Source organism: Vigna unguiculata, chromosome 11 (assembly GCF_004118075.2).
Source record: "Vigna unguiculata cultivar IT97K-499-35 chromosome 11, ASM411807v1, whole genome shotgun sequence".
Taxonomy (NCBI): Eukaryota; Viridiplantae; Streptophyta; class Magnoliopsida; order Fabales; family Fabaceae; genus Vigna; species Vigna unguiculata.
The window spans coordinates 20,316,485-20,388,573 of record NC_040289.1 but is presented as its reverse complement, the minus strand read 5'-3'; the positions used below and the strand labels follow the sequence as shown (position 1 = coordinate 20,388,573).

The window sequence follows — 72,089 nt, the reverse complement described above, 5'->3', positions numbered from 1 at the left end:
ATTTTGAGTAATTTGGCATTAATTGGTCTAATTTTGTTTCAAATTATTTTTAGTTATTTTGTGAAGCAATTTTGGAGCTTGGACACTAATCTTAAGATGAAGAGAGATTTGTCACATGATTGCCACGTTTGTCCATGTCATTTCCACATCATTTAAGTGATTGAACTAGCATTTTGGACTCATAGTGGTACTTTTGTAATTATGCTGACCAGAATGATATATTTTATAAATATGTGGACCTATGGTTGTAAGACCCGTGAAATTTAATTAATTAATAAATGCAGGTAGTGAGAGCCTTTATAGCATTTAATATTGATTGATGTGATGTGGAAGAGGCGTAGAGCCGGAGCGGGGCTAAACTTGGGAAGAGTTTTTATCAGATTTTTATTATGTATTGGAATAAATTATAAATCGTTTCATTACTAAACTTTAATCTTGTAATGGAGTTTTATACTTATATTTTGAAGTTTCTTTAAATGATGTAATAAGTTTTAAATTTCCCGTGTTTTTGCGAAATGACATATTTATAAACGAGGTTTATTAATTATTTAATTATTTCTTTTTCTTATTTTATTTAAATCCGTAATATCCGATCGGGATGTTACAATGGTGATGTGACCATGAAATTTAGGTCTCATTTTCATCTAGCAGCCACTTTCTTCTTCCTCACACTCCATTTTCATGTTTTTGAGCTTTGTATGGTGACCCATGGAGGTGCCACCCTAGTTTTCATGTTTTAGCATTCTTTATTCACGTTTTACGCATTATTGAGAACATCCATTGATGAGTTTTATGTTTTCTACACATTTTGAAGCTTGGGCAGTTTCATTTTAAGATTGGGACCTTGTTGAATTCACATTTCATCTTCTATTCACGATGTGATCTTTTGCTTTGTCATTGTTTTACATTTTCTACACCTTTTTACATTTTCTACATTGATTTCTTATCATTCGAATGATTGTATTTTGTTTAGGGTTGAACTTTTGTTTGAAATCCATGGAGAACTACTTTTATGTGTTGATTCCTTATAGAGAATGAACTGAAACCTTGAGGTTACTGTTTTATTTGGTTAGGTTCTATCTTACTTTTCATTCAGATTTTGTTTTTGTGTTTAATGGATGAACCATTATGTTTATGCTTATTTTGCAGAGTGGGTCATTGTGTTTTGGGACTGTTATCATGCTTAATAATGCCATTATAGATGAATGAATGTGTGCTTTTCTTAATTGCATATTGAATGCAATTTTAATCTTTGCTTAGTTGATTACTTTAGGAGTTTAAAAGAGTAGACAAAGCTAATTAATTTTGTGACCTGTGATTGGTGGATTTTCATTCAAATCAAGGAATTAATGTTGTTTTCATTACTATTTCATCAAATCTACAATTGCGTTTTATGCTTGTGTTGAATTTGTAAAACTGCCAACCCCCTCTTTATGTTGTGTTTGCATCTGGAAAGCTTTGGTTGAAAACAATGGTCACTAGGAGACGTCTTAGATTAAATCCTGAATATTGCATTTAAATTGTTTAATTTGGTTGGGTATGACCTCGATCAAGGAGACAAGGTAGAATGAAAAAACACCAGTGGATGATTGCATTTCATTGATGAGAATTTAGTATCATCGTGTAGCAAAAAGCAATGAACAATATCATTATCAACTGCTGAAACAGAATATATATAGGCTACCAATTATTTTTCTCAAATACTTTTTGATTAAATATCAACTTGATGACTACAATATAAATGAGAGTAACATCTATACTTTATGACAATAATACTGTTAAAAATCTTGTTTGGCATTATAGGACAAAGCACGTTGAAATTAAACATCATTTCATTAGGGATTATGTTCAGAAAGGGATTATTGACATAAGGTTGTTTCAACATATGAACACCTAGAAGATAAATTTACAAAACCTCTAATTAAAGAGCGATTTAATCATCTGAGAACCCTTCTAAGAATGTGAATCAATGATTAATATATTGTAGTGGGCATTAGCAACAGTCTATCCAGTTAGATGTATCTTAGTGCATTAGACACATTTCAAAATCCAATTAAGAAATTACAGCAAAATCAACCAGAAAGGCTTAACACTCCATGGAACGTAAAAATAACATAAAAATATAATAGAATATAAGGGAGGATGTGAAAGATGGTGGAGGGGACAAAATTAGGTCCCTCAAAGGGGTTCCTAAGCTTCCCTTATGTGTTTTCCTAAGTCTTATTTTGATAATGTAATCTCGTCCAATTATTTTCTAAATAATCCAATATCTCCATGATATATTTGGTTGTCGTGGAGATCTATAAAGATTTAAGATCTTGCCAAATTTTAAAAAAAATTGACAAATATTTTCTTTTAATATTTACTGATATAGTTAAATAAGATAATTATTTACAAATATCAATTAAAATATCTAAAGATATATTTGCCCCAAACTATCTTTATATAAAGTGTTATCAATTATCAAAGCACTTTTTTTTTTGGAAAAAAGATAGAGAAAATCGCAAGGTCTAATTCTTCACTTTTTCATGCTTCTCTTACCTTCTTCATGCAATGCTTGACTTGACTTTTTTGAGATTTTGATAATTTTCTATTCTTGGATTTATCTTTAAGGGGTCATGAAGCTTAAATCAATTTATTTCCACACCTCCATGAGCTCAACTTAACTGGAATTGCACTAGTGCACCTCAAAATATTGTAATAACATTTATGCACATAAAAACCTATTTTTAACATGTTTTTGTATTTCATGCTCAATAAACCCAATTATAACAACTCCTAATTAAAACGATCTCTTAAAGCACAAAAACCAATTAAGAATCCAAGATTAAAGGCTAAATGAGGCATACATATGCACTCAACACACCCCCACACTAATCCTTTTACACTCTTGGGGCAAACTTATTAATTTTAAAACTTTATTTTCATATCAACATTATACTAAAGGAAAATAATTTCACTAGACACTAATCAATATTCCAAAAAAATCAAGTTGCCATGAATAATGCGACTAGAAACATGATATTTAAGCAGCACATGAGTTAATCTTTTGAGTTTACAAGAAAATGAAGTATTAAAGAGATCACTCAAGTTAAAATGTATATTCTCTCAACAATGCTCATTGAAGTGTTTAGGCTTGTGTTTTCACTCAAAATACTCATGCAAGTAAATATTACCATAACTTAACAAGATTCTAATATTCACATACTTTTGGAAAACATGCATTCAATGATCATGAGGAATTTTTAAAGTTTGTAATGTGGCCAAGGCAAAGGTAGGAAAAATTTAGGATATAGAGGTTTAAAAATTTGGAAAGAAAGAATTAAGGAGCAAAGATTTTGGAAAACAAAATATGTTAGTTTCTTTGTGCTCTTTTTAAGAAAGCAATTATTTTTCTTTTTCAACATTTTCTTTTTTACTTTTACTTTTACTTTTTCTTCTCTCTTTCTTTTTTGCTTCCTTTCACTTTTTTCCCATGACTCTCTTATCACATTTTTCTTCCCTTTGACATTTTTATTGTTATGGGTAAGATACTCACCCCTACACTTTATTCTTCAATCATTCCTATCACAATCCAGTAGCTACTTCTTTCTTCCTAAGGCAAGGGAGAAGAAGGTATTTTTCTCTTTAAGGTTTTGCAGTGGGCTTAATATAAGAAAAGAAAGATTTAAGGCTCAAAGGGGTTGTTAATGGATTAATATTAGGATGGTCTTGTATGATGATGAGAGCATAATCAATTCTTAAATATTATTTCAACATCATTGAAGGAAGTGCATGAATGGGAGTGTCACCCAACACAAAATCTGTAGAGGAAACTCGTTCCCAACGAAAACAATGGCGCCCGATGCAACACGAAACTTAGTAACACTGACCTTTGTTCACTATTTTACTCATAACTTTCTTTATAGACCTCTACATGAGTTTATTCTTTTTTGCGTTGGACTCTAGGCTCACATGGCTTTAATTTGACAACAAGAAAGTATATTTTGGACATCTAAGTTAGATGTTGTTTAATTTTGAAAAGCAACCATAAGCTATAGAGGAGGTGGTCTCCATCACCAGCCATGGAACCCAACAATGTGAGTGTTGTGCCTAGCGGGGTTGAAGTTAGTGGCCTATGTTTTCTCCGTTTCCAAAAGTGGTGCCTAGCGCTAGGAATGATGCCCAGTGTGCGTGTACGCCTCCTAAAAGTCTTGAATGTGTTGTTTTGTGGTTTATTTAACTAAGTCTTGTAATTAGGATATAAGTTTTGCTTAGTTAGACTTAATTCTAGGTCAGTTGACCCTCCACAATAAATAGGGGGCTGAATTTATTTATAAGAAAGATTTGACATAAATGAAATTAGAATTTCTTTGCACTCTGGTGGGAGAAAGGTGTCTCAAGTCTCTCTTAGGTCTTATCTTGAGTGTCAACTCAAGTGGTGAATCCTCCATCACTCATCTTGGCGTTATCCCCAAGTAGCATGGCTTCCCCCATTCTTTCCATTCGACTTCGCTCACCTTCACAACTCACTTCATCTCTCCGTTCTTCATTTCCTCTTTTTAATTTGTGTTTTCATTGGTTTTGTTTGTTTAATCAGCTCAAATCTTCCATTTTCATTTCAATGCACCAAACATCTCAAACATATTTCTCAATTTCATGAACTGCGAAATGGGTATGAAAAAAGTGAGATAAGAATTTTTAATAATTACAAAAATATAGGAATATGGTTAAATATTTTATGTAAAAGATAAAACAGATTGTTGGTTATAATTTTAAAGGGTTTTTTTAAAAAGTTTTTATATAATGGTTTATTGTTATTTTAATTTAAAATATTTTCTAAGATATACCAACAAAAATGTAGGAAAAGATGTATTTGATATTTTATGGTTATTAGAAAGCTCGCATAAAATCTCTTAAGTGTGTATAGGGTCTTAAGAGTCAGACTGAAACATATAAATATACATATACATACTAAACGAGTGAGTTAGTGTTATGCTTGGTGAGAAAGAACGTGACATAGGGAAAGCTTTGAAGGTTTACATATTAAACATGTTTTTTTCTTGAGAATGTGAGTTTCCCATTGGTTCCACCATAGTGAAGGAGGCTGCCCTGTGAGAGTGATGTGTTTCATGCTAGTTTTTTATTAAATAATATTAGTTTAATTTTTACATAAAAAAATATGAAGAGTATTTACCTATAAAAATATTTATATAATAATTTAATATAAAATGATAAATATAATTTTTTTATTAACGAATTTTGTAAGATAAAATTATTACATGAAATTCTTTTTATATGACAATGTAAATAATTTATATTATTAATAAATAAATATATATATATATATATATATATATATATATATATATTTTAAATACTATTACTTTCAGACATAAAAATAATTTTTTTTCTAAATTTAATTTTATCCAATGACTATGTAATTCGAAATCATAAAAGGATAAAATTAAAAAATACTATAAAAAAGAATTAACACTTTTAAATGTGATTTATACTTTAATAATTTATTAAAGGCTAAGTAATATTTGTAATTTTAAGAAGTGTGGTTTTTTGTTATGAAGTTATATTTTAAATTTTTGAAATAGTACAATCTTTTTAATTTATTTTTATACAAATATAAGGGGAGGGAGTAGAACCCAAAACCTCTTTCATCCTCCTTTCCAAACTTTTCAAATCAACCTTATGAAAGGCAATTATTTTTGGTTAGTTGGTGCTCTAACTTTTTTTTTTGTTTCAATTTGGTCTTGGGTTTTTTAAAAGTAATTCAACTTGATCCTTGCTATTAGTTTTTTCACAAAAGGTGTTAAAGTCAATTCCACATGTCAATTTGTGATATTTTTGAATTTAACACAGTTTTTGAAAAACTAACAAGGACCAAATTGAATCACTTTTAAAAAAATCACAACCAAATTGAGACAAAAAAAAACTGAGGACCAATTTGACACTTCTTGACAAAAACAAGGAACAAAAGAGTAATTTAGCCAAAAAAATAGCATAGAAAAAAGAATTAGTTCTTTCAAAATAAGTTACTCTTGAATGATAAATATATAAATATAGTAAATACATTAGAAGAGAACACTTTAACTTATGGCTAAAATAAGTGATTATTTATGTTAAAAGAAGTGATTATTTATTTATTTCAAAACTAAACTAATCCTTCAAATAATATTTAGGCATGTCATGGATTAAATTGATTAACAAAAGTGTCCTACCTGTACCCGACACTACCTCTAAATAGCCGATTATCGGTCACAAGAACACCATAGTACCTGTACCCGACCCTATCCAACCAAGGCCAGGCACTACGTACTGGTTACTCCGAATGTCAAAAGAACCCATAGTACCCGTACCCAACCCTATCCCACCAAGGTTAGGTATTGGGTACTAGGTACTCCAAAGGTTGTGATCTTCCCATAGTACATGTACCTGACCCTATCCCACAAAAATCGGATACTAGGTACTGGTTACTCCAAAGCTTGTGATCTTCCCATAATACCCGTACCCTACCCTATCCCACCAAGGTCAGGTACTGGTGATGAGTGCGTATTTTTGCCCTCATTTAATGTTTAATTATGGGTATTTAATTGAATTTGTGTGCTTAAAGATTGATTTAATTGGGATTTCCTGTAATTGGGTTTATTGAGCATGAGATACAAAAACATGTTAAAAATATATTTTTAGTTGCATAAATGTTCTTTGGATATTTTGAGATGTGTTAGTGCAGCTGCAGTTAAGTTGAGCTCATGGACGTGTGGAAATAAATTGCTTAAAGATTCATGACACCTTAAAGATAAATCCAAGAATAAAAAATTATCAAAATCACAAAAATCCAAGCCAAGCATTGCATGAAGACGGCAAGAAAAGCTTGAAAAAGTGAAGAAGTTTGGCTAAACCAAGAAGAGAGCAACAAAAAAATTGAACCTTACGATTTTCTTTATCTTTATGATAGAAGATAATTTGGGAAAAATATATCTTTAGATATTTTATTTAATATTTTTAAATAATTATCTTATTTAATTATATCATAAAATATTAAAAGATAATAACTACCGAATCTTTTTAAATATGACAAGATCTTCTTGAATCTTTTTAGATCCACAACAAACAAATATATCTTGAAGATATTTGATTATTTAGAAGATAATTTGAGGAGATTGCAAAGGGTTGATTTAGAAAATTAATACAAATATTAATTGGTGATAATTTATCATATATCTTTAATTAATTAATTAATTTAATTATATTAGATATTGATATTATCAACCAACTATATTGGTCTAATAGTCTATATCTCTCCAAATATTTTTAAAATAACTATAAAGATAAACAATATTTATCTTTATTTTAAAATATATTTGAGAGGTTTTAACAACCGAAAAACCCAGTCCAAGTCCTATATAAAGCGACAAAGGGAGAAGTAGAAAACACAAGCTCGTGACTTCGGAGTTGTGGAAGCCTTAGGGGGGCCTAATTTCGTTTCCTTTTTCTCTCTCCATTCTTCTATTATTTTTATTTTATTTTGCATTCCATGGAAGGCTAAACTTCTTGGGTTGATTCCATTGTAATTTCTTAATTGGATTCTGAGGTTAGATCAATTAATTTGTTTGTTCTTTTGATTCTTGTTGATATTGATTTTCTTCTATGTCTTTTGGTTCTTAATTTAGTAAAAATAATGATTTTTACATTGTAGCAAGTTAGCACAGTGTTAAATTTCTATAACATAACAATCGTGTGAGTCTAAGGGTTTTTAAATTTTAATTAAGAAGTTACTTTGATTAATTTTACAAACTTTCATATGATTGCATGAGTTTTTGCTAATAATTGTGAAGTTACTTTGATTAAACGTGAAAACTTAGATTAGAATTAATCAAGAAGTTACTTTGGTTAATTAGCTTTTTACTAGATATAAGACGTAAAAGAATGGACATGATTAGGATTAGTAATATTTAATAGAGAAGTTACTTTGGTTAAATTTACTAAGATTAATCTACAAAGTTTTTGCTTTTGATTGAGAAGTTACTTTTGTTGAAAGTAAGGATGCTAACAAATTAATTTTGAGAAGTTACATCGATTAATTTGAAGTCTTAAACAAGAAATCAATAACAATAATCTTTAGGAAACCAATGATGAATCCTATTTTGAAAAAGCAGTGGAATTGACCTATTTTTCTTTACTATTTTTTCTATCTTATTTTATCTTTTTATCTTTATCTCTCATATTTTTATTATTTTATTTGACTAACTCTCTTGTATAGTTTTATAAGAACTAATTTGTTAAAAATCAATTTCGTGTTCGTTGGGAGACGACTTTGGGTTACTTTACCCTTTCTATTTTTGATAGAGGACTATCCCAAGATTCCATACAAGAAGAACTTTAAGATGAAACTTTGGGTTTTCTTTTAGAAATTAGTTATGTTCTATGTTTTTGGGCTTCAAGTTTTATTTTATAAATTAGTTTATGCTTTTATGTTTTGGGCTTGGACCTTATTGTAGGGTTTTCAGGTTTGCTTAAACTTATGTGCCTATAAATAGAGGTACCAAAAAATTGATGGGACACTTTTAGTCATATATTGAATTTGATTTCATTAAAGAGAGGATTTTCTTTGTTCTTAGCTTAGGCCTCCGGTTCTTATCAAAGATTAACATCTTTGTGGCGAATCTTCACTTGACTTATCAATCTGCTAGATTGTGGCGTCCTCCATCTCTGTCTTATTCCACGTTCTTCTCTGATTTATGGGCCTCTTGAGGATTCAAATTCAGAAACGATCATACTCTTTCCTGGATTGGATCGTATCATCTGGTATCTAGAGCAAAGTTCTGGTTTGAATTTCCTCTTCTATGTTATTTTTCTGTCATATGAAAAAAAAAACACTACAATTTTTCAATATCTGTTTGTTTTATGTTTTGTTTTAAATTTTGTTTGTTTCATTGGTAAGGAGTAAAACCCTTAAGGTTGTTTCATATTTGGGTGAATTTTTTTTTATTTTGCGTATTTTTTTTTTCTTTTATGTTCTTTGTTTAAATTGTGTATTGTTAGTTTTGAAATGGTGAGTTTAGGCGAGAAGGGGAGGTTGAATTGGCTTTATAAAACTTTTTTGAAAGCTTAGACCTCTTTTCAATTGAATCTAATGGACTAGAAAGTTTGGATGTAAATGCAGCAGACCAGTACACTTTCAGTCGATTCAAATATAAAACAGCAGACTAAATTGTTCTTGATGCTATGAAACAGTCGATTAAAAATGCAATTCAGTCGGCTAAAATATTGGAGAATCATGTAGAATGCAGAATTTGCGAATTCAACTCAAACAACAATCTTTTACATACAAGACATGTTCTAATCAGTATTTATAACAAGTATAAAGCCTCAGATTACACAAGAACGCATTAAATCACACCAAAGATCAAATTGCTTGGTTTTCTTAAGTTTTTAAAGAGTTTCAAAGAGAGAGAGATGAGGGAAAGAAGATGGCACAACTGTTTTTATACTGGTTCACTCAATCACAGAGCTACATCCAGTTTACTAGGACAGCCTGAGCCTGGTTTCCACTATATTCAAATGTTTTACAAATCACAAACCAAGATTACACTTTTGAACACAAAACACACAAGATTTTTGACTCACACAAAAATCTAGAACCACAACCTACAAGAATTACACTTGCAGACCTGAAATCACATCAGGCAAACCATCCAGAGGCACAAGAACATCCAAACCTAATGGTGGCTGTCCCTAGCATACCATACATGTGTTCTTCAAGCTACTTACAAGCCAAAATGCCTCCAAAATCAACCAAGATCAACCAAGATCTTCAAACCACGAGTTCTAGTTATGTATTGCAGAGAGAGAACGCTTCCCAGAGATGAATGCCACAATTTGGTTCAGAAAAACTCAGATTCGCACCTCTGCTCGCGAAAACACGACTTATATAGTTTTGGTTTAAGTGAAATGAGTCGATTGAATTTTCCGTACAGTTAGTTGATTTCACCTGACTTAAGTGAAATCAATCAATTGAAAAATAATTCAACTAAATGAATGCATTCATACCAGAAACTATATACAACAAGCCTTTTAACCTGTTAAAACCCATTTTAACAGATTAAAAGAGACACACTAAGGCACACAAGACATCTAACCTATGTCATATAGCCTACCAACATTGTATAACACTAAACCATTACATTTAACATGTTATTTTAAGATTTAACACACTAAAACTAAATCTTCAAGTGGATCTTCATCAAACTTTATCAAACACTTAAGATCTTCATGCACATGGCTTTATCAATTCTTTGCTTCAAGCTTGCTTGTGCCAACATGTATTTCTACATTTGATTTGTGAAAATTATTTGCTTTTGTGTTTGGGATTTGCAAGTGCACTTACTTTGATTTACATGAGTATGAGGGTTTGAAGGATAAATTGTTTAGTTTGTTTTTGTATTGAATTGCAAAAAAATAAAATACAAAAAAAAAATTGTGGATCAAAGTCAAAAGGAAACAAATATGTATTGAAAAAGAAAAGGATCCAAAAAAAAAGGAGTTCAACACAACTATTTGTTACAATTTATTTGTGGTTTATTGATATCTACTTGCAATCCATCTTTCTCTTAGAGTCTCCGTGTTGTCTCCTTTAACTCTCTTTGGTCGTCCTATTATTTTCTAATTTTAATTTTCTTGTTTTGTGTCTTTAAAATTCCTTGAAGTTTTGTCTAGAGTTTTGAATTTTCTTTGTCCTCTTAAGTCAAGATTTAGATCTCGCAACATTTTTCACGTTGTTAGTTCGCTCTTTGCTTAAGTTACTAGAGTTCTTTGCCAAGTCCTAAAGGGAATTTGAGTGGAAAAAGACAAGAGAGTACATTCAAGAAAAAACCTATAAGTGTGATACACGAGTGGAAAATTGAGCGAAACACTTAGCCGAGTGGTGAGGTCCAAAAAAAAACAATTATTTTTTCTAACATTTGCTTGCAGGACATGACTTCTTCCCAGAATAGTGAGCCTCTATCACCTAAGACTGTGACATTTATGGTTGCACTTGATAAGCTCACATTAGAAATGAATCAAATGCAACAACACAATCAACAACAGTTCGAAAGGCTCCAAAAGTCTAATGAAGATGTGAGCATGAGATTAGAGGGGATGGAGAGAAGAAGAAGGAAACATGATGATTCAGACCATTCTCCTCATAATGATGAAGAGGAACATGTTTTTAGGCCATGGAGAGGCCAAAGACAAGAGGCCTTTGAGCACCATATGCTTAGGAGGGATAATTGTAAGACCCGTAGAATTTAATTAATTAAATAATTAATTAATTAATAAATGCGGGTGGGAAGAGCATTTATGACATCAAATTCTGATTGGTATGACATGGAAAAGTACTAGCTCAAGTGGCTGAGAGTACTTTGATTGTGTGAGAGGACTTGGGTTCAAGTGCTATGTATGCCAATTTTGTGTTATTATTTGTTATTGTTTTAAATATATGTTAATCATGTTGTGGAATAATATGAGATTTGGATTATATTTGTTAGCATGAAACATGAATTGGCTTAATGGTTGTGCATTGATTTGGCATTTGCATGGTTGTGGGTTCAAACATTGGAGAACCTAAATTAAACTTTATTTTTGCTAAACTTTAGTTTGGGTTGAATGTGAAGATTTGATGGAAAACCTAGATGAATGGGCAGCTTAGAAGCCTGGAAGAGTCTGAAAAATAGACCATAAAAGATCATTGAATGTTAATAAACATTACCATTAAGCCTATTTTTCGTTTTTGGTAATTAAACAAGCATTATGGGCAATAATAAAAGGCTAATTGTGAGAGAGAGAAGGGTTTTGGAGTCTGAACATTTGAGGTATTGAGGGATGCACGAATTCAAAGAGAAACAGTGAGTAGGGAGTGGAATTGAGGGGCTGGACAGTGGAAGAGCTTAGAGGAATTGTTGGAACTCAAGGAAAGAACTCAAGCACTATATTTCTTTAAGCGAAGGAATTCCAGGTTAGGGGAGCTGGACTTCGCCGTTTTATTCGTGTTGTTAATACTATGTGATATATGATGTATTGGGTGCTTGTACTGTGTTTAATGGATGAAATTCTGCTTTTTGGAATTTTTCCAGAAACCGCCTGGCGGGTGATGAATCACCGCCAGGCAAGACGTTTATTTTGTGTTGGTTTCGGGTTCTGGAAGAAGAACCGCCTGGCGGTACATTCCCGATCGCCAGGCGACGTGTATTTGTGTGCACCAGTTTTGGGTTCCTATTTGAACTGCTTGACGATGATGAATTTCTGCCAGGCGACACGAACCATTTTGGTTCGATTTTAACGATTTTGGGTGTTATAGAATGAGTTTGATCAGGGAAAAACCAAGTGGTAATTTTTAAGGGATAATCTAACATGTATTCTATTGATTTTTAGTGAAATGGATGGTATAATCTGATGGAACAGTATAATTGAATTCTTAGGGTTTGGATATTGAAGGTCTGATAGACTTAAGCCTGATAAAGTTAATTATACTAAAACGATTTTTGTTGAATTTAGACTAAGTGATGATTGGTGGCACTAGCATCAGGTTCTTGGAGAGAATTAATTGTGATTGAGATAAGAGAACAACCAATTGGTATGGGGGATCATCCGTAGGGGCTGCAAAACTAGGAAATTGCCCAGAAATCCATGTGCTGCTTAGCGGCACAGGACTCACCGCCAGGTGCCTTCGCAACAATATTGACTTTGTGTGGTTGCACGAGACAGTGAGGTAGTGGGGTATTTTGTTTTCCGGATAGGCAAGTGCATGGAATTAAGAATGTTAATTGGTGAAATAGTGATGAAGGATTATTTTGTTCCTTTTTAAGATTATTGAATATGGTGTGAGTTGATTAAGAAAGCTAAGTGAAATCCCCACTGGACATTAAGATAGCAAGCTATCTAGATGTGAAGGTTCCTTTCACAAAACTCAAGAGAAGAAGATAATGGATTGATTCAAAACAAAAAGGAAATGAAAAGCACATAAACCATAGAAAACCAAGAATAATTAAAGGAAGAAGAAAACATAAAATGGAAAGGAAAGAAATGGTAAAAATGTGAAAAGCACGCCACTACAAGGCTAGGCTAGAAGCCATGGCAACCTTGAAGATGAGTGGATGTGTGCCGCCACTTGCTATGCAAGATAAGGCTTACAAGTTTCACTCCCAAGGGAGGAAACTCTCACAAATGGTTGAGACACAAGAGTGTTTTTACTTCAAAATGTTCAACCCTTTTACATGTCTAGGAGCACCCCTTATATAGAAGGGTTTAGGGGCCTCTAAGCAAATAAAAGATACCTAAGGATGTCTCTACAAAAACCTAACCCTAGCTTCTAGAAACTAGGTCAAATAAGGTTACAAAAAAGAGAGACAAAAGAGCTAACTATGGTGTGTGCAAGGCTAATTTCGTTCTAGCACAAAAGGAGACAAAGAATGTGTCTCATATGTCTCCAAAATGTGGCCAAAGTGTGCTAAAAACAAAGGAGACCAAAGGTACATAGGTACACTTGTTTTATGCCTTTTACTTTATGCTTTATGCCTTTGCTTTACTCTCTCCTCCACATCATTTATGCTCCCCAATCACCATGCGCCACCTAGCATTGCTTTCTTACTCCTAATTAACCTATAAAGAAAATAAACATAGATTAGCATGTTGGCTTAAGTCAAGTCAACTATAGTCAACAAGTCAAACCTAGTCAAAGATCAACAAGTCAACTAAAGTTGATTCAACTAAGTCAACTTAGGCAATAAAAAATAACAAACACAAATGAAAGGGATGAAGGTTTAGTGAACTTCCTTTCTAAACATGCTTAGTCTTCTTAAGCATGTGCCTCCATCCTTGGTTGGGGTCAATCCTTCATCAAATAGAAATGTATTAACTAGAGGATTGAGTTGAGGCGGGAGGAATTGTTGGCAGGTTTTAGGTTACTGTAAGTGGGAAGTTAGAGACAAAGTTGGTAATTGGAATCAGTGAATTGTAACACGATAAGTATGAGCAAGATTAACATCAGAGGAATCTGTTTTCTTGTTTGTTGGGATGTCATACTCAAATGGAAGTGGAAGTTGGGATCGGGAATTAGTCACTTGAGGAGTGATGTACCTAGGTGGTAATAACTTAGCGAGAGTTAGGAAGTAGGGAATGAAGGATGGAAGCAAGTCTGACCAACTTTAAACCAGTACAACGCAGGAACTGGTATGGCGCCTGGCGGCAGTGTTAAGTCCGCCAAGCGATAGCTCTACTTCAGGGAGCTCTGTAAGACGCGAGGCGCTTGACGATGAAGGATGTTCCGCCAGGCGGTATCTGCATGATTAGAGATCTACTGGTCCGATGCGCCTGGTGGTGTGGATTGTCCTGCCAGGCGGTGCCTGCAGAAATTAATGATTCAGAGGCGCTTGGCGCCTAGCGGTATGTGTCCCCTGCCAGGCGGTCTGGAAGCTGGCAGCGCTTGGCAGTACGTGTCCCCTGTCAGGCGATTTTGCTGCTGCAACTCAGGGTTGTCGGATCTTGCATGCGTGAACTATAAGGCTTTTGGTGATACTTCAAAGGTGGGACTGCTGGTGTTCCTTGAGTTGAGCTCGGAACGTATCCCTTGAATTGAGCTCAGGATAGGGGTTAAGCACGTGGCATTCCTCGAGTTGAGCTCGAAATGGCATCCCTCGAGTTGAGATCGGGATGGCGGATGAACACGAAGAACCCTTGAGTTGAGCTCGGGTTGGCGAGTGTTGCTGGTGTGAGTGTGCTGGTTGTGGGCAGTACAGATGGGTCCAGATAGATTGCCCTCCTTAGTAAATAGCTGACGAGTTTGGTAGTCTTGGGACGTTACGAACTATGTTCGTATTTAGGAACTTCACCTGGCATTGCGGTGTATGATCCGTAGCAATGGTTTCCCGCACGTGCTTTGTCGGTTGTGACCGATAGGTATGGTAGCAGGTCATCTTGAAGTATTCACTAGAAGGTGTAGTATGCAAGTATCATGGTGGTGGCCATGCAAGATAGAGGAGAATTTCTATAATGTGACTATATGATATCTATATATGTTTATATGTGTGATTAACATATGTATGTGATTTTAATATGTTTAATCTGTTAAGCTCACCCTATCTGCTTGTGTTTGGCGATGATCGTGTACGTGGTACACGTGAGCAGGTGATGTTGATGCAGGTGGTGCTGGTGAGACTTAGTCATGGAGCGGGGTTCGCTTGTGAATTTTATGTTTATGTTTAAGTTTTATATTCTTAGATTTGTAAAAAAATTGTAAAGGCTTATGGCCTATTTGATAATATTTTCACTTTTGTAGTATGGATTTTTTAGTACTTTATCTTATATAATAAAAGTTTTAAATTTCCCGCGCTTATGGGAAATGAGGTATCATTAAATGCGGTGCATTTATTCTTCTATCAAATTTATTATTTTAATTCTGTAATATCCTGTCGGGATGTTACAATAATGATGAAGAAGAGCATGGTTTTAGACCAAGGCGAGGTCAAAGACGAGAGGAGTTTGGGAACCACACACCTCGAAGAGATAAGATGTGGAGGAAGATTATAATTCCTAAATTTAAGGGAGCTAATGACCCGAAAGCCTACCTGGCATGGGAAATGAAGCTTGACCAAATCTTCAACTCTTACAATTATTAAGATGATGGATGATAAGGTGCTTATGGCTTCCTTGGAGTTTGAAGGCTATGTTATGAATTGATGGAATCAAATCACTGTGGACATAGCTAGAAGAAGGCGGTTGCCAATTTCTACATGGGAGCAATTAAAGGTAGCTATGAAGGAAAAATTTGTGCCTCCTTATTATAAAAAAGAGATCTTCAACAAATTACAAATACTTACACAAGGAAATAGGAGTTTTGAAGAGTATGTTCAAGAGATGGAGGTCACCTTGATGCAAGCTGAAGTGGAAGAAACACATATGGCTACAATGGCTAGATTCTTGAATGGATTAAATTGGGAGATTCAAGATATGGTGGAAATGCACCATTATGAAATCTTGGAGGATCTTATTCACCAAGCCACCAGAGTTGAACAACAACTCAAGAGAAGAAGCGCCTACAGGAAGTCCTCCACCTCATGGAGAGATCAGGAGAAATATAAGAAGGAGGGAGCTACTTCTACCATTCCAAATTCTCAAGAGAATGAGTCCTCAAATGGTAAAGTAACTTCTCAAGCTAGTAATGATGATTCTTCCCGTTCTAGTGCAAAAAAAAATGTTTTAAATGTTTGGGTAGAGGACATATCGCAACTGAATGTCCCAACAGAAGAATTATGATGTTGTTGGCGAATGGTGAGTACATTAGTGAGCATTCTGCGGGTGACTCATCTGAATCATCTAGTAGTGATGAGGAGGAAAAGGAGTGTGAAGTCCCTCTTTTGGAGGGAGATCTCTTAATGGTTAGGCGGTTGTTGGGTAGTATGAATAAGGAGGAAGATGAGACCCAAAGAAGAAATATTTTTCGTTCTCGATGTATGGTTATGGGAAAGGTGTGTTCACTCATCATTGATGGAGGTAGTTGTACAAATGTAGCAAGTAAACAACTAGTGGAAAAGCTTGGTTTGGTGACATCTATGCACCCTAGTCCTTATACTTTGCAATGGTTGAGTGAGGATGGAGAATTGGTGGTAGATAAGCACGTGAACATTGCTTTCTCTATAAGTAAATATGTCGATGAGGTAGTATGTGATGTGGTACCTATGGATGCAAGTCACTTGTTGTTGGGGCGGCCTTGGCAATATGATAGAAAGGTAACCCATGATGGTCTAACCAATAAGTATTCTTTCTTGTTTAAGGGGCAGAAGGTGTCCCTAATACCTTTATCTCCTAGAGATATTTGTGAGGATCAAATTAAGATGAGATTGAGAAGAGAGCAAGAGAGAAAAGAAGGAAGAGAGAAAATTCCAAAAAAGGCAAGAAAAAGGAAGGTAAAAAAATAAAGAGTGATAAAAGCCTTTTCTTGAGAGAAAAAGAGATAAATAGAATGTTGATTGAGAAACAACCATTATATTTGCTTATGCCTAACAATACTTGTCTCTCGTCTGTGCAAGCTTATTTGTCTTCAGCTATGACACAACTTCTCAAGCAGTATGATGATGTCTTTCCTAAAGACATCCTTCATTGTTTACCTCCTAAAATGGGTACTGAGTATAATATAGATCTCATTCAGGGTACATCCCTTCCTATTAGGCCAACCTATAGGAGTAACCCAGAAGAAACTAAAGAGATACAGAAGCAAGTGGAGCAACTTATGGAAAAAGGATCGGTGCGGGAAAGTTTGAGTCCCTGTGCTATTTTAGTAATTTTGGTACCTATGAAAGATAGATTGGGGAGGATGTGCACTAACTGTAGAGCCATCAAATATATCATTATAAAGTGTGCGTATTTGACCCGGGAGGACCTTTCAGAATTCGGGTCGAATTCTCTCTAAATAGGGGAGAATGATAAAGAATCTTCAAGTGGTACGAATTTGAGGACAAATTCTCTTCAAGAAAGAGGGAATGATAGAGGACTATCCCAAGATTCCATACAAGAAGAACTTGAAGATGAACCTTTGGGTTTTCTTTTAGAAATTAGTTATGTTCTATGTTTTTGGTCTTTGAGTTTTCTTTTATAAATTAGTTTATGCTTTTATGTTTTGGGCTTGGACCTTCTTGTACGGTTTTCAGGTTTGCTTAAACTTATGTGTCTATAAATAAAGGTACCAAAAAATTGATGGGACACTTTTAGTCATATATTGAATTTGATTTCATTAAAGAGATGATTCTCTTTGTTCTTGGCTTAGGCCTCCGGTTCTTATCAAAGATTAACATCTTTGTGGCGAATCTTCACTTGACTTATCAATCTGCTAGATTGTGGCGTCCTCCATCTCTGTGTTATTCCGCATTCTTCTCTGATTTATTCCTGTCGTGCCTCTTGAGGATTCAAATTCAGAAATGATCATACTCTTTCCTGGATAGGATTGTATCAATTTTGTTGACTACTTTCTTAACAATACTTAAGTTGTTATAGATAAGTAGTATTAATTTGATCACGTCAACGACAACGTTATCAACTGGGTATTGGTTACTCTGAAGGCTGTGATCTCAACATAGTACCCGTACATAGCCTAATCCTACAAAGGTCGGGTACTAGGTACTAGTTACTCCAATAGTCACAAGAACACCATAGTATTCATACCCGACCTAATCCTACAAAGGTTGGGTACTGGGTATTGGTTACTTCAAATGTCATAAGAACTTCATAATACCCATACCCGACCTAATCCCACAAAGGTCGAGTATTGGTTACTCCAAAGGCTGTGACATTCCCACAGTACTCGTACCCAACCCCATCCCACCAAGGGCGGGTGTTGGGTATTGGTTACTTCAAAAGGCTACGCATATTGACTCTCAAACCAACGCGTACTAAGGAAACTGACTAACAAGCAAGGACCGTCAACTAGTAAGGGTTTTGTGGTAATTTTACCATTATCTTTGGACCCCAAACAGTTAAAAAGGTATTTTGAGCCAGAAATCCCATTTTAGTGGGACCCATAGGTAAAAGGGTATCAATAACACGTTATTTTATGCATTCACACAATATTGTTCTCTAAAATTTCCTGACAACATCAATGCTAACTTAAGCATTACAGTGTCTTTTCCAAGACTCCTAGGCCTTGGACTGCGCCTTGGATGACATTTATTGGATTTGAAGGATCATCAAAGAAGAAGACCACATACGAGGAAGACTCGGGCCTTGGCATAATACAACTTGAACCTATAAAAAAAAATCGACTTTAGACGTAATCGACTATTTAGAGATCAAGATGAAAATTCTAAATTTTATAAACTAATAGTGTTTTTTAAGAAATAAAATAATGATTTATTAGATACTAAATAATAGAGTTAAATATAAGTTATTCTTGAATAATAAATATAAAAATATAGTATATATATTAGAGAAAAAAAGCTTCTAATTATGACTAAAATGTATCTAAGCACATTCATTAAAAGAAGTATTTATTTATTTATTTATTTTAAAACTTAACTAATTCTTAAAATAATATTTAGGGATAGTATGGATTAAGATGATTAACAAAAGAATTTGCACTTTGGATATAACTGTCATTTTAGAGATTGATATGAAGATTCTAAATTTGATAAACTAATAGTGTTATTTAAGAAATAAATTAATAATTTATTGATATTAAATGATAGATAAATATAAGTTATTCTTGAATAATAAATATAAACATAATAAATACATTAGAGGAAAAAACTTCTAATTATTACTAAAATATATCTAAAAAACACTCGAGAGGTAATTATTTATTTAATTTAAAACCTATTAAATTAATATTTAGGGATGTCCTATATTAAATTGATTAACAAAAGAATATACTAGACGTATTTTACTGATTGAGATGAAGATTCTAAATTTTATAAATTAGTAGTGTTATTTAAAACATAAACTAATAATTTATTAGGTATTAAACGATAAAGTTAAATATATTTATATTTTTACGGTAAATCAAATTAAAAATTAAATTAAATGAATAAAAAAGTAAAATAACTCTTTAAAGATATAATTTTGTCAGAAGTCATTGAAAATAATGTGCAAAATAATGAAACCAATAATTTTGATAATGTAAGTGGGATATGTTGAACAAGTCAGGGTAAGGGTTGTTTGTTTATTTTTCACAAATAAATATCCAATTTCATTTATAAAATGACAACTTCAATTCAATGCAAATGGAGTTGTTGAAAATCACATACAAAGCTATAAAAGTTCTATCAATAAAATTGTTCAACTTTCTGATATTAACAACCATTGCAACTTCTCACCAAGTGCAATTTTTAATCCATCAGATTTGTCCAGCGATTGTATGTTTCAGAGTCGGCTCAAGGGTAAAGCGAGTAAAGCACTCGCTTTAGGCCTCCAACAAAATAAGGCCTCAAAAACAATTTTTTTACTACTAATATTTCTATATTAAATTAATTATAAAATTATGTTTAAGAAAAAATGCCTCAAAAACATTTTTTAGTACTAATATATCTCTATTAAATTAGTTATAAAATTATGTTTAAGAAAGAAAAGACCCTAAAAAATATTTATTACTAAGACAGCTCTATTAAATTAATTAAAAGTTTATGTTCGAAAATAATATTTAATTAAATTATTATTGTCTAATAATTTTTATTGGTATTAAAAATGATAATTAATGAATTAAAACTTTTTGTAGTAAATTATAATTTTGTTTTAAAAAAAGAGAATGATTAGGAATGTCTTTATTCTCTTATAATCAATTTGTATATTCTATTTTCTTCTTTTATCTCCATGTGACTTCTCTTATCTCTCCTTACTTTCTTTCCTACTAAGAGTCATTTTTTTAGGGTTTTATTATATTACATTCCTTGAATCTCCTCATCTTGAATATCATGCTGTCCGTGTGTACCAATATTTTTATCCTCATTTTTTGTTAGTATGTTTTTTCTTTAGATTTGTGTTGCTGTTATTTTTGTTTTGTTTTGGATTTGTATTATAATTAGAAATGCATTTCTTCTGCCCAATTTTGTTTTTCGATACTTTTCGATTACAGGTTTTAAGAGTTTTTTTTTTCATATATTTTTCCCATTTACTATCGAAGAACATTTTTTTTTGAATTATTTTTATTAATGATTAATCTTAAAATAAACTCTGTAGGTTTGTGAAATATTTGAGAGTTGAGAAGAAGTAAGAGGTTTCAGACTTTAAGATACTACAAGTATGCTATCAAGTTTACTTCCTTGACAATCAAAACCAAGTTTTATTATTTAAAATCATTCGTTATATATATATATATATATCTTTAGTAGTATTTTATATATTATTATTTCATATAAAAATATATAGACATGTCAACTAGAAATTTTGAATCAGATTATTCAGGAATCCAAAAAAGATAAGAATTGAGGCATTAATTGCATAGCAAAAAGGAGTTATGAATAAATTTATAAAAATAGATAAGAAAAATGAATTAAAAAATACAGGTGGGTGCTCTTTGAATAAATAAGATAATAACAATATAGATATAGGTGTTAGCAACAATAGAGAAAGAGAAGTAATTAGTGATTAGGATAATGTTAACAAGTTCAGTGTCAGTTGCTTCCTTTAGTGTCAATTGCTTCAGCCGAAAGGAGTTTCTCAAAGTTAAAAATAATAAAAATTTATTTAAGATCAACCATTATCTATTGAAAAAGAAATGTTAAATAAAATTAATTACGACAATTGAATAAATAATTTTGCATAAAAAAAAGTTAAAAAAATAAATTTTAAATAAAAGACTTCATTTTTTAAGTTTGCTTTAGGCCTCCCAAACTCTTGAGCGATCCTTGTAACATCCCATTTAATAGAGAATAAATTCTATAAATGAAACATCACATATAATATAAAAGAGCAACACCATGAAGTATATATGTATCAACCATTACAGTTATGCGTAATATACTGGAAGAAAAGACTAGGCACACCACGATGCCATGAACATAATTAAAAGGTTTAACAATTGCCCAAATGCTTGCTCATAGAGCAAGAGATTACAAAACCATTAAGTTTCTTCAAACGTGAGCTCTACGGTGAGCCCAACTTCTACTCATGACCAACTGAGCTACAGTGTTCCCATTGCGATCACAGGGGTTCCCATATCTGCTCACATTAAGGAATTGGTGATCATTGCAAAAAGGAAAACCACACAAGAAGATATACACAAGCAAAGAGGGTAAGCTAAAGTAAAAAGATCTTTATCATACAATTAAGCATGCAATTTAAAATCAAGAACACATCAATCATCCAAGCATGTGATAGCAAACAACAAGACTCTAAGACTCAATTTATCTGGATACATATAATAGGTCGGATTCACTAGATGCCCGCACTTTTGGTGGCCTCTACTGCTTTACAAAGCCATTGCCAATGGGTTTCACCCTACCACGCACAAGGTTAACCTTCAAACATCTAAGGCCATTATTCTGCCAAAAACTAGGGCTTTCTACTACTCTCACCACTTGAGTCAGTCCGCTCTACGTGAGACTAACTAACTCTTTAGAGTTTCAGGATGCAATCCTTACTTGAATCCTTACCTAATTATATACACTATGACACCACCATGAAATCTCACCAAGACCTTCATGGAAATATGTCCATCACATCCAACACCACCATGAAATCTCACCAAGAGTTTCATAGAATTACATCAATCTCATACCACAACCATGCCCCCCCACACATATTCCACACATTATCTCAAGCATCATAATTTCATGTTGATGCCCAAACAAACCAACCAATCCATATTTCATTTCATGCCAAACACAACATATAACATTCTCACTTCATCCCATTAAACATATGCAACATCATACTTTAGGCCTTTACAATAAATCACTCTATCATGTACGCAAACAATTAAATCAGAGAAGAAAACAGTACTAAAGCATGTCCCTACCTAGATCTCGCTCAAGCTGGAAGCACTCGCTTAAGCGAGAGAGATTCTCTCGCTCAGGCGAGTCCTTTTTGCTTAGGCAAGAGCTCGAGCAGTGGAACAATGAGGTTTTTGCGTTTTATCGCTGAGGTGAGACCTCCTTGCTTAAGCGAGATGACTAATCGCTCAAAACTGGAGCTCGTCGCTTGAGCAATAACTCGAGCAAAAGCCTAGGAGGGTTTTTGATACTCTCGCTTAGGCGAGACCTGCTCGCTTGGGCGAGAATATCAGGTTTCTCAACTGTTCACAAATGCAAACCAGGAAAATAGTACAAGGCCACATCCAATTCAATCTCATACAAGCACAAACGTCAACCAAGCATTTTAATCATGAAACAGAATCCAAACAAGCGACATACTTCAAAAATGTGAAAACCCTAGCTTCCCTTACCTAGACAGATGGTAGCAAACAACATAGGCACCCTATAGAGGAGCACCACAGCTCCAACAACAAATTGTTGAGCTAGAAATACTGACACCAGAACAAAAACAAGGTTACTAAGATAAACCCTAGTTGGAACCACGACAATAGAGCTAGAGAAGAAAAAGTACTAGTTGAGGATCAACTTACGTGGAATAAAATGGAGCATAGCTAGCTCGGAGAAAAGTCTTGATCAAACCCTAATAGAGCTCTCTGTTAGAGAAAGGAGAGAGAGGAAGTGAGTTGTTTTGCAAAGTGAATGCAGAATGGAAACCAAGAGGCTGGAAGGGGTCTTGGGGTACCCTATGGATTGGCCTTAGACCCAACAGATAAGACTAGGCCCTTAAACATTAAGAGTAGAAAAAAAAAGTGGGTCTTACAATCCCTAGTATGTTTATATACATATTGTTATTTCCTACTAATAATTACTAACAATTTGTGTACTTAACAAATAACATATTCAGAATGTTAGTCAAGTTTAACAAAAATATTATTTGTTGTTTGATAATTATTATATAATCGAAAATAGGGTATCCAAAAAAACCATGCGTTGCACGGGTAAAAAGACTGGTATATATATATTTTTTAAATATTATTTAAATATATGAAAGTAAAATATATTTTTCCAAATTTAACTTTATTAAATAACCATATAATTATAAATCATAAAGGGATAAAATAAAAGAAATTAAAAAATAGTATAACAAAATCATACTTAAAATATAACTTATTCTAAAGATCAATTAATTAAAAGTTATAGGAGGATAAATATATTGAAAATATGAAAGAGAAAAAAAAATTATGAGTAAAATGTATCTAAGACACACATTTAAAGTAGTATTTATTTATTTATTTTAAAAATCAATTAATTTTTAAAATAATTTTTAAGGATACCATGGATTAAACTAATTAATTAATAAAAGAATTTCAACTTTATACATCGACGTTTTAGGAACTAAAACAATCATTTATTAGATATTAAATAATATAATTGAATTATATTTCCATTTTTACATTTTTTATGGTAAACGAGATTGACAACAAAAATCAATAGGATGAAAAAGTAAAATAACTCTTTAAGTAGATTTTTTATATGATTGAGTAAAAATTTTGCATTTTATGGCCCTCTTATTTCAGTCCTAATATTCAAGGGGTTGCCCCTAATATAATAGGCTTAAGGGTTGGCCCATAGGGTGTCCAAGGCCCCTAAGGCAGCCAAACCCCTCTCACTTCTGCCATTCTTGCAAAAACAGTTCCTTCACACTCTCATTTTTTTCACAAAATGCTCTACTAGGGTTTAGCCCTAAGCCTTCTTCAAGCTAACTCAAACCAGATTTTCTACTCCACGTAAGTCAGTTCCAACTGATGCTCTTTCTCCATTCAGTTTCTTTTTCGTGGTTCCAAATAGCGTTTGTCTTAGGGAACTCGTGTTGAACTGGTTCCACTATTTTTCAGCTCTCGAAGCTACTTCTCGAGCTACTATTCTTCATGGTTCGAGTGTCGAAGCTCTTAGCTAACACTTTCTAGGTAAGGGAAGCTAGGGCTTGTTTATTTACTTTGATCTTTGAGTTTCCTTGTCACTGTTTCATGATTTATAACTGGTGTGTTGTAGTTGAACGGTGAAATGCTTATATTGTTGTCTGGGTGCGAAACTATGGCTACTGTAGGGAGAACAGTGGCGAGACCTATTGCTCTCGCCCAAGCGAGACTGACTTGCCCAGGCGAGACATGCAGAAGCAGGCCAGGGTTACACTTGAACTCTTGCTCAGACAGAGATCTCTTGTTTTGAGCGAGGCACTATCCCACTTAGGCAAGAGATGCTCACCTAAGTGAGAACGCATGGGGGCCTTGGTGTGCTGCTGCAGTCTTAGCCCAGGCGAGGAACCTCACCTTTGGTCGAGAGGTGGTCTCGCTCAAGCGAGGGAGGGCTTGCCTAAGTGAGTGTGCGAAAAGCCTCTATCGCGATCTCGCCTAAGCGAGAGTCTGCATCTTGAGCGAAGGAACTCATTTTGCTAAAGCGAGAGCTTCTGGCTTAAGCGAGATCCGCTATAGGCCACACTATTTTCTTTACTTGGTTGTTATGGATTGTTTGATTGATTGACTAACTCTATTTAAAGTGTTAGGCTTATGAAATGCATGGAAAAATATGTGGGTATGAATTGGATTGATGTGTTAGTGTGATCTTGGTATGTAAAACAAATGAGATGGTTGGTAATTTAAGTGGCATGGTGTTGGTATGAAATACACTTATATATTCATGATTTGGGAAGGAGGAGTTGGTATGGATTCAACATGGAATATGAATGAGGAATGGTTATGAAGGTTGGCATTAGATTTATATGCATGATAAATATTACTCGGTTGGTTGAATATGATTTGTGTAATTCCTTGAATCTCTAGGTGAGATTTCAGGGTGGTGCCTCAGTTGGTCGGGACGTAATTCCACGACCCCTGTTAGTGGGAGTTCATGGTGGTGCCCCATCTATATAATTTAGTAAGGATTCAAGGTAAGGTTGCATCTTGACGCTCTAAGGACTCAGTTAGTCTCACATAGAGCGGACTGACTCTTGTGGTGAGAGTAGTAGGAGGCTTGAAACTTATTAAGGGCTAACCTTATGTGGGGGGATTGAGACATTGTAACACTTAGCTCAAGGGTGAGCAGCTCGGGGGAGAGCAAGGAAATCCACTACAAGTGCAAGCATCCGCTGAATCATACTAAATTATATGTATCTGGATGAGTTGAGTCTGAGTCTTAGTGTATTGTTTGCAAGTCATAACATGATTGGTTGACATATATTCATTGGTCTGTGAAATAGCCTGTATCATTATGATAAACTGTTTTATACTCTAGCTTATCCTTTTGCTTGTTTGGTTGCTTTGTATGTGGTTCTTCTACTTTTGCGATGATCATCAATTTATGGATGTTAGCAGATGCGAGAGGTACTCGAGGTCAACAGGGAAGGGATGATTTAGCTGCATAGTCTGCTTGGACTGGATTTCTGTTTATTTGGGCTTTCCTCTAGTGCTATGGCCCATGTAGCGTCTTACTTTTGGGTTATATTTTGAATTACTATTGACTCTTTTCTTTACTTGTCTATTGGCATCATGGTGTGCCCTAGTCTAATTATGTTTTCGTTGGTTAACTGTAAGGAGTAGCGACTTTACTCCAGGACCTTGTTTCTATTAATATTTTGTGTAATGTTTCATTTAATTATATTATATTTTTAATGGGACGTTACATTTATGGTTTAAGAGCGGTCATTCCTTAGGTCTGTGGACTTGGGTGTCCGTTTAGCTTTCTTTATGTCATTTTGAGTGTTCTTAGTTAAGTATGTGTCTTATCTGGTCTAACAATTTGTTTTGTGTGCACCAGTGATTATGGCACCTCCTTGTAGGGACACCCAACCTTCTCAAGACGATGTACCTGATATTGCTAGAGCCATAGAAGCCATGGTGGCCGCAATGACACAACAAAGCATGGCGATGATGCAGCAACATGAAGCGTCCATGTAGTGACAGTCAGCGTCGCTTGAACAACAACAATTGGTGATGCAGCAGATGGAGGCTGCAAGAGTGGCTGTTGAGGATGCTCACAGGTAGCATATGGAAGCCCTCCGCCAGCTGGAGGAGAACAGGACAATTGCACCTGTCTTTGGCCCTGACCCACGACCACTAATCAGGGAGTGGAGTCTGGAAGACTTTCTGAAAAACAATCCTGTGAGGTTCAACGGCAAGACCAGTCTTGATGCCGCAGACCAATGGCTAAAGACATGGAGAGAATCTTCGACGCACAAATGTGTCCGATAGATAACAGGCTTGCATTTACGGTATATATGCTCACCAGAGAAGTTGAACATTGGTGGATCAGCACCAAATCCATCATGGAGGAGAGAGACGAGCATGTGACTAAGGAGGCATTCAGGGGGGAATTCCTCTCTGAATATTTCCCAGAAAGCATCCAGTATGTTAAGGAGGTGGAATTCCTCCAGTTGACTCTAGGAGGGAAGACAGTAGCAGAGTATGCAGAGATATTTAAGCACCTCAGTCGTTTCTACACCAAGCCACTTGATGAGGAGTGGCGATACAGGAAATTTGAAAATGGTCTTCGTGGTGATATTCGCTTGATGGTAGCCCCACTATCCATCAAGGATTTTGCTACTGTGGTGGAAAAGCCTAAAGTAATAGAGAAAATGAAGAATGAGGTAGAGGGTCAGCGTCTACCACAACATCAGAGGATCGGCAGACCATCTGGGTCCAAGCCGAGATAGGAGGAGAGGAGGAAGCCTTATGACAAACCTCACCATCAGTCTTAGGGGTCTAGGTGCTTTCCTTCACAACAGAGCCGAGTGTAGTGCTTCATAGTAGAGGCCCTCACTTGAGGCATGTTTGCCCACGCACGGAAGGCTATCGTAGATGCAACAACTGTGGCAAGCAAGGCCACTTTGGGAAAGACTGTCCCACTCTTGCTAGGACAGCGACACGCCCTCTAGTTCAGACTCCTGCACAGAACCAGCAGAGGAACAAAGGCAACAGGCCTCAGGCGACAGGTAGGGTCCACGCTATGACGGGAGCAGAGGTTACAGGCTCAGGTATCCTGGTTATGGGTTATTGTGTGATTGTTGGGATGAGATGTTGTGTGTATTATGATTTTGGAGTGACACACTCCTTTGTGTCAGATGCATGTGTGGAACGTTTGAGTATGCTAGTGTGTGAGCTGTAGTGCCAGCTTGCGGTGTCTACTCCGGCCTCGGGTTTGATTAGGACGTCGTCCTTGTGCACTAGATGTCTAGTGGAGGTGAAAGGGTGCAAATACAAAGTGAACCTAATCTCCCTACCTCTACAAGGGTTGGAGGTGATCTTGGGGATCGATTGGCTCTCTACCATCACATTCTTATAGATTACTGAGAGAAGAGGTTGCTATTTCCCAAATCAGAGGAGCCTGAGTTAGTATCTTCTCAAGGAGTTATGAAGGAGATTCAGAGTGGCGCACAGTACTTCATAATTTTCACTCATATGGAGGTAGAGGTGAAAGAAGGGACATCGATCATACGGGTAGTACATGAATTTGAAGACGTGTTCCCAGATGAAGTACCAGGGCTGTCTCCCAATAGAGAGGTGGAGTTCTCAATTGACCTAGTGCCTTGAACCGGTCCAGTGTCGATGATCCCATACCGTATGGCTCCGGTAGAATTGGTAGAGCTCAAGAAACAGATAGAGGAGTTGTTGGGGAAGCAGTTTATCAAACCCAATACTCTTCGTTGGGGAACACTAGTGTTGTTGGTGAAGAAGAAGGATGAAAGTTCGCGTTTGTGTGTGGACTACTAACAGTTAAACAAGATGACGATCAAGAATAAGTATCCTCTTCCGAGAATAGACGACCTGATGGATCAACTACATGGATCATCGATATTCTCGAAGATAGATTTGCGGTCAGAATACCACCAGATATTGGTAAAGGCTGATGATGTACAAAATACAGCCTTCAGGTCCCGTTATGACCACTACGAGTATGTGGTTTTGCCTTTTGGTGTGACCAATGCTTCGACAATATTCATGGACTACATGAATAGAATTTTCAGACCATTCTTGGATAAGTTCGTCGTGGTCTTTATAGACAATATCCTCATCTATTCCCGAACTCAAGAGGAGCATACAGAACACCTGAGGTTGGTACTTAGTGTTCTGATAGAGAAGTAGTTACGTTAAGTTATCCAAGTGTGAATTCTGGATGGATGAAGTGCAATTCTTAGGCCATGTGATATCTGCACAAGGCATTATAGTGGATCCGACAAAGGTTGATGCAGTGGTTAAGTGGGAAAGTCCCAAGTCAACAACTGAGATCAGGAGCTTTGTGGGGTTAATTGGTTACTATAGGAGATTCATCAAGGGATTCTCCAAGATAGTGGTGTCTTTGACATAGCTTACCCGAAAGGACCAACCTTTCACATGGACGGATAAGTGAGAGGAAAGCTTCCAAGAGCTAAAGCGAAGGTTGACGAGTGCTCCCATATTGGTCATTTTGGATGTTGGGAAACCTTTTGAGGTCTATTGTGATGCCTCCTACTTGGGGTTGGGTTGTGTGTTGATGCAAGAAAAGAAGGCGGTGACCTATGCGTCGAGGTAGCTTAAGGTGCATGAGAGAAACTACCCCACTCATGACCTGAAGTTGGCAGCTATAGTATTCACCTTGAAGATCTGGAGGCATTATCTCTATGGTGCCCAGTTTTGTGTGTTCAACGATCATAAGAGTCTCAAATATCTATTTGATCACAAGGAGATGAACATGAGGCAGAGAAGGTGGATGGAATTCTTGAAAGACTATGATTCTGAACTGCTATATCATCCAGGGAAGGCAAATATGGTAGCAGATGCCTTGAGTAGGAAGACCGTACATACTGCACACCTTATGATCAAGGAGGTGGAACTGTTAGAGAAATTTAGGGATATGAAGCTGCAGGTGGAGTCGGGATCCGAGTTCATTAGGTGTAGTACTTTAACTATATCTAGTGATTTCTTGGACTCAGTTAGGGAGAGACAGTTGTTAGATGCTAGTTTGAACAAAGTGAGAGAGCAGCTTGGATCAGATGAGGCACAAGATTTTGCTTTAGGTAACGATGGCATATTGAGATTCCAAGGCAGGGTGTGCATACCAGATGATGTTAAGGTGAAATGGTTAATCCTTGAGAAAGGGCACAAGAGTTGTCTTAGCATGCATCCTGGCATGACTAAGATGTACCAAGATCTCAAGTAGACATTCTGGTGGCAGGGAATGAAGAGAGATGTTGCACAATTTGTAGCAGCCTATTTGACATGTCAGAAGGCGAGGGTTGAGCATCAGAGACCCGATGGGAATCTACAGCCCCTGGAAATACCAGTATGGAAATGGGATAGCATCTTCATGGATTTTGTGACCTATTTGCCACGAACTTTAAGAGGGCATGACAACATTTGGGTTATAGTGGACCGACTAACCAAGAGTGCTCATTTCTTGGCGATGAACTTGAGGATGTCTATGGCTAAGTTGGCTCAGCTATACATTAAAGAGATTGTGAGGCTGCATGGAGTGCCTTCGAGTATAGTATCTGACAGGGATTCGTGATTCACTTCCCGGTTTTGGCAGACCTTGCAAAGTGCTTTGGGAAGTAAGTTGACTATGAGCTCAACCTATCATCCCCATACCGATGGGTAGTCCGAGAGGACGATTCAGTCGCTAGAGGATTTGTTGAGGACGTGTGTACTAGACCATTTGGGTGCTTGGGATGAAGTCCTACCTTTGATAGAGTTCACCTATAACAACAACTTTTATGCGAGCATTGGCATGGTGCCATATGAGGCTTTATACGGTAGAAAGTGTAGGACTCCTTTATGTTGGTATTAGGATGGGGAAGCAATGCTTGTCGGACTAGAGTTGTTAGAACAGACCACTAAGAAGGTGAGGATGGTGAGAGACAGAATGCAGGCTTAATAGAGCAGACAAAAGGCTTATGTAGACCGTAGGAGAAGACCATTGAAATTCGTGGTTGGAGATCACGTGTTCTTGAGGGTGACCCAAACCACTAGGGTGGGAAGGGCTCTCCACTCAAGGAAGCTATCTCCTAAGTTCCTTGGCTCTTACTAGATTTCGAGGAGGATTGGGTCGGTGGCTTACGAGATAGCTTTGCCTCCATAGTTGGTCAATCTCCATTCGATATTCCACGTATCCTAGTTGAGGAAATATGTTTTCGACCCGTCTCATGTTTTGGAAGCTGAGGATGTACAAATCAGAGAGGACCTCACTATGGAAGTACCACTAGTGGCTTTAGAAGATAGCAAAGTTGAGGAATGCTGAGGAAAACCAGTCAGCCTTGTCAAAGTCATTTGGGATCGGCGGATAGGTGATTCTACTTGGGAGTTGGAGAAGGATATGAGGAAATCACATCCACACCTTTTTACTTGGTAAGTTTCTATATTCGGGGTCGAAAAATTTTGTTGTTGGGGACAATGTAAGGCCCTCTTATTTTAGCCCTAATATTCAAGGGGCTGCCTCTAATGTAATAGGCCTAAGGGCTAGCCCATAGCTTGTCCAAGGCCCCTAAGGCAGCCAAACCCTTCTCACTTCTGCCATTCTTGCAAAAACAGTTCCCTCACACTCTCATTTTCTTCACAAAACGCTCTGCTAGGGTTTAGCCTTAAGCCCTCTTCAAGCTAACTCAGTTCAAACTAGTGCTCTTTCTCCATTCAGTTTCTTTTTCGTGGTTCCAACTAGGGTTTGTCTTAGGGAGCTCGTTTTGAACTGGTTCCATCATTTTTCAGCTCTTGAAGCTACTTCTCGAGCTACTGTTCTTCATGATTCGAGTGTCGAAGCTCTTGGCTAACACTTTCTAGGTAAGGGAAGCTAGGGCTTGTTTATTTACTTCGATCTTTGAGTTTCCTTGTCATTGTTTCATGATTTATAACTAGTGTGTTATGGTCGAACTATGAAATGCTTGTATTGTTGTTTGGGTGCGAAACTGTGGCTGCTGCAGGGAGAACAGTGGCGAGACCCGTTGCTCTCGCCCAAGCGAGACTGAGTCGCCCAGGCGAGACATGCAGAAGCAGGCCAGGGTTACACTCGAACTCTTGCTCAAGCGGAAAGCTCTTGTTTTGAGTGAGGCATTATCTCGCTCAGGCGAGAGACTCTCGCCTAAGTGAGAACGTGTGGGGGCCTTGGTGTGCTACTGCAATCTTAGCCCAGGCGAAGGGTGGTCTCGCTCAAGCGAGGGAGGTGATGAGTTCAAATTTTTGCCCTAATTTAATATTTAAATTTGGGGATTTAATTGAATTTTCTGTGCTTAAAGATTGATTTAATTAGGATTTGTGATTATTGGATTTATTGAGTAAGTTTGGTAAAAATGGCGTAAAAATTAATTTTAGTTGCATAAAACATTATTGGATATTCTAACGTTTGTTAATGCAACTGGAATTTATTTTTGGTCAATTAATAGTGTGGATTTAAAATATTCAAAGTTACAAAATAAGTCCAAAATCAGGAAATTCTGGAAAAGAATAAATCAGGAGCTAAATGCACCCCCAAATTTTATTTGCACACTCCTGCAAGTGGACCACAAAAACCTGTTCTGCACCCCCAATTTTCACTAAGTTGCACCCCTCCTACCACTTAAACTCCACTCAACCAGATCATGCCATGTGGCAATCCCCATCTCTTAAAATTAGCTAACTAGAACAAGCCACGTGTCATAATCCTCCACTCACCCAATTGACCACTCAGATCTTGCCACGTCATCATCTCCTCCATCTCACTCATGAAACCCTAACCCTAATTTTCCTCAAACCCTAGCCGCCACCATCAACCACCATGGCAGCCGCCGCCGCACCTCTTCATCTTGCCGGCCACCGCGATGCACCAACAACCTGCAGCAGTTTCACACCATCTCCGACACCTATTCCTCCGACCACCGCGACGGGCACCGTTTGCACAAGCAACCGCCGCAACATCATCTTCTTCGTTCACACAGTAGCAGCCACCACGACGCAACGCACCTCCCTTGAGCCCCTGCACCCGCGTTCCGCAACCACCGCAGCAGTGCAACTCGCCGGAAATCTGACCACCATCATCGCGACGCCATCTTCTTCCATCGTCAACCAGCAGCGGAGACGTCCGCACACCACCTGAACCAGGCACGTTCCACCGCACTTGCATCGTTCTCACCTCCATCGCAGCTCCGCGCACCACCACCAGTAGATTCGCACCTGCGAGCCAGAACGCGCAGGGCTGTCCGCACCAGCAACCACCATCCAGACCCGTCGGACCACCATGAGCCACCACGCCAATCGCCGGAACAACGCCCTCATACCACCGCGCCGTCAGATGCGCAGCCAAGGGAGGAAGGAGGAAGGAGCAGCAAACCCTAGTCTGGAGAGAGAAAGTGCACTCTGCGCCACGTGTCAGGCTGCTATTAGACAGTCAAATTGGTCAACTGGTCAACACTGGTCAACTGGTCAAAGTCAACAGTCAACTCTGGTCAAAACTGCAAAAATGGTTAAATGAGAGGGGCAGAATTGGAAATTGGACAGGAATTAAGTTGCTAATTAATTAAATAAAAATAAAAGATTTTAGCAACTGACAGATAAAACCCAAAGTCCAGTGGAAGCCTATATAAAGAGACTTAAGGGAGCAGAAGCGAGAACTTAGAACTTACAATTTACAAGCGAGAGACTTAGAACTCTCTGGTTTTGGCAGATACCGTCCCCACCACATCTCTCATTCTTTCTTTTATGTTCTTTCCTTCATATCATCATGTATTCCATCAAAGCCATGGAGGGCTAAGCTTTTAAGGGTTGATTCCACTGTAATTTCTTAAATGGATTCTGAGGTTAGATGAATTTATATGTTTTGTTATTTTGATTATTGTTGTGGTTTTTGTTTATCTATGTCCTTTGCTTCTTAATCGAATAGAAAATAATGATTTTAAATCTACATGCATGCTAATCATGAGTTAAAAGGTTTTTAAATTAAATTGAGACTTTACTTTGATTTTGTTTAGAAACTTTCATTTGATTAAATAAGTTTTTGCCAATAATTGAGACTTTAATTTGATTAAAGGTAATTACTTTAACTAAAATTAGTCAAGACTTTACTTTGATTAATTAAGTTTTCTATTTGGTAAAGAAACAAAGGAATAGACATGATTAGGCATAGTAAAATTAATTGAGACTGTACTTTGATTGAATTTACTATGGACAATCTAACAATTCTCACTTTTAATTAAGACTGTATTTTGATTAAAAGTGAGGATGCCAACAAATGAATTGAGTCTTTACATTGATTGATTTGTAAATCAACAACAATAATTAATTTGACAATAATCTCTAGATAACCAATAAAGAATCTTATTTAGAAAAAGCAATGGAATTGACCTATTTACTATTACTGTGTTTACAATCTTCCGTGTCATTTTCTTTGCATATCAAAACCCCCCTATTTTTATAGTTGCTAGTTTTAATTGCATTTTTAAGAATCAAATATTTGAGATCAATTCCGTATTCGTTGTGAGACAACTCAGGGTTATCTTAACCCTAACTATTTTGTTCAGTACAAACTAGCAATACTGAAGTTGCTAAAGTAGTGGTAATTTGATCGCCTAACGGTAGCGATATTAGGAGGGCTCGCCTAAGCGAGTGCTCGAAAAACCTCCCAGGGCCTCTGTCGCGATCTCGCCTAGGCGAGAGTCTACAGCTTGAGCGAGAGAACTCTTTTTGCTAAAGCGAGGGCTTCTGGCTTGAGCGAGATTCGTTGCAGGCCATACTATTTTCTTTACTTGGTTGTTATGGATTGTTTGATTGATTGATTTAAAGTGTTAGGCTTATGAAATGCATAGAAAATCTGTGGGTATGAATTGGATTGATGTGTTAGTGTGATCTTGGTATGTAAAACAAATAGATGGTTGGTAATTAAAGTGGCATGGTGTTGGTATGAAATACACTTATATATTCATGATTTGGGAAGGATGAGGTGGTATGGATTCAACATGGAATATGAATGAGGAATGGTTATGAAGGTTGGCATTAGATTTATATGCATGATAAATATTACTCGGTTGGTTGGGACGTAATTCCTTAAATCTCTAGGTGAGATTTTAGGGTGGTGCCTCTGTTGGTTGGGACGTAATTCCATGACCCTTGTTAGTGGGAGTTCATGGTGGTGCCCCATCTATATAATTTAGTAAGGATTCAAGGTAAGGTTGCATCCTGATGCTCTAAGGAGTTAGTTAGTCTCACATAGAGTGGAATGACTCTTGTGAGAGTAGCAGGAGGCCTGAAACTCATTAAGGGCTAACCTTGTGTGTGGGGGATTGAGACATTGTAACATTTAACTTGGGGGTGAGGAGCTCGGGGGTGAGCAAGAAAATCCACCACAAGTACAAGCATTCGTTGAATCCGACTAAATTATATGTATCCGGATGAGTCAAGTTTGAGTCTTAGTATATTGTTTGCATGTCATAACATGATTGGTTGACATATATTCATTGGTCTGCAAAATAGCCTGTATCTGTATGATAAATTGTTTTATACTCTAGCTTACCCTTTTGCTTATTTGGTTGCTTTGTATGTAGTTCTTCTACTTTTGCGATGATCATCAATTTATTGATGTGAGCAGATGCGAGAGGTACTCGAGGTCAACAGGGAAGGGATGATTCCACTGCATAGTTTGTTTGGACTAGATTTCTGTTTATTTGGGCTTTCCTCTAGGGCTATGTCCCATGTAGCGTGTTACTTTTGGGTTATATTTTGAATTACTATCGACTCTTTTCGTTACTTGTCTATTGACATCGTGGTGTGCCCTAGTCCAATTATGTTTTCGTTGGTTAACTGTAAGGAGTAGCGGCTTTACTCCAGAACCTTGTTTCTATTATATTTTGTGTAATGTTTCATTTAATTATATTATATTTTAAATGGACGTTACATTCTAAATAAGTATATATTATATTTCAAAATATTATTATTTTAAGAAATAAAAATAAAATATATTTTTCTAAATTCAACTTTACTATATGACCAAGAAAGAATAAAATTAAAATGAAGAAATGAGTATAAAAGGTTATTACTTTAAATATTATTTATTCTTTAATAATTTCTTAAATGATCAATTAGTTAGAAATTACAAAAAGATAAAATTAAGAATTAAAAAACAATATAGAAATATATTTTTATATGTAAGGTAAAATAATTTAAAAATAAAATGATAAAATATTTTTTATGCATATGTGACAATAAAATAAATAAATAAAAAATTAATAATATTAAATTACTAAAAAATAAACTTTTGAGATATTTGTTAACAAAGTAAATATGGATAATAACTAGGGATGGCAACGGGGCGGGGCGGGTACGGGTATCATGATCCCATCCCCATCCCCATAATAAAAATTCATCCCCATCCTCATCCCTAAACCCAACGGATATACAACTTTTGACCCATCCCCATCCCCACCGGGTAACGGGTATTTTCTTATACCCATACCCATACCCATTTTTTTATTGTTCCATATATTAATTAAATATTTTTTATAAAAAAATTTAAAAATCACACCAACGGAATCATGATACTATCAAAATATTCAATATTAAAATAACATACTCTTTTTTATTTTCATGATGTCAAATATTAAGAAAAATATTATAATAGTATAAATCTCAAATTAAAGTATCAAATAACAACTAAATAAAATTCAAATAATTATATAAAAGCTAAAAAATTACACATTACTAAAATTTTATAATAACCAAAATATTTATTAATTTTACAAATGATCAGTGGTTTCATTTGCATTCGATCCACCTACACATAGAAAAAAAATGAAAAATTAGATATGATATAATAATTGAAATTGAAAATTTTAATTACTAGAATATAATGTACCTTCTTCATCAGATTCATTTTCACTCATGAGAACATCTTTTCCTTTTAATTTTTTAACACCTACAAACACCAAATGTAGAATATTAGATGAGAATTCACAAAAAATACTAACAAAAAATATTAATAAATTTGAGTAACTTACCTAGATGGTTTGAGTTCCATATCCAACTTCTTGTACACATCAAAGCCTCTATAGTAAATAATTAAACATTATCATGAAACAAAAAATAAATAATAAATAAAATTATCATAAAGGAGTAAAGATAATTAAATGTGTGACCCAAATTTGAGAATATCCATTTGAACATAACATAACGGAAAAAAAATGTATAATTAAGATTATGATAAAAGGAAAAGTACCTTGAAGATCTGCTTAAACCTTAAAGAACAAGCCAAACAATTAAAAGAGAGTAAAAAAGTGTATAACCAAAGTAACAAAAAGAAGAGCTACAAAATAAGAGTCAAACATTTTCATGAAAATAAATAAATAAATAAAGATAATCAAATGTGTAACCTAAAAATTATTTCATAGAATGAAATTGAGGAACACCTATTTGAACATAACCATGTACAGAGAGTAAAAATTATGTAATAAGAAGAAGAAAAATTACCTTCAAAATTAAATCTTGAAAAACAAACCAGACAATTGAGAGAGTAAACAAAGTGTATAACAAAAAACAAAGAGAATGAGAAATATGTTATATATATATATATATATATATATATATATATATATATATTATATATTATATTATATTACTATGTATATATATATTATATATATATATATATATATATATATATATATATATTATATTATATATTATATTACTATGTATATATATATTATATGTGTGGATATCTTATGTTTATATATATATATATAATTATTTATATATATTATATTATATTATATATTATATTATTATTACTATGTATATATATTATATGTGTGGATATCTTATGTTTATATATATATATATATATATATATATATATATATATATATATATATATATATATTTATAGATATATATTTATTTTAAGTATATATTATATTATATTATATAATAATATAAATATAATAATATATATTATATTATTATGTATATATATTATATGTATATGCGTAGATATTTTATGCTTTTATATATATATATATATATATATATATATATATTTTTTTTTTTTTTCTTTTTAAAATTTTTATAAATTTGTCATGTTATAAATTTGTTTATAAAAGATCTCACTAGTTAAATGATTAATTTGTTTTATACGTATATGTTATATATATTATATTATATTATTATGTATATATATTATATGTATATTATATTATATTATATTATATTATTATATTATATTATATTATTATATTATATTATATTACATGTATATGCGTAAATATATATATATATATATATATATATATATATATATATATATATAAAGTATATTTTATTTATATGTATATATACTATACTATATTATATTATATTATATTATATTATATTTTATGTGTAAATATATTATTTATTTATATATATTTTTTAGATTATTTAATAAATTATAAATAGTTTAGTAATTTAAGCGGGGACGGGTATTTGGGCGGGTATATATATATCCCCATCCCCATCCCCAGTTGAAAATTTCGGGTATTACCCATACCCATACCCATACCCAGTCAAAGCGGGGATTCCCCGTCAAAACGGGGACGGGTTCGGGTGATACCCACGGGCACGGGTTTATTTGCCATAATAACAGATATTATTATTTTCAAGAATTATGTTTGTAGGAATAACTAAAATCTGTTTGGTTCGTAAAATATATTCTTAAGAGTATAGAAATAAATTTTATGGAAATTAAAAGAATGTATTTTTACTATAAATCTTTTATTATTTGTTCATCAAATTATTAATAAGAGTAACACTAAAATTTTATCGCAATAAAATTAATTCAAAAAAAAGTTAAATTTCACTATGTTGCGTGAATAATTTCATGAGAAACTTAACAAAAAATTATCTTGTATTGTAATGTTATTTTTAAAACGTAAACTAGAATTAGAAAAATAACATTTCAAAGTTCAGATGCCTGGAAAACAAAAATAATTTCTTTATATTAATAGCTCCCTGTTAAATGTAATCTATACATGCTTAATTATTTGACATTAATTATGCGGTTTTTTTAACTTTAATTGTATTTATTTTTAATTTAGAGTTGAGTAAATTGTTTTTAAGTTTAAATTTAATTATTTTCTTTTTCACTTGAGTTATTTATTTATTTTGTTAGTTTTTAATGTATTGGTTATGATTAAATTTAGTATGTAGATTAAGAAGTTTTATAAATATTCAAATAGAGAAAATAAAACTCGTTATATAAGCTTAAATTGTCTAAAATTGGATCACTTTAGCCTACCCTTAGATATAAGAAGGAACTTTCCGGAGGACTTAAATAACGTAATTATATGGGAAATTAAAGCCGAACTTGAGAAGAAAAGAAATAGGTTTTTTAAGTGTTCAAGAGTTTTGTTTTTTTTTGTTTTTTTTTTTTTGAGAGCTAAAGTATTTCTTTCAAAGGCATATAAATATAAAAGATGAGTAAAACCCTTCTTGGGAAGACTCTTCTTCCCTAACTTTGTAGCTAAGTCTAGCTTTACATTGGACTTTAATATGTACGTTTTTTTTTTCTTTCATTTTTTCTATACCTTTCTAATATCTAATAAAAACTAATATTTTTATTATTCTAATTTTATATCTGAAAAGAAAAATGTCATTTTATTGATGTTGGATGTATTAAGAAGAAAATAAGATATTGGTGTATCATCACTTAATTGGATTCACTCTAGTTGTTATATTAGTTTTTTTTTGTCAATTAACAATTATTGAATCTTCTTCTGTAATTAATGTCTCATGGTCATCGAAAAGTTGAAGCACTTGTATGACTTTGAATTATAATTGAAAAATTCTTTTAAGTTACAACTAAAATAGACAACCAATTGTTGTTTTTATGTCTAGCGATAGGACAAAAAGAATTAATAATTGTTGAAACCATTTTTCTTAAAGCAAGTACATTGACTAGATTAATTTAAGGCTTTGAAATTGGAATCAAGAGAGTTATATGTTTTTCGTATCTTGATTGAAAAAAAGTATGTGGTTCTATATTTAAAAGCACAATGAAGTTAAGTCCCAATAATCTCATTCACCATCACACCTATTTCATTACAAACAACATTTTTTTTTACTGTCTTCTACATTTACTTTTACTCCAAAATATCATCCATAATAATAAAAAAAATCCAATAGACTAATTTGCATCCCTTTTGAATTAGTAAATCTAAATCCAAAACTGCCCAAAATGAAGCCCTTATAATAGAATGAAACCCCATATATATATATGCCCAAATAGAGATTTATAAAGTTACAACTTTAGGAGTGTAGTGTAGTCACCACTTGCCACTAATGTAAAAAAAAAAATGACTTCAACCTTTTTAATAGACACCACAAAGTAAGGTGGTAATAGTGTGAGATGAGTTCAGTGGTGTCAAAGGGTGATGCCAGCTTGAAACAATACACATCCATGGAGTTTTCAATTCTGTTTTTAAATTCCGCAATGAATAAAGTGGTAGCTTAATTTGGATTGTGGCAGAAAAGATAGAAGAAGGAGGTGATGGTGGTTCTCCAATAAGAGTTGGGGATGACACATGGTAGGGTTAAGGAGTTGTTGGGTGGTTTCTTTGCAGGGAACATGGTAGTATTTGGTTGTGATTGCTCACAATTGAGGTGTCAGTGATATGGCAAAATGGTTGTAAAAGGGGACTCTACAAATTTGTATTTAAGGACTACAATATAGGGTCTCTCCATCGGACTCTCAGGAGTAACATGCGATGTTTTTTAAGAGACCAGTCAATGATAGAGTCAAAAACATTGATTTAAAGATAAATGATTAAATTGTGATTAAATTAATTAATAATTGATAATAATAATAAATAATACATCAAATACTATTAAATAAATACATTGTAGGAAAATGTGTATTTTCTGTCAATTTTGTTTCGAAATTTTTTTCGCAGGAAATACTTATAAATTTTGTTGTAAAAAACAATTTACAAGAAATTGCTACCAATTTTCTTGCAAAATATTTTGTATAAAACACTTTTTGTAACAAATATTGTAGGAAATACTTGCAAATTTTATAATTTTGTAGGAAATGATTACTTATGAAAAAAATTACCTACCAATTAAAATTCTTAGAAAAAATGGTAGAGAAAAGTCTTTTCTTGTAAATATTTTTTAATAAATTTGCAAGAAAAATTTCATGTAATATGAGAATTTCTAATAATAATATATTGTTGCAGTATTGAAAAATATAATATTTTTGATTTAGATTTAATAAAAATACAACAAATATCTACACATAGTAAAAAGTTTACATTTATATATAAAAAAAATTGTACGTCTCATTTAATAGTGTTAAACTATTGAACGGCATATTATTTTGATAACCATCACATAGATAAAGATAAGGTACGAGGATAGATTAGCACAACTATCTCAAAAGTTGTACTGAATAGGGTAATTACTTATACAAACCAAGGTAAAACTATAAATAGCATAAAAAGATAATACAAGTTTTTTTTTTTCCCAAAAGATGGAATAAAAACAAAATTTACTATCCCTAAAACTAAATTATTTCATCAACATCTCTCTCATGTGGTAAAACTAAATTATTTCATCAACATCTCTCTCATGTGGTAGATCGGCTCCTGCTTCTTCATATGCTCACACCAATAAGGTGATTATAACAAAAGAATAAAACAAATACAAGGCAAAACAACAAAACAAGAGGGTAATCTAACATATATCACTAATTCAGATTATATTATCATACCAAGCATTTATAAAGACAAACAGAATTACACCTAAAGAAAGATTATTCTAGCCTCAATGGAATTCCTTGCTTTATACCAAATCATAACCCTTTATAGGTAGCAGTCAACGACACCAAGTCAATGAGCTCTATGACTTTGTTGTCGCCCAACAAGAATAACTCTGGCCCAACAATAGCCAAACTAGAGAACTCATTGTTTAAGTAGCATTGAACGATACTAGTGGCCTTGGCGGTATAGCAACACTATAAACTTCCATTTTTGAGCTTGGATTGAGTAATTTGAAATCTTCTGAGTTAATTCCCACTTTATAAACTTCTAAATACTTTACACTTTTAGGTTTCTAGCATAGATAGTACCATATTACTGAATTCAAGAAATTTTTCACAGTTCTATCAAACCACACATGCTCAACCACATTATAACAAATTCAACAAGACTAAAAATTAGTACAATCCAGGCAAGAAGTAATTCTAAGCTCAAGATTTCATAACACTCAATTTCAATCAACAATTAGGAAACAAATGCACATTGTAAAGGTTAAAAATTTAGCTACCCTCACCTTAGTTGACAACTCAACAACTATAGAACTCCAAACTACCTTCACCTACACAAGATGCTCTATCTACATATAGGAACATCACAAGAATGAAAAAATTATACCATTATTATCATTGATCAACAACGACTCATATAGATGATTATAAAGACAAATGCAAGTAGAAAATACCCATATACAAGAAGAAAACAAATTGGAGTTAGAAAAAGAGCATAATACCAACTTACTCAGATGAAGAAATTGAATATCTAAAATTGAAGAACTCGTCGCAAGGATGAATCTTGCGATCTCAAATTTTCAAACAAATAAATAGAGAATGAGAACAAAAAGAAAGAAGACAAAGTACTTCATAAAATGTTGTTTCTAGAGAGAGATAATGTGTTTATAAGTAACGAAATTTGTTTATGAAATTTTCATTTATACTTAAGTATTATAATATTAAAATAATCGAATCTCATTATTTTAAATACACTATCCATTCTAAAATACCATTTTCTAAGTCCTTACACTAACCAATATAATTAAAATGATAATACACATGACATAAAAATTATAAATTAATATAAATGACTAGATTATATATTTTATAATCCTCATTAAATGTTTTCTTTTATTTACCTTTAAAATAATTTAGATTAAATTTTATCACTTCAAATTTTCTTTTACACCAATCACTACAAAAAAACAGTAATTACCGATGGTCATATTCCGTCCGTAAAGCCAAAAATCCGTCCGTAATGTAGTTTTACCGATGGAATTACGATGGGTTTTGTTGGTAAAAGGCTAGTCTGTAATATTTATCGACGGATGATTGCCATCGGTAATTATCGACAGAATATTTCGTAGATAATTATCGAGAGCAATCATTCGTCGGTAATTACCGACGACCAATATCCGTCGGTAAAGGTTACCGAAGGAAGGTTCCATCAGTAAATCCTTCAGAAATGATGTCATACAAATTTTGTCTTGTGCACATTACCAACAGATATATCTGTCGGTAACTTGCACGAACATTACCGACGGATATATCCATCGGTAAATCCTTCGATAAAATAACGCAGGACTGTAGAATCACTTGTAACATCTAATTTACCACACGAATTTAACATAATCAGACCTGCCAATTTAACATAACCAGACCTGCCAATTCAACACAATTCGACCTGTCAATTCAGTACAGACCTGCATATTTACAAACAACTCATAGAGACTACATAAATTCATACAAAATATCTAATAAGAAACTTCCAAATTCAATATAAACAATCAAACATAACCTGTAGTGCAAAGACAATGTCAAATGTACACTAATTTTAAACATAAATGCCATAAGTCATAAACTCTAATAATCTACATAGTCATCAGAATCAACAGGGTCTTCAGGGTCTGGAATTGGGTTGGGCTGCACTTGGTCGGGCTGCTCAATGCTTGGTTGGATTGTTGTAGGCTAGGCAGGTGCAGGCTGTTGCTGAGACTGTGTTAGGTTGGATACAACCTGTCGAAGGACTTGGTCAGGAGGCAGAAGTGTGAGGAGTATGTTCTGTAACGACTGAAATTGACCTTTCAATTCTGAATAAGCTTGATCGTTTTCTTGCAATCATTGATCAGTTGCTTTTAGTTTTTCATTTGTTTCTTACTGTCGTTGTTTGAGGAAGGTAACTTCTTCAGCACTAGAAGTGGATGCAGTAGATTGGGGCTTTATGCCACTGCTTCCACATGTAAGTTTTCCTGTCCCATATATTCTTCCTTTATTCTTACTCCCGACAACCTCAACCCAACACTTTGTCCTAATCGTATCATTTGCAGCAGGATCATCAATGATATCTTGTGATCCACCAACACATGAGCCTTGTTCAGATCTGACCTGTGAAAGTCTATTCTCAAATTGTTCCTATATTAAATAAAATAATGAGAAATTAGTTAAATAAGATAAAAATTGAAGTTTTCTTATAATAAATTTAAAATGTTTGCTTACATATGTCCTCCGAGATCTTTCATCAACAAATTGGTCAGTTCCTGTGCGCATATGAGTTTGTTGAAATACCTCATCAATATGAGCAGCTCGTCCTAGCTCCTTTGCCTGTAACAAAAGAAATACATATACAAAAATTCTAAAAATGATACAATTTCAATAACTTAAGAATGGAGGTTTGTTTACCATACGAATGACATGCTCATGGGTGGTAATGGAACTCCCAATATGTAGGCTTCCACCCTTTTCGGAACCTCAGTTCCTTTGCGCTGTAACACACTTATTGCGATACGCATGAGAATTTCAATGTGCTAGTAAATTATTCCAAATATCATCCCCAAGTTAGTAAGGCCATTGGCCTGCATTCTGAGCCTCTCTAAACATCTCATATAGTTTATGAGATGCTTTACTGTGAAAATTTTTATGAATTTTTACTTCATGCTCAAGTTTCCACTGCACCTTCCTCTATGACAATGAATAAAGTTTAAATCAACAATAATAGTGAAAAGACAGTTCAATGTTAACTTATAGAAGGAATGACAAGAGAATAAGTGTGATGACATGTTACCTTAAAACGTTGACAGAAATGTTCTTTGTCTTCTGGAGGTATTGCTTGTGACATCCCTAAGGAATATTAATTTTAAAATAAATATAATAAAATAAATAAATAAATTATTAACTGTCAAATCTCATTTATAACACTGCTTTCTCAAAAATGCGGGAAAATTAAAACCATGGAATCGCATACATTACAAATATTCACGATAAAAAATTTATTACAACCATAAAACAACTAAAATAGCTAATGTTCAAAAACATAAAAATATCAAAAGATTAAAGTCTTCAAATGCCCATATAATCTCGCTCTCTGAACTCAAGCGTCTCCTGGCTCACCTGTCAAATCATTTGCTCCCAGATAACAAGTTATCCAATCATCGCCATACACAAACAGATAGGGTGAACTATGCACATATAAATATAAAATAAAAATGACACCCATCCTAAGAAATAAATTTTACTCAAATGTGTCAACTTCAAATTACCCATCCCTGATCTCATAGTCTTTCATGAGTCATATGGATGAAACTAGGTCTTGGGACTTTACTGTGCTTCCATGAAACTAACCCTTTCATGGTCTAACCCTACGAGCCTATCCCGCTCATAGTCTTACCCCACTGATTCCTCGCCTGTAGCAAACATCCAAGCCTTCCTCGCTCGGACCCTAGCATGCACGCAATCACCATACCATGGACTCCTCGCCCAATAGTAGCCAACGGGAACATAACTATTCCTTGCCCATCGTGCGCTTGACGCATGTAATCACCATACTAAGGACTCCTCGCCTCTTAGTAGTCGACGAGAACCAACCACTTCCATGCCCATCATGCGTCCCACCACCAAGAACATCCTAGACCCCTATTGGACTTAGTCCATCAAGCCTAACACAAAGGTGAGTGAACTTAGTCCTTCAAGTCCACTGATATAAGCAACAACCAATTCCATAGCAACTAGAACGCTTGGCGCCGCCTAGACACCGCTAGGCGAAAACTAGTAGCAAACCCCCACCACCAAGCGCTAAGCGCCAAATAGGAGTTGCGTTGCTCCGTCACCTCCTAGCGGAAACTTCCTTACCGCTAGGTGCCCTGTATGTCCAGTGGCCACTGCCACTGTTTGAGTCACCTATCGCCTGGCGGCTTGCTTCGTGCCACCAGGCACCATACCAGTAGCGCAATGCTACTAGTTTTTGTCATTTCCAACAGGTCTTAAGAGACCCCAAACATGCAATTCATCTTTCGCACATCAATCATAGTATTTAAGACATAACACCACAACTAAACACAACAAGTACAATTAATTCATGCCCAAATTAAATATTAGCATGCCTAACATGCTTCACTTCATTCACTAATGAAACAAATCAAGAGATGGTCCATATGGTACCCTCCATTTGCAACAACACAATTAAACATACACATACAGTTTAATTTTCATATAATTCAGGTCACCAAGTTTAAAACTATGATTGCACCAATACTTAAGTAATGAGACCATCACTGCAGCAATCATTAGGTATGAAATATCTAATCCATCCAACTCACACACATAATTTTCATAATTATCACTAAATGACATACACCCTAAAACATAGTTTATCGCATACCACAACACGTTCTACAGGTACCCCAATCAACCACTCCCACAAAGTGAATACACACAAAACAAACTTTTCTTCTGAGCTGATGGGTCGCCTGACAGCAGCCTCAGTGCCGCATAACTCTCCAACCACCCTTAAAACTGACACAATTTCGCATGCACACCACATCCAAGGTTCATGGCATATTCATATAACATCAATCACACGCAATCAATGCACCTCTCATAACATTCGCTATGTCATTCGCTAAAAATAGCCAAAATAAAGTTGAGTTTGAGCTCTCCAAGACTTGAACCCACAACCATGAAATGCCAAATTAATGTCAAACCATCATGCCAATGCATATTTCATGCTAACTAATACGATTAACTTATTATAACATTCCACAACATAATTAATATATATAAAAAAAGTATACAAATTTAATAACACAAAAAATGGCATACATAGGACTTGAACCCAAGTCCTCTCACACAATCAAGTACTCTCAACCACTTGAGCTAGTACTTTCCCATATCATAACATTTCGCATTTATTGTCTTAAAGGTTCCCATTACCCGCATTTATTAAATAATTATTTAATTAACGATTAAATTTTTCTCGGGTCTTACATTGCTCCCCATGATGGCCAAGCTATCATAAATTGTTGCTTAATAGACCGTGTGATGACCTGTGAAGCAACCCTAGAAGGAAGAAATCTGCATATTCATTAAACAAAAGTCATACAAAAGAACACAAGTTGTAATGAAATAAATTTTTAACTTGATAGAAAGTATTACCCTCGATTAAACGGTTCAATCATGGGTCACTCATGAAGAGGAGGGTCAACATCAACCACATAAGTAGTATCTGAGGTGCCAACAATATTAGGAGAAGGGACTGATGATGGGGAAGGTATAACAATATTGTGCAAAGCACCAAACAATGAGGGAGAAGGTTATTGTAGATGAAAGAGGGGGTGGTGTGGGTACCACAGGAGGGGGTGGTGTGGGTACTTCATCTTCTTGTGTAGGTCCTTCCAATTGTTCAGGATCACCATCAAAGTCATGCAACCAAACACACCTTCTACTTGAATTATTTCATTGGCATGTGACATTTGATCAACTTGGTAGGCGATATCCTCTTCTACCTCATTTGAATCAATGCGACACCTAGGTTTGGTTTGTATTGCAACACGCCACCCACGTTTATCAATGCGAAATGCTAGATATGGCATATAATACACTTGTCTAACATTGTTTGCAAGAATGAATGGATCAAATGGTTGGTATCTTGAACTTATTTGAAGTTCAACAATATTATACCTAGGATCCACTCTTGTACCTCTTCTTGAAGGATCAAAACATTCACAATAAAAAACAACAACTCTCTTTGGAGAAGTACAAGTGTTGTACTCTAACTCATATATTTTAAGAATGATCCCATAATTATCATCATAATCACCCTCAGTGAGGCCCTTGACGTACACACCACAATTAATTATTTTCTTTCCGTTCGACAACGCTTTGGTATGGAACTTGTACCCATTGACAAAGTATGTGTGCCATTCTTTGACGCATCTCATGGGCCAATTTGCCAAATCCCTTAGCTCTTGATTCCTAAGACTTAATGGCTTGTTATACACCTACAAATATGTGACAATAGAAAGTTAAATCAAGTTAACCAAGTTGGTTTCATTAATAGGACCATACTTACTTGATTTCTAAACCAGTAAGGAAACTTTGAATGTATGTTGGCAGAAGCATTTGCTTGAGGTATTTGCTCAACCACAAGGAAAGAACTGTTAAGAAGAATCATTATAATACATATACAAGTTGCTTAGAATCATTACAAAACTGTTGATGTTGTAAAAAATGAGATTAGAACATACTCAAGGTAAGATTTAACTTCAGTGCAATTGATCAACACATGCACATGAGCAGAGTTGAATTCAACATCAGTTAACTAATGAGTGGCCTCCTTGCCTACGTGACGACCAACTTGTTGAAACATTGATAATGTTGATTCAGATGTTTCACTTTGCCATTGTGTATCATTCTATGATTGCTTGGTAACAACATGAAGTTTTTAAAATAATGAGAACAAAAGTACGTGGTCTCACGATGCAAGTAAGTTGCACAAATTGATCATTCTACTCTGGCTTTGTTTTTTACAAAACGTTTTGATTCCCCCATAAATCTATATGAAGAAAACGAATACATTAGGGAAGGACATGAACAAGATATACAAAATATAGTAATCATGTCACCTTTCAAACGGATACATCCACCTATATTGCACTAGTCCGCCAAGCCATGCTTCGTATGGAAGATTAATAGGTAGATGCTCCATTGAATCGAAGAATCCTAGAGGAAATATTCTTTCCAATTTACAAAGAATAAGTGGAATATTTTCCTCTAATCTTCTTATTGTATCCCCCTTTAATATCGTTGAGCACAAATCTTTAAAGAAGTGACTAATTTCTATTAGAGGATTTAACACATGCATTGGTAATGAGCTAAACGCAATAGGAAGTAATGTCTCCATGAAGACATGACAATCATGACTTTTCATACCATCAATACTACCTTTTTCAGTATCTGCATATCTTGCCAAGTTAGAAGAATAACCATCTGGCATTCTAAGCTCTTTGATCAAACGACAAACTATTTTAGCTTCATCTTTTGTTAAGGTGTAATTTGCTTTTGGATTCAGCAACTTCCCATTAGTATGTGACTGCAACTCCAAGTCTCTCCGCCAACAATACAAAGCTTTATCTCTTCTTGCCTTGTCATTATCTTTTGTCTTGCCACTTACTTTCATCACCGTGTTGAAGATGCTGTCAAAAAAAAAAATTCTATGTGCATCACATCAAGATTATGTCTTAGCAAGTTATCTTTCCTATATGGAAGATCCCAAGAGATGCTTCTTTTAGTCCAATTATGCCATTCTTCATACCCATCCATCCTTGTCACACCACTTTCAGTCACTTTTGGAAAATCTTTGACTCTTTGCCATACTTGTGATGGGGTCAACTTCAGAGGTGGCTCATCCTTTTCAACTTCCCCTTTCCAAAATGTCTTATTGTTTCTCCTAAACGGATGCTCTATGGGCAAGAATCGACGATGACAATCAAACCAACAACTTTTCCGACTATAAGTTAATGTGAATGATTTAGTGTGCTCCATACAATGCGGACAAGATAATCTATTGTGTGTGCTCCAACCGGATAACATCCCATATGCAGGGAAGTCATTAATAGTCCACATCAAAGTTGCCCGCATTAGAAAATTTTGTTTCCTTGAAACATCATACGTCTAAATACCACTCCACAACTTATTCAAATCATCAATCAAGGGCCCTAGATAAACATCTATAGATGCCTTTGGATTAGATGGACCTGGTATAAGACACGTTAAAAACATATAAGGCTTAATCATACACATCTCAGGTGGAAGATTATATGGAGTAACAATCACTGGTCAACAAGAATAAGGGGATGACGATGCCTGAATGTATGGATTAAATCCATTGGTACATAGACCAAGTCGCACGTTATGGGGATCATTGGCGAAAGATGGATGCTTTCGATCAAAGTGCTTCCAAGCTTCCCCATCAGATGGATGACGTAGCATGCCTTCTATTTTGTTCTCATAATGCCATGTCATATGTTGTGCTATTTGCATTGAAGCAAACATTCTTTGCAGTCTTGGAATTATAGGCAAGTAAAACATGGACTTCAACGATATTGGTTTTTTTTGCCTCTGTTCTGGATGTTTTGTGCGGTATCGTAGTTGCCCACAATGTTGGCAAATTAGCAAGGATGCATCATTTTTTCCATTATCATTGTCGTAAAAAAGCATACAATCATTCACACAACAATCAATCTTCTTAGATTCCAATCGCAACTTTGAAACTAATTTCTTTGCTTCATAATAATTGTTTGGCAAAGGATTATTTGGTGGTGTTAGATCTAAAAGTAGTTTTGCCATTTGGTCCAATGCTTGGTTGGGAACGTTCCAGTTCGATTTGAAGGCCAGAAGTCTAATGCATACAGACAACTTTGACTCCCTTACCCCTTCAAAGATAGGTTCATTTGCCTCTGCTAATAAATTGTAAAACCTCTGAGTGAGTTCATTTGGAGATTCTTCTAAACAATTATCGTTAACTTGATCAAATGAAGCATGTTGGCCAAAAGCATTATTCCATATCTCTTACATATACATTGCTTGATTCATCTCAAAGATAGGTACAGCCGTGCTTGAACTAGGAAGACATCTTTCATGTTCACCCAAATAAACAGATGACACCTCTTCACCGTGAAATGTCCAAATCAAGTAATCTGGCATGAATCCTTTTTTGTATAAATGAACTTTAACTTCTTCGTCTTTTAAAATACGAGTGCATTCGCACTTGATGCATGGACATCGAATCCCTCCCTCAAGAGCATAATATTTATATTGACGAGCCGTCTGGATAAACTCATCAACTCCTATCACAAAATATTCCTTCAAGCCTCTCCTACCACTGTAACAACGATTATACACCCTACGACGATGGCTGGGAACTTCGCCCATGTTCTGTGACAAGGCAAAAATAGACAATGTTACATTTGTGATAGTGAAAGAACATGGGAACTAAGTAATAAACCTATTATTACTTAAGTCCAACAGGGAAGGTCATGTAAAATAGTGAGATGTTCCCAAAAGTATCATATTGTGGGAATATATATCTCACTTATTGGGTAAGATATCCGAAGAGTTACAAAACTGATGAAGGATTGACCCCAACCAAGGATGGAGGCACATGGTTAAGAAGAATAAGCATGTATAGAAAGGAAGTTCACTAATCCTTCATCCCTTTCATTTGTGTTTGTTATTTTTGATTCCCAAAGTTGACTTAGTTGATTCAACTTTAGTTGGCTTGTTGACCTTTGACTAGGATTGACTTGTTGACTATAGTTGACTTGACTTAAGCCAACATGCTAATCTATGTTTATTTGCTTTGTAGGTTAATTAGGAGTAAGAAAGTAATGCTAGGTGGCACATGGTGATTGGGGAGCATAAATGATGTGGAGGAGAGAGTAAAGCAAAGGCATAAAGCATAAAGTAAAAGGCATGAAGCAAGTGTACCTATGTACCTTTGGTCTCCTTTGTTTTTAGCATACTTTGGCCACTTTTTGGAGACATATGAGACACATTCTTTGTCTCCTTTTGTGCTAGAACGAAATTAGCCTTGCACACACCATAGTTAGCTCTTTTGTCTCTCATTTTTGTAACCTTATTTGACCTAGTTTCTAAAAGTTAGGGTTAGGTTTTTGTAGAGACATCCTTAGGTATCTTTTATTTGCTTAGAGGCCCCTAAACTCTTATATATAAGGGGTGCTCCTAGACATGTAAAAGGGTTGAACATTTTGAAGTAAAAACATTCTTGTGTCTCAACCATTTGTGAGAGTTTCCTCCCTAGGGAGTGAATACTTTTAAGCCTTATCTTGCATAGCAAGTGGCGGCACACATCCACTCATCTTCAAGGTTGCCATGGCTTCTAGCCTAGCCTTGTAGTGGCATGTTTCTCACATTTTTACCATTTCTTTCCTTTCAATTTTATGTTTTCTTCTTCCTTTAATTGTTCTTGGTTTTCTATGGTTTATGTGCTTTCTATTTCCTTTTTGTTTTGAATCAATCCATCATCTTCTTCTCTTGAGCTTTGTGAAAGGAACCTTCACATCTAGATAGCTTGCTATCTTAATGTCCAGTGGGGATTTCACTTAGCTTTCTTAATCAACTCACACCATATTCAATAATCTCAAAAAGAAACAAGATAATCCTTCATCAAAAACTCATCATTGTCGTAATCGTAAGAACCTAGTCAAACTATGATTATAACTGTTTGTATAAAATTGCACTTAAAATTTCATGTATTATTTAATACGTTTTGGACTTCATGCCTTTCAAGTAAAGGAAAGGCAAAAAGGGTTGATTGAAGTGTAATCAAGAGCAAACCAACATAATAAATCAGTAACAAAACCAGCATCGAGTGATGAAGGGGAATTTTTAGTAAAGCAGCACGAAATATACTATACTCATGAGGCCAAAGCCTACTTGGAAGATGTTGCAAACAAAACAATTCCATAAGGAGGTGTCACTCTAAACCAAATTCCAAAATCTAAACGCACATTTAACCTTTCACTTTAATTATTCATTTCAATGAATCAACACACACTTTGCACTATTCTCCCCACCACATCTCTGCCTACCAACTCAAACACATAATCAAACTAACATACAAACAAAAAATAACATCAATCAATTATCGCTCCAGAGAGAAAGGGAAAAATCTCATACCTGCAATGGCTCAGACTCGCGTAAGCGCCCCTAAAAACTGATAGTTGCTGGCTCCCCCAACCCAACGCTTCAACGACGGTGGTTCCCCCAAACAACCCTTACCAATTACAAAACGAGAGTGAGAATATGCAGAAGTATAAAGAAATCAAAGGAAGAGTGCCAATTACCACTATACCGGTGACTTCGATGGAGAACGCTGATGGAGATCGCTGAATTCGATTTCACCGCACCAACGAACGTCACGCACGGCTCAGGGCATGCTCACGGTCGCAACGTCGCGTGATGAGTCATTATTTTCTTCCATTTCACTAGCCTTTGTGTACCCATTAGACAGTTGATTAGTGCTTAATTGTTCATCATTAGAGTGTTTTTCATCTGTTCGGTTTTATTGGGCCACTATTCCGAATTTGGACTAATTTCACATTATTTGGCCTAATTTTTGTTTTTAATTATTTTTAGGTATTTGGGTGAAGCAATTTTGGAGCTTGGACATTAATATTTAGTTGAAGAGACTTTCCACATCATTGCCACATCATTTCCATGTCATTTCCACGTCAGCAAAGTCAATGGGTCAACATTTGAGGCCTAGAGTGGCATTTTTGTAAATCTGAGTGACAGAGTGGCAGTTTTGTAAATATGAGTAGGAAGGGTGATATGGCAACGAAATTAGGTATGCATGAACAGGCCAGCCGCTCCATCATCTTCAACCTCTTTTAAAAAAACATCCATTTTCGTTCTCCAAGCTTCCATGGATGTCCCCCTTGCGGTTTTTCACGTTTTTGGCTCATTTTTACCGTTTTTATGCATATTTGACAGCACCCATTGAGGGTTTTGCGTTTTGAATTCGTTTTCTTGCTTGGGCAGTTCGTTTTGTGGGTTTTATTGACTTGGAACAATACCCATTCATGGGGTTTTTGCATCTATATATGATAACACCGTTTTGCATTCCATTTAAGCTTTGAAATCTCTATTTTTGCTTTTAAATTGCGTTTTCAGATTTCATAAGTTAGGGTTCTTAGTTCTGTTTTTGTGATTTCAGTTTTGAAGTGTTTAATTGTTCATTTCCATGTCTAGCTAAATTCGTGTATTGACTCCTTGATAAAAATTGCAATGAAGCTTTGAGGTTGTGCTTGTTTTGTGAAATCTGCCATGTTTTTGTTCTGAATTCGTGGAATGCATGTGGTGAATCTGTTAATGCTTAATTTACAGAGTAATTGCATATGTTTTGGTTAAGATACGTTCATGCTTAATGTATGTAGCTTGGCTGTAACAAATCTAAGGATGTGTGCATTGCTTAATTGCATAATGAAGCTAGATTATAATTTTCGAGAGTGAATTATTATCTAGTGGATTGAGACAAGGTAGAGTTGGTGTTAATTTAGTGGCCTATGATAAGTGAAATTGCATTTGAATCAAGGATGTCAATACGATTTTAATCACTGTAGCATTTAATTTAATTTGTTGATTAGCATTGTGAATCTGTCTACCAACCCCCCCTGTGTTTTATTGTTGTGTTCATCTGGAAATTTCGCTTTGAATGAAAATATTGGTTGTTGGGAGACGACTTGGTTCACTTTCATGTACTGCATTTAATATGTTTTAATTTGGTGGGGTACGGCCTCTATCAAATTTGGCGTCGTTGTCGGGGACCAATCATTTCGTTCAAAGTAAAATTTTCAGTGAATTTGTGTTCTGTGTTTTGGTGTGTGTAGTTCAAGTGTGGTTGAGTTGGTATATGTTCATTGTGATGTTAATGTTGTGTTAAGTTCAGTGCCTATTTCCATTCCTGTGTGTTTTTGTGTAGTGTAGTGAATAATGTCGCGGCGCGCATGAATAGTGTCATTTGTAGTAGTGAATAGTGTATGAATAGTGTCCGAATCTGGCATTTAACTTCTGGATTTTTGTTCTGGTAGCTACGGTGCTTATTTTGGCTTGAAATTTTTCCCCCCACTTCTAAGACATTGAACTTTATAGGAAAAATAGCTGGAGCAGTTGGTATGGTCTGAGTTAAGAGATTCAAAAAAATTTTGGACTGATTTTTAGTGAAACTTCAGAGGACCATAACTTTTGCTTTGGTTATCAGAATCACTATTATTTTATATGCATTTGGGGTGGAATTTGATTTCCCACCTTTCTGAGACCCGCTCCATTGGTTTGCAAACTTAGATTCTACAGAAAATGCCATTTTCTACATTTCAGCAATGTTTTTTTGTGATTTTTCTTCATTTTTTCCACTTTTGAAAAATTGTCAAAAATACTTGTGCTTTGAGTTTTGATCTGATTTTTTTTGTGCTTCTGTTTGACCACTCAAAGGAATAGCCTACCAAATTTCAAGTCATTTAGAGTTCGTTTGAGTATACTTGTAGTTATACCCTATGTTATGCCAATATCACTACAATTAATGCTTTTTAGTGCATGACTAGGGGAAACCCAAGTGAATTACAACCATTTGACCCTGAGATTGATAGGACATTCCATAGAGGAAGTAGGCATCTTAGGAATCCGTCTTTGCATGCTCAATATTTAGTGACTTTTCCTGATTCTTCTGATTCTCATCATACTCCTGAAACTTCTCATTCCTTGCATTCTGAGCATACTGTTTATTCTGAGCATTTTCATATTGATAACATGGCTCAACCTCCTCCACCTCATGAGAGAACCATGAGTGAGCTCACTGCACCAGAGTTCACTTATGATAGTTTATGCATTCAATACCCGAGGAGGAGGTTCCATATGTGCTGAAAACTGGTTTAATACACTTGTTGCCAAAGTTTCATGGTCTTGCAGGTGAGGACCCGTGCAAACACTTGAAGCAGTTTCATGTCGTCTGTTCCACCATGAAGCCTACAGATGTGCAGGAGGACCATGTATACTTGAAGGCTTTCCCTTATTCTTTGGAGGGTAATGCGAAAGACTGGATGTACTACCTAGCACCCAGGTCCATCACAAGCTGGGATGACCTGAAGAGATTGTTCCTTGCCAAGTTCTTTCATGCTTCAAGGACAACAGCCATAAGGAAGGAGATTTCTAGCATCAAGCAGCAATCTGGGGAAACCCTTTATGAGTACTGGGAGAGGTTCAAGAATCTCTATTCAAGCTGCCCACACCATCAGATCTCTGAACATCTCCTTCTGTAGTATTTTTATGAAGGTCTGCACCACATGGATCGAAATATAATTGATGCCGCAAGTGGTGGTGCCCTTGGTAACATAACCCCAGCTACGGCCAAACAACTAATAGAGAACATGGCTTCAAATTCTCAACAATTTGGCACAAGGAGTGATGCCATAGTTGTTAGAGGTGTTCATGATGTAGGAGCAGCCGAGTACACAAAGAAGTTGGAAAGTAAGATTGATGCTCTTACCACACTGGTCAATCAACTTGCTTCCAATCAGAGAGCTCCAACTGCAAGAGTTTGTGGCCTTTGTACATCTGTTGATCATTTTACAGACTCTTGCCCAGCATTGCAACAACAAGCTTCTTCTTCTACACCAGTGGATACCCCTCAGGCCTATGCAGCAAATATTTTCAACAACAATAGGCCCCAACAACAACAACAACAAAACCACCATGATTTGTCAACCAACAGATATAATCCAGGATGGAGGAATCACCCTAATTTGAGATGGGGAAACCAGGGTAACCAGCAGCCCCAACAATTTCAAAATGTGCAACCACCTCCACAACAAAGAGTTGCACCTGCACCACAAGCTGCTCCTGCTCCACCTGTACCCACACTAGCTCCTGGTGCAGCACCTGCACCTTCTTCTTCTACTTCATTGGAGGAGTTAGTCAGGATGATGACCCTTCAAAATATGCAATTCTAGCAAAAGACTAGGGCCTCAATTCAGAGTTTGACAAATCAAATGGGGCAGATGGCCACTCAGCTAAACCAGGCACAGGCTTAGAATTCTGACAAGCTTCCATCACAGACGGTGGAAAATCCGAGGAATGTGAGTGCCATTACATTGAGATCTGGGAAGAACATTGAAGTTCCCACTCCTGAGCCTACTCCTTCAAAGGAAGTCGACCCTGCCACACTTCAAAGAAAGCGTGATGCTCATGCAGCTGGTCCTTCCACATCTGGTGTGACTTCTACGCCTTCCACCTCTACTATTGCACCTTCCATACCTCTTCCTTTCCCTCCGAGAGCCATTCCAAGCAAAAAGATGGAAGAGGCTGACAGGGAGATCTTAGAAACATTTAGGAAGGTGGAGGTGAACATACCTCTATTGGATGCCATTAAACAGATTCCCAGATATGCAAAGTTCTTGAAGGAGCTATGCACGCACAAGAGGAGGCTAAAGGGAAACGAAAAGATCAGCATGGGCAGAAATGTATCAGCATTGATAGGTAAATCTGTTCCTCAGATTCTTGAGAAGTGCAAGGACCTAGGTACATTTTGTGTACCCTGCATCATAGGTAACAATAAATTTGAAAATGCAATGCTTGATCTTGGTGCTTCGATAAATGTAATGCCTCTGTCTATTTTTAAATCTCTTTCTCTTGGACCCCTGCAACCTACAGGAGTGGTGATTCAGTTGGCAAATAGAAGTGTTGCACACCCCGTAGGTTTGGTTGATGATGTTTTGGTTCGTGTTGGTGAATTGATTTTCCCTGCTGATTTTTACATTCTTGATATGGAAAAGGGATTTTCACATGGTTCTGCACCAATCATTTTAGGCAGACCATTTTTGAAAACTGCACGAACCAAAATTGATGTCCATGCAGGTACTTTGTCCATGGAGTTTGATGATATTGTTGTGCGATTTAACATTCTGGATGCCATGAAACATCCTTCTAAGGATCATTCTGTTTTTCACGTGGATATTATTGATGATGCTGTTGATGGATTGATTTCTGATTTCCACTCTTTGCATGCATTAAAACATTCATCTATGTCTGAGTTATCTGAATTTGCATGCTTGATGTTCTTGATTCTAATTCTGATTCTGATAATGCTGAATATGACTCTCTGGATGTTGTACCTATTGACTTTGATGTTATACAATCAGGTTGCACTAACCATGTTGTAGGAAGTACATATGCATCTGATTGTTATGCTCAGGTACAAGCTGTGGAACCCATTTCTCCCTCCCTTCTGGTTCCTGATATTATTCAGCCAGCATCCAGTACTCCAGAGTTGAAACCACTGCCAGACAACCTCAAGTATGTCTACTTAGAGGAGGAGGACAAACTGCCTGTCATCATTTCCACCTCCCTCACTGCTGAACAAGAGCAGAGGTTGTTGCACGTTCTTAAAAAGCATAAGAAGGCAATTGGATGGACATTGGCTGACATCCCTGGTATTATCCCATCAACATGCATGCACAGGATATTGTTGGAAGATGGAGCAAAGCCAGTGAGACAGCCACAAAGGCGACTCAACCCTGTCATCTCGGATGTTGTAAAGAAAGAGGTGACCAAGCTTCTACAAGCTGGGATCATCTACCCCATTTCTGACAATCAGTGGGTTAGCCCTATCCATGTTGTTCCAAAGAAGACTGGCCTCACTGTAGTCAAGAATGAAAAAGAGGAGTTGATTCCAACAAGAGTGCAAAATAGTTGGAGGGTTTGCATTGACTACAGAAGGCTAAATCAAGAAACCAGAAAAGACCACTTCCCCCTGCCTTTTATTGATCAGATACTTGAGCGCTTGGCAGGTAAGTCCCACTATTGCTTTCTTGATGGGTTTTCTGGTTATTTTCAAATTCACATTGCACCTGAGGACCAAGAGAAAACAACATTCACGTGCCCCTTTGGCACTTTTGCCTATAGGAGGATGTCGTTTGGCCTATGCAATGCCCTTAGCACATTCCAGCGGTACATGCTTAGCATTTTTAGTGATTTTCTTGAAAAATGCATAGAGATGTTTATGGATGACTTTACTGTATATGGGTCCTCATTTGATGCATGTTTGGATAGTTTAGATAGAGTTTTAAACAGGTGCATCCAATCTAACCTTGTTTTCAATTTTGAGAAATGTCATTTCATAGTAGAACAAGGCATAGTATTGGGGCACATAATTTCAAAAAAGGGCTTTGAAGTTGACCCTGCCAATATCTCAATTATTTCACAATTGCCTTACCCCTCTTTTGTGCGAGAGGTTCGTTATTTTCTTGGCCATGCAGGGTTTTACAGGCGCTTCATTCAAGATTTCAGTAAGAAGGCCCTCCCATTGTCCAACCTACTGCAAAAGGATGTTGACTTCATCTTTGATGAAGGATACAAAGAGGCTTTTGATTGCCTCAAAAAGGCCCTGACCACAACTTCAATCATTCAGGCGCCCAACTGGACAACCCCATTTGAGCTTATGTGTGATGCATCCAACTATGCATTAGGGGCTGTTTTAGCTCAAAGGATTGATAAGCAGCCGAGGGTAATCTACTACGCCTCCAAGACATTAGATGCTGCCCTATTTCCCTAATAAGTCCCACTCCAGCGGCCTGACAAGTCATCTATTTGAAAGGACCCTCCCTGTAGTGCGCCCCTCCTTGAATTATTCGGTCATGCAATACTTATTGAATAGAAAGAACAAAATGCATTTCGACCCCGTCGTAGTTCTCAATCATTTTATGGCACTGGTCGTGGCTGAACCATCAACGATGGGGGAGCGAAATAGGGAAGAGGCTTAGATAAGAGAATATGTTCTCGCATCATTTTTTTTGTAGAAAGCTTGACCAGTGAGAAAAAGTGTTTGGCCGAAGCCAAAAAGAGGTTGATCCACTTCATTTGCTTGGCAAATGATCTTCGCTTCGCGGGAACAACAAAAACAACCATCTCGCTCTTTCCTTTCTTCGGTGCTACCTTTTTCTTTCCAAGGGAGTGCAAGTGTGTAAATGACCATGATAATGTGTCATCCATTGTATAACTCAAATATTGGAGGCATTCCAATAGGCGCAAGTTGTCCTTTAGAAGCTGGGAGGAGAGTTATGTCGTGGCCAGTTGTGTTGGTTTTTCTTTAGTGAGACCACCATTGAAATGGATTAGACACGGATGTTCCACAAATATTCAATAAACGGATTATATCATAATAAAGTATTGATGTATAAAAGATATAGTGTCAATTATTCATGGTCAAGAATAAAAAAAAAGTAAATTTAATAATTTTGGAGAATTAATCTTAGCACATTAGTGATAGAAGTTATCAAAAAGATTCGTCTAATGATATATTCACCATGAACCATGCTTATCAATTGATTTCTAAACAATACTACCAAATAAACCCAAAATTTATATTTTATCCTTAACGAACCCATCCCCCAATTCATGATAAAATAAAATGCAAAGACATACATAAAGTTGCCTTTAAGAATGACATCAATAATCGGATTAACAATAGGCATGTGATCCTTTAATAAAGGTCCTTAAGTATTTCTTCCTGGTTGGTAGGGATTTATACTTCTATCTTGGTTGGTAGGATCTATACTTTTACCTTAGTTGTTAGGGATTTATAGGCGTACAAAATATATGTACTATATAATTTTGTACGTAATACATTATTTTGTATAGAAATTATATCCTCAAGGTTAAAGTCAAGATAAACTTGTTGTAGAAAGGAGTGACCTTTCTCCGTGGCATCAAAAACATCTAAGACTTCTTACTAAACCAAATGTTGTGTAATATAATATTGACCTCTAAATATCACTTGAGATGTTAATGTAGATATGGGGTGAATGACAGGATGTAATTCAGTGTGAGTGATAAGGAAAGGAACTTAATGTTGTGATTGCAGTATTTGTACATAATTAGAGTTGTCAAAATGGGTTGGAACCCACGAGCCAACCCGGCACACCACGGGTTCAGGCCAGGTTGGGTTAAATTTTTTTTTATAAATTTTAATACAGGTTGATTTTTGACCTGGCTCATCTAGAACTCGATTCACCCGGGTTGAACCCTTGTTGAGCCGGGTTGACTCATCAACCCGCAGATAAAAGGGTCACACAAGTGTTTTTTATTAAGTTGGATTTTACATTTGGGTCATGTTAGGTTGTTTTTTTAGCCAACACAAATAATCTGTATTTTTTTTATTTTGGTTTGTATTTGGATTGTATTAAAGTTTATTTAGATTTTAATTAGAATTATAATTTAGTTTTGACTGAAAAAACTAAAAAATTATATATTTTTTTAATTAAGGGAACCTGTGAGCCAACCCGTTTAACCCGCTAACCTGTGGTGGGCAGGCCGGGTTCAAATTTTTTTGGCTCGCTAAAAAGTGAGCCGGGTTGGGTTGACTCACTAAATGATCAACCTATAATGGGTCGAGCCGGGTTAGGCCGAGTTACCCGTTTTGACAGCTCTATACAAAATATCTGAACTGAGTATTGCTCCTATTCTCATTCCTAAAGCATTGGTTTCTAAAACAAATGGTTTAGAAAAATCGGGTAAAGCTAAAACAAGTGTTTGAGTTACTATTCCTTTCAATGTCACAAATGCTACAATAGCGGTGTCATCCTAACTAGAACTTTTTTTCTTCAATAAATGGTTCAAAAAGAGGGCAACAATCACTACATAATCCTTAATAAATCTTCGATAATAGCCTGTAAGGCCGTGTTTGTAATTGCATATAAAAGCCTATTGTTAATAGTGGAATCAACTATTCTAATGTTGAATAAGTGAGATTGAATGTAGGATTATTGAATCTGAATTAGTATAAATCTTGTGCTATTTTTCTCTTTCTTTATCTTCTTTTATTGTGTTGCTATCTAATATTGTATCAATGTTAATTTACATGTTTTTTGCATTCTATTTTCAAACTAAAAGTGTTTTAAAAAGAACTTAATGAAAGGAAAATCTTTGTAAGTAAGTTCAAAACCAATTAACCCTTTCACGATTTACCTAAGCCATAAATTATTTCATAACAAATAATTATTTATTTTTAATTATGCTAGATATAGGTCTAATTGATTTGTCATTGCATGTAGTCCCCATTGACAATTAATTCTCATTATACATGGGGATTATATTATTGTGTGATTTTATTTTTTTCATTAAAAACTGGACATTGAAATCAAAAAGCTTATTACAAGGGTAAATTTAACTAAACACATAAAACCTCACCTCTTTCGAGCATCCAACTTTAACACTTGTCCTTCTACGATAACACCTAAGAGAAATACTCAAAAAATGAGTTAAACAAATACAAGAACACATTCATACTCTAAGCGACAAGTCATAACAGACACACAACAAGCTCACTCCCCACAAATGACCTAGGACCCAACCTGGCTCTAATACCAAAATGTAACACCAAATACATTTTTTAGGTGCCTAAAATCTATACTTAACACCAAATACATAATTTAAAATAAAGCTTCATTCCTTTTTCATTGAAAATCTCAATTACAAACATACTTTATTGAAAAGGAAAAACCTAAGACTAAAAGACTATACCTGTAACATCCCTAAAGAATATTACTAAAAAAAATAATAAAAGAAATAATTATATCAAAAGTCGTCTCGATAATAATCCCAACGCGGGAAAATTTAAATTCTTTAAAAGAGCGTGCCAAAACTCATAACTTAAACCATAAAGTGTTACAAGTTCTCAAAGTTTGTGTTCAAAAATAAAAACATAAAAATACATGTGAGTAAATCCTAGCTCTAATCCCAAAGCTAGCCCTCACTCCGTCGCCTGGACATCCTCAGCATCACCTGTGTCAACATCTGCTCCAGTGCAACGAATCACACGATCATCGCCATACACAAACAGAAAGGGTGAGCTGAGAAAATAAAATAACAGGTATATAAAACACAAGATAAATCAAATACCCATCTTATTCATTCTACATAGTTCTTAGCCAAGACCTTAACCCCAAGGCTTTATAGCCTTCAAATCACACAACTGGTTAGCCTTGGACTCGGGAATATGATGCTCACACGAACCTGCCCGCTCCTGGTCCTGCCTCTACGAACCTCCCTGCTCGTAGTCCTACAACACGAACCTCCCCGCTCGTAGTCCTGCTTTATGGACCTGCCCGCCCGTAGTCCAACACATGTGATCCACCAGCCCCGTACCTCCCTGCACGTGGCATCTCTCAAACGTGAGCATGGAACATATGAACCTACCTCGCTCGTATCCCCACGTGAGAGTAACTGGATATGAACCTCCCCGCTCATATCATCACATGTTATCCACCATCCATGAACTTACCCGCTCATGGCACAGCATCTCCCGACCCAAGTGTAGTATCAGTGCTCAAACAACACACAAAACAAACAAAGAACAGGAGTATTTTCCGCCTGGGTCTGCCCACACGCCGCCAGGCGAAATTGCTCTAGACCGCCCGGAGGTATCCACTCACCGCCAGACGCCAGCGTCCCCCCCAGGGCCACTGTTTTCTCGTCATCGCCTGGCGGAGCACACCGTGCCGCCAGGCGCCACACAGTGCAGTGCTCTCTCTCGTTAAGCCTATCACCTGACGGGTTTCGTTAGCCTGCCGGGCGCTATACCAGAACAGTACTTCACTGGTTTTAGCACCCCAACTAGTCTAATTGGTTACATAACTCACTCTTATGGACCAATAGAGACTCCTCACTATGCTTAGTCTACCCCAATAATAGATAATCAAGTATCTATACATTACAATGATAAATCTATCTTATTCCCCCCCTTTCAAGTACTAAGAACATTGTCATAACCCAACAACTCCATACATCCCACGAAATTAGCTAGTTTTCCAATCCTTACATCCTACCTCTGATTCTACCATGCTGAACTAACCAATGTATGCCTTCCACCCTAATTCCCATGCTTAACCCCTCTTATTGAATTCTCGTATCCCTCACTTATCCTTAACTAGCATACCACAACGCAAGACTTATATTTGCTAACCAAATATGATTATCCTCTCCTACACCATTTGTTTATATCGAATTCTATATCCCCATTAACATTTTCATCTCTTATCGAACATCAACAAATACAATTTCACTCCCCCTTTCAACTCGCTATATATACAGGCATAATTCACTTCCTATCCTTCTCTCGCATTACCACAGTCCAACAGCCAACCTGGGTTGCCACACAGCAGCGCCTGGCGGCCAGCATGAAACCGCCAGGCGGCATATCAGACACAGACTCCTTTTCCCATTTTCTGCATACTCTGATCACAACTCTCTTCTCTCCTTTCCCGATAATCCTCACCTCATCAATTGCGACATTTTCAATACCCATTCCTATCAACAATATACGTTTCATGTACCATAATTCCAATTATTTCTTAATTAACCCAAATAACCCAAGGTTCACAATAACTCATTGGTTTCAGCCCAACCTTCCCATATATGACATTTTAGTATGATCCCCAACATCCCTCAATCAATTCAAGACCATAAAAATATCCCACAATTATACAAAATCAATCAAAACTCAACAACTCATTACACCCACGGTAATCAGTTGTGAAACCATTAAACCGAACGCGAACAGTGTCGCGCTGCCGGGCAGAAACTCATCGTCGCCAGGCGGTTCATACCAAAACAAGAACAACACAACAACCTGATGTGCTGCCTGGCGGTAGGGGATGGACCGCCAGGCGGTTTCTGGAAAAATCCAGAAACTCAATACAATAGTGCAGAAAAAAACAGCGTAGAGATCGTGGTATAATTCAAGGCACATCACAGTAATTCAATTACAATCACAAACGACAAGAAAGCAACTCCTCTAACCTTTAACTCCTCTAGTGACACACATAGGACTCGAACCCAAGTCCTCAAGTACTCTCAACCACTTGAGCTAGTACTTTTCCACATCATAGTTTCACACATTAATTGCTTTAAATGTTTCTATTACCCGCCATAATTAAATAATTATTTAAATAACTATTTAATTTTCTCGGGTCTTACAATACCAAATGTCTCTCGATATTGAGCACTCTCCAAAGCACCATGAACTTTCATAAACACTTGTACTATCATCTGCTCCCGTGATAAATCACGATCATCGCGGTTGGAAACCACAACCACCAAAATATAAGGGTGAACTAACATACAACATCAAAATATCATAGCTAAAATACACATCAATCATAATATAACCACACACCCAAATTTACATAGTCATTGTGTCTTATAACGATATACAATTACACAACACAAAACATGTCATCACTGCAAATAATACAAACACTAGTGATCTCAGCGTTAGGAGCCAATTTGTAACTCTCGCATACAACTTACCAACAATCAATCCACTTCTCATAACTCTCCTAGCAAGCCCAGGCGAAGTATACAACTTCCCATTATTCTTTTCTAGAGCCCTAGTGAAGTGTACAACTTCCCATTACTTTTCTCACCAGCCTCAGAAAATTATACAACTTCCCATTACTCCTCTTAGAAGCCTCAACAAAGTACACCCCAATACAACTACGTGGAGTTCCCCTTCACCACCTTTTGTTGAGTCACCACACACAAACATACATTTACGTTTCCTAACAAACACATATTAATATGTCATGACAATCATACCAAATAACATCTACTCCACAATTTAGACTCATAAAATAATACATCACATACCAACAAGAATACAAGGATACAAGAATGTAATCTCGCCCTAACCTTTTCTGTTCACTTCTTCCTTCTTTCTTTTTAAAACTCAACTTTTACCCTTCTTCCTTTGTTTGCATCTTACTCTTATTTTTCCTTCAAATCTAGTCAGTTGTGTTCTTTCTCACCCAAATGTAACACTCACTCACTCGTTTAGTATGTATATTTATGGGTTTCACTCTCCCTCTTAAAACCCTATATACTATTAAGAAATTTTAGGTGATTCTTTTAAAAAAAAATAGTTATATATTTTTCCACCTTTCTGTTTTTGCTTCTTATAAAATCTCTTTAAATCTATTGTATATAACAAAAATCACACACATAATAAATGTGATATCTTTTTAATAAATCTATTTAAGAAACAACCCTCTTTTATAACTTATTTATATTATAATAACTACTTTATATATCTTTCATCAAACTTATATTATGAGCACTTTATCTATATATATATATATATATATATATATATAAATATAAAATAATAATAAACGACCTTGAATATTATTATTTAGGGTCTTATTACAAATAACCAACCTATCTTTCCAATAAAGTAACTAATCCAACCTTTAATAATGTGTATTGAGAGGTTGGTTAAGTGCACACAAGTGCATAATAGCCGACAATGTAATGTGCAATTTAGATTGGGACCAAACCATGTAAAATGATCTAACAAAAGAATCAGTAACCATATTATCCTTCCCTAACAACTTGTGCAACCATTTCTATTACTCCAGGGTCTGAATAACTTGATCAGTTAAGTTTTTTAAGCTCTTTTGATTCGTTTAAATTACAAATTTGTGGCCAAGCATATAATGTCTTAACTTGGTAAATAGCTTCTATGGTAGCATAAAATTCCCTAGCATAGGTCAACTACTTTTTGAATCTTCGAAGCAAATTTATTGGAAAAAAAAGCAATAAGATGAAAATCCTAACTAAGTATTGCACCTATTCCTATTCTTGAAGCATTGGTTTCTAAAACAAATGGTTTTGAAAAGTCGAGTAAAGCTAAAAAAAGTTTTTGAGTTACTACTGTTTTCAATGTCACAAATGTTACAATAGCAGTATCATCCCAACTAGAACTATTTTTTTTTCAATAAATTGGTTAAAGGGATAAAAAATCACTCCATAATCCTTAATATTCTATAATAGCTCGTAAGACCGCGTTTGTAATTGAAATGTGCTTTATAAAAGCCTATTGTTAATAGTTGAATCAATTATTCTATGGTTGAATAACTTAGATTGAATGTAGGATTATTGAATATGAACTAGTTTAAATCTTTTGCTATTTTTCTCTTTTTTTATCTTCTTTTATTGTGTTTTTGTCCAATGTTGTATCAATGTTGATTTACAAGTTCATTGCATTCTATTTTTAAAATTGAAAATGTTTTAAAAAGAATTTAATGAAAGCAAAATCCTTGTGTGATTTTATTTGTTCACTACAAACCCAACATTGAAATCAAAAAGCCTATTACAAGAGTAAATTTAACACTATTTCCGGTTACATTTTAAAGTATGTTTATATTCACATACACGTGTATTTAATCTAATTGTAGCATCATTAAAATAATCTTTTAAATGAAAGTAGAGCAAGATTCTTGGACAACCACCGTATTTTCAAAGTATTGTCCGCTTTGGAGTGTTAAGCTCCATCACGATTTTGTTCTTAAAAGGCACCTCAGAGGGTGGAGGGAGGAAGGAGTATTTAAATTGCGCATCACCTTGAATCCTAAGCGATGTGAGACTTATTGGGTGTACCGGAACAAGTCTCACAGTTAAGGGTAAGGGGAATTGTTGTTCCCGCAGACAACGCCAATGTTTCGACCCGACCCAAGTCCGTCTGGTAAGCATCCTTAGGAACAACCACAGTGTTCCCGAGGTATTGTTCACTTTGGAGTGTGTAGCTCTGTCACGGTTTTGTCATTAAAAGACGTCTCAAATAGTGGAGGGAGGAAGAAGTAGAATGCTTGACCTTGATTACAGAAATATAACATTAGAAATTTAGTTATCCATTATTTAAGAACAAAAATGTAACAAAGAAGAATATGAAAAAATAAAATCAAAAGTTTAGAAAACAAAATTTGGAAAACTAGAACTCTAAAATTTGGAAAATGCCTGTTGTCTCCATGTTTTAAGCATAGTTAAGTCTTATAGAGGCTTTCAAAATTGAAGCAAACATCTTCCTCAACATGGGAATCAAGTCCATAAGCCCCCAACTACATGAAGTCTGTAAGCCTAACTACAAAGGTCAAGCTAATATAAACATAAATTAATTTGTAGGTTCATTTACAAATTTTAGCAAATCTACCTCAACTTGTTAAAATTGTAAAACAAAATAGAAAAAGTGTTCAAATCAAGCAAAAGTATGCCCATTTTGAAGCATAGGAACACAAAATCTCATACAATTGGAACTAACAGAAAATTATATATATATATATATATATATATATATATATATATATATATATATATATATATATAAATTATGATCAAAATAATAAGTAAAAATTAGATGAGTTAAAAGGACAAAAAAAAGCAAATATGTATAATGAATTCGATATAATATTGAAAATAAATGGCTTAAAAACTAAAAACAAGACAAATAAAAAGTACAATGTACAATCACATTATAAACGTGTGTACAAAATGTGTCATCAATAATATATTCCAAGATTTGGTTAAGTTTGGATTTACTTTTATTAGTATTTCATACTAACGTAAAAAAAATGTTTTAGTTCTTACAAGATCAAACCTCATTATCCTAGGATGATATGCCTTTGCTTATAAAAAATAAAATAAAATCCTAGGATGATATGATATGGAAGACAACAATAAACAACCTTTATTTTCCAATATAAATAGTAGTTATGTTTATCATGCGGTTAGTGACGAAACTTGAACTAAAAATTAGGGTGCCAATTTATATTTTTTATATAATTTATTAATTAAAAGAATTCTTTATTTTTTTTTACTTAAATCATTCTCAAACCGCAATTTACACTTCTCAATTTTTAATTTTTCTAATAGATTGAATTCATGCAAAATAGGTATTCTAATTTCATTTCCAATTCAAGATTATTCAACTAATTCAATATATGAAGTGGAAAACATAAAATTCCAACATTTTATAATGTAGGGTAATACTAATTTGGGAAGATATAATTAGGGTTCATGCCAATTTCATAAAAAAAATCCCTAAAACAAAATTAGTTTTCATACTAATTTAGGAAAAACTTAATTTAGAAAAAATATAGTAATGAGATAATCATAAATCTAACATACATAAATCATACTAAGATACTGATGCAGGAGATCTTGTGAGTATGAGTTATTCGACCGCTCTACTCTCCAATCTCGTTTTCTCAATCTCTCTTTCTTTTTACTTTTACACTTTATTAATGGTTTGCTCTGAAAAAACTTTACTATTAGATACAAAACCTTAATCGCTTTATTAACTAAGGTCTATTAAATTAGTTTTTATTTTACTTTTTAAAAATATATACATAACTTAATACATAATATATATATATATATATATATATATAACTTAATAAAAATAATATATAAATATGTAAATATAAATTTAAAAAATATATAAATATATATACAAAATTTAAAATTAAAAACCTAGAGGGAGCCATGGCTCCCTTTGGTCATAACGTAGGTACGCCCCTACATGCGGTCCTGTAGTTTAAATCAGACAATTCATTTAAACTTTACTAATAAATGTTTTATTTTATATTGTATATATAGGCTGATTTATATCTTGTTGATTTCCAAGTTTAGATTTGATGTCAAAATAAACAAATTTTTTAAATACTCGTTTAGTCCTTAGTAAATCAAAATAAATAATTTTTTTAAAATACTCATTTAGTTGATTATGGACATTACCGATGTAAATCATTATTATATCTTCGAATTAAGATGATCTTTAACATAAAATTAAAGTTCAAATACTCATTTAGTCTTAAGTTTCATCAAAATATTTGAAATTGGTCCACCAATTTTTTTTTTTAGTTTCAATAGGTCCTAATTTTTGAAAATTTAATAGGAGTAGGCCACACTCACATTTATTAAATATTTATTTATTTATTTATTTATTTTTTCTGGGTCTTATCGTTGACGTCAAACTTGAAGACCAAGCTTCTCCTTAGGTATCACGTGGCATAGAGAATGTGACTTGCTTAGGATGCAGATCACACTTTTAGCATGAATTCCTTTTGGCTCCAAATTTAACTTTTTATACCACTTTTCCTTTCCATTTTTGGAGACACTTTGCTCTCCTTATCTTCTATAAAGAGAAGACTTTGGGCTATGTAAAATTGATTCATGAGTGTAGTAAAGTTACTCTGCTGAGATGACTTTAGACTTTGCTTTTGTGAAATCAACATAGGCTAGAGTTCCCATTCCCCTTAGTGGCTTCCTTTAGCCTCTTTCCTTTATTGTTGGCCTAATCTAACTTGAGAGCTACTCCAAATCACCACTGAACCTCCTCCTCTCCATTCCACTTGCTTTTGCACTTTCAACCTTCCATGGATTCCTTCATCTCATGTGCATGGAATCCTAGCTTGAAGATGGACTCATCATGTGGTATCTAGAGCCTTGGTTGGACACGCTTCAAGAGATAAGCTCATCTTATCCTTGTTTCTTCAATTTTGTGTTGTATTCTATTTTTTTTCTTGCTTGTCTTTGGTTTTTGCTGATTGAAATGTGTTCTATTGCCTTCTTGTTCAGTTCATTTCTTCTAGTTCTTCTCGAACCTTTCATTATGTGCTTTTAGGTGTTCTATATGTGTTGACTAATTGCTTTTATGTTTTATTGAGACTTCTTTTATTCTTTTTTGGTGCAAATGCTTTTATTTTGGGTCATTTTGATTTTATGATCTTTACATGTTGTCTACTACTTGAGTTTGTGCGTTGAATTGTTTGAACTTTAAGCATTTCACTCTTTGCAATTTAAGCCTTCATATGTATAGCCTTTGAACTTCTTGAGTGACCTAGTGGACTGAAAGTATATAGTCGTTGTGATACAAGAAGCATTGTCTCAATTCTAGTTGAATTTTGGTTTTCCAAATCTATTCTAGTGCCACTTTTTAGGTTTTCTTTAATTTTGTGCTTAGCCTTTTTGTTTCTCGCCTTTTTTTTTTCTTGCTTGTTTTCATTCGGCATTCTTTGTGATTGTATTTGCTATTGGTTGTAATTTTGTTTCCACTTACTTGTGTATCTTGTCCTAATTAAGTGTCTTGGGGTAGCCTTAGGTGTTCTATCATATCTTAATTATAACCATTTTCAAATAGTAAAAATGTTTTTAGATGTGTGTGTGTCTTTTATCAACAAGCCTCACCATTAAGGTCGTTTAGTTTAAAAGCTTTAATTTCTCGCCTTGGTTTTAACTGTTATGTAACTTAGTGTGTGTCTTAATTTTTCACTTAATTCCATTAAGAAGTTTTTGTGCAAGAGTCTTTGAATTACTTTTTTTTTTAATTACTTTGGCTAGGAAAGACTTGGTATGTAAGAAATCCAAGTGATTACCTCTCTTTCATGGAAGAGAACTCAAGAAGCTTGCTATATACTTCTTGTATAAGATAAACCTTATTTTTAAAACCTAAAAACAAAAAAGATTTCAGTCATGGGTTGGCATCCTTCTCACCATAGGGATAATGACTCTGAGGTTTCTATTCATAACTAAAACAAGTTTCTCAAGAACTGAAGTCACTAGAACTATGGAGACATCAAAAGGCAAGACCAAAAGTGAAAGATCAAATTGAAAAAAGATGCTCAACATTCCATCTTAGAGAAAGAAATCAAAATTTTAAAACTCAAGGATGTGAAAATCCAAAATAAAATAAAAAAGTTGGAGTAACTCTAGTAGGGGGTCTAGGAGTAATGAGACCATCGATGAGTCATTATTTGCCCTTATTCCATTGTCTTTTTATGGCCATCTTGATGGTTATTTAGTGCTTAATTGTCTATTGTTAGTGCATTTTCATCAATTAGGCTTCACTGAGCCATTATTCTGAATTTCGATTTATTTGACATTAATTGGTCTAATTTTCATTTCTAATTATTTTTAGGTATTTTTGTGAAGCAACTTTGGATCTTGGAAACCAATCATAAGATGAAGAGAGAGTTGTCACATCATTGCCACATCTGGGCCATGTCATTTCGCATGTCCACGTCATTGGGCCAACATTTTGGGCCCATTGTGGTTTTTTTGTGTTTTTGCTGACCATAATGACATTTTTGTAAATATGTGGATATGTGGTGATCTGACCATGAGTTTTTAGCAGGGTTTTGGGTTTTTTTTTTATAGCAACCATCTTCTTCATACTCTATTTTTACATTTTTAGAGCTTATATGGTGACCATGGAGGCACCCTTTCATATTTTAGATGTTTTTACTCTTTGAATCAGCACCCACTTGGGGATATTGACATTTTTTAACCTTGGAACAACTTGGGTATTATCTTATGGAAGTATTGTTAAGTTTCTTCTTTGCTTTTGTTTTGCCTTTCATTGAAGCCTTTTGGCTTTAATTTCTGCCCATTACGTTTTTGTTTCTACCCATTTAAGTTTTCTTATTATTTGGTGCATTGAAACGATGAATTTTATTAGGGTTATATTCTTGCCATTTATGTTTTCCATGGAGGGATAATTTTGTGATTGATTCCCTAAAGAGAATGCATGAGCTTTAAGGTTCTGTTTCGATTGTTCCATAATCTTGATTGAGTTCTGTTTTGATTTACTTTTCATCTTTTAATCTCCTAGTGCAGTTCGAGCTATATGTGTGCTTAATATGCAAAGATAATTTTGTGTTTAAGTTAATCTGAATTCATGCTTAATGAATGTAGGATTGCTTGTTCAGTGGTGAGATTATATGACAAGAAAATCAAGGAATAGTGACTAAAACATTAGTCACTAAATTACAATAATTAGTCACTAATCATTGTAGTGACTGACAAAAAATAGTCACTATAACCTTCGTCATTGATGTTTGTGACCGATTTTGTGAATGATATGGTGATCGATTTGCTGGCTGATTTATAACTCATTTGGTGACTGATATTGTGGCTGATTTTGTGACTGATTTGGTGACTGAAATTGTGATGGATTGTGTGACTGAATTTTAAACATTTTAGTGTTCGATATATCAGTTACAATTTTGGTCACTAATATTAAGGATCATATTCTAAATAATTATTTCAGAAATTTCCAAAAATTAAAATACATCTTGTGTTTATACATATTTTCAAAAAATATATCCTGTATAACACATTTTGCAACATGAAATAGTTTGTAAATTTATAGAGTAAAGTTAAATA

General features: G+C 35.0%; 1 protein-coding gene and 1 non-coding gene across 2 annotated transcripts; one reads left to right on the top strand and one right to left on the bottom strand.

The window, feature by feature from the left end:
* The first annotated feature begins 26,685 nt into the window (after positions 1 to 26,685).
* Positions 26,686 to 28,072, top strand: LOC114170243. The gene is made up of 3 exons (XM_028055731.1): positions 26,686 to 27,136; positions 27,268 to 27,516; positions 27,861 to 28,072. The coding sequence occupies exons 1-3, from the start codon at positions 26,686 to 26,688 to the stop codon at positions 28,070 to 28,072; spliced, it is 912 nt and encodes a 303-aa protein (XP_027911532.1).
* Positions 28,073 to 55,228: 27,156 nt separating this feature from the next.
* Positions 55,229 to 55,335, bottom strand: LOC114170908. Its single transcript, XR_003601262.1, has one exon. It is a non-coding gene; the product is annotated as a small nucleolar RNA R71 (small nucleolar RNA).
* Positions 55,336 to 72,089: the final 16,754 nt, after the last annotated feature.

Excerpts from the sequence above, each read along its gene's own strand:
- LOC114170243 (XM_028055731.1), top strand. The coding sequence starts at position 26,686 with ATGGCTAAAGACATGGAGAGAATCTTCGACGCACAAATGTGTCCGATA. Across the intron at positions 27,137-27,267 it reads AATGAAGAATGAGGTAGAGG|AGCCGAGTGTAGTGCTTCAT; the intron begins GTCAGCGTCTAC and ends CCTTCACAACAG. Across the intron at positions 27,517-27,860 it reads AGCAGAGGTTACAGGCTCAG|AGGAGCCTGAGTTAGTATCT; the intron begins GTATCCTGGTTA and ends TTCCCAAATCAG.